The following is a 72,089-nucleotide window of genomic DNA, read 5'->3' as shown; positions in this document are numbered from 1 at the left end:
TCTACCTCTTGAAAGTTTTACCACCTCCCAATCACACCATCAAATTACTAATCCATTGAGCACTGCTGATCAAACAACCTCTCGATGTTTGGTTCCACTATCTGGGGACCAAGTAGTCAACAGATGAGCCTTTGGGGGATACTTCACATTCAAACAATACTACCCTCTTTTGAATGTTCAGAATTTGCATCATCTTGGAATCAACACCCTCATGCATCATTCCTCCAAGTCACTGAGTTGCTTTACACAAACAATAAAACAATGATGTCACACAGAATTCTTTGAATATGAGACCAGGAGAGTCCATATTTCTTCTGTGTTTTCTTAAAATGTACATTACAAGGGAAATGTAAAACACTTTACAAGGGTTTAAAAACTGGAGATAGAACCAAATGAGGGGTATACTCTGATTGCAGAACTCTAATGTCTGAGACAGAAGAACCAAGAGTTTGAGGCCAGGGTCTCTCTGTTTCTGTCTTTGTCTCTGTCTCTCATCTCTGTCTCTGTTTCTGTGTCTTTGCTTCTCTCTCTCTCTCTCTCTCTCTCTCTCTTGCTTTATAAAAACAAAACAGAAAAACAGGTTGACAACTATGCCCTTGAGAATGTAAAACTTCAAGGAATTCATTGTGATTAAACACAAACACCCAATAAAACTGGGCAAAGGCCCTACCAAAAATATAGATGATAATATAGATGAAAACCCCAATGCTACTGTTCTGTAAACTGTAGGCTACTGAGTTATCTGCCACCCTCACCACCATTACATAGGTTATTGTTGCTACAGTTGGTATCAGGACCCCCAAAACCCATGATATCACATAGGCGACAATGGGACCACACACCTGTTGTCAAGACGACAGCTACTATATTCCCAGAATCCATTTGGCTCACCTCCCACCTTTACCTGTGGCTATGTCACCATCCGTTTATAAGAGGAAGTTCCCTCTGATCTCTCTCTCTCTCTTCCCCCCTTCTCTTTCTACCACCACCTTGCCCTTTTCTCTCTCAATAAACCTTACATGGAACTGTTTGGCCTGTTGTGGTCTTTCTTGGAGTCTCTCGACAATCACAACAACTACTGTTGGTTGCACTCTAGAATTAGACAGTAAGTGCCTGTTACTAAAACTGACCTGGAAGTTTCCTTCCAGAGGGCAACCATAGATAATGATAAAAGACCCTGATACAAACTGCTAGGGAATAATTGTCACCAAAAGTCCAGGTTGGTTATGGACCTTGGGTGTTTTGGAATCAATAGCCCAGGCAAGAAATCACCTTCTGAACATTTGTGATTGTGCCCATGGATTAATGTAACTTTCAGCCTTGGTCATAAATGAAAATCTTTTTTTTTCTTTTTCAGTGAGCAGTAGTTATTGCAAAAACTCATACTTCGTCAACTTGCTGAGAATAAATGGCTTTTACAGCTGCATCATTTTCCAGTGCTCTAGGATATAAAACACACACCACCACCACCACCACCACCACCACCACCACCATCAAAGGTTCAGAAAACACCATAGAAGAAAGGACAAAATGAATGTCAAACACAGGGGAAGTGGTGGCTGTATGGGATAGTAATTTTTTTCTGAGCATAACATGCCCATTAGCAATTACAAAGTAGAATGGGCTGCACTGTAATGGCATTGACCATCATGATGCTTTGATGGTCACAGCCATGAAAACAGAATGAGCAAAATGATAGAGTAACTTATGTCTAAGCCAGTGGTTATGGAGCTGTTATCATTTCCCTATGGAAGTAGAGGGTCACTAGAACTTCACCTGAGATACCATCCAATCTACTGTCTTTTGCTATCTAACATATAGGTGAGGCTGAACACCAATGATGCAGCTTCTGTGAGGTCATTACTCATACCGAGGTGGGGAATCTTTTGGGTGATGGTTTAGAGTCGTCCACGCTCCTGTAAGTACTCCTCATTCATGCCCTTTCACATAAGCTCCAAAATTAATTGGTTCACACAGGTAGATAAGGGAGGAATAGCTTTCTCTGGTCTACTGTGGTTCTTCTTAGAGTGAATACACAGTTCTTCATGCTTTGCAGAAGAAGCCAGATAAGAAGTTCCTTCTCAATGTGTCACGTTACAGAGTTGTTATGTGTAGGTTATAAAATGTTCCCAACAGGTTTCTGTACTGGAAAACTTGGCTCCCAGGTTTGTAATACAGTTTGGGGAAACTGCATAAATGCTGGAGTATGGTCTTAGCTTAGGGAAGGAGTCCGTGGTGGTAGGTTTTTCAAGGTTATAGCAAGTCTACTTCTGGACTCAACTCTCTGTGCTTCCTACTGTGCCATAATGAATGAGTTCAACCACACCACCATGAATTCTGCCATACTTCTGTCACCATTTTTATCCTTTCAAACAATGACCCAAAATAGCCTTTCACGTCTGGCCCTAGGCCCCATACACATTTGGAGCAGATGTGCAGCTTTATATTAATGTGGGTTCCCTAACAATTGGAGCAGAGGCTGTCAGTGACTGTGTTGCTTGCCACTGGATCCACTTCTCCTAGCTGGACTGAATGGTCAGGTCACACTAAATTTTATGTCAGTGATGAAGTAGAAAGATCTAAAAATCACAGAGTCTTCAAAATCATTTCTTTCTTTTTTTTAAGATTTATTTATTTATGTAAGTACACTTCAGACACTCCAGAAGAGGGCATCAGATCTCATTATAGATGGTTTCGAGCCACCATACGGTTGCTGGGATTTGAACTTAGGACCTTTGGAAGAGCAATCAGTGCTCTTAACTGCTGAGCCATCACTCCAGCCCCTCAAAGTCACTTCTTTACTGAAAGGTTTCTTCCTGTCCATAACAATCTAAGTGCCATGACTTGGACACATACACAGAAAAACTGATGGTTTTACACAGATGTTTTAAATAATATCTTTATTATTTGAAAATTACATACACATATACACACACACTCAATGTATCTTGATAGTATCTATCCCTATTCCTATCTAACTCTCCATAAGAAACCCCCATCACACCTCCCAACTTTGTCTTTTTATTTTTAACATACTGAGTCCAATTAGTGCAACCTATATGCAAAGCTGGTGTGGAGTCATCTTCTGGGACACAGGTGACCTACAAATGACCATACCCAGGTAGAAAAGTGATTGTTTCCCCTGAGAAACATCAACTGCCAATAGCTCCTCAGTTAGGTGTGGGGTCTAAGTAGCTCATTACCTGTCCACGCAGGAAGAGTAACCACAGCTGCTGCACAACAACCATTCCACAGAAGATGGCATTCCACAGCCCTCGTCTTTCAGGTTTTACATTCTTTCTGTCCGCTCGTCTGTAATGTTCTCTGGGCCTTTGGTAGAGAGAGGTGCAAGTCAAATTCAGGGGCATTAATTAGCACATGAGAGCTCTGCTCACATCTCTAATTCTGTTTCACTAGAGATTAAGTTCCTCGAGGAAGAACCAGATAAAACACTCAGACTAATGACACAAGATTACATGAAGGCCGCAGGTCAGAATATGAATTCTAGAATCTATTTCCACAAAGCCATATTCCAAACAGTTTAATTTACATACACAGGAACGCAAATACAATGTCAATACACTTACAGATTTAGAAAGTAACTATTTCATTGCCATTACTATAGAGAATCTACTGTGTGCATTTTGCATACAATTCTAGAGTTCAACTTCAACTTCACAAATCTTTTTACAGTTATGAGACTGCCTATTTGTGAACTTCCCATCAGTTATAAATACCAATTATTATTGCTCATAATCTCCTGAACATCATCAGTCTGGCTTAACACATGTGTCATCAGAATAATTCTACAAGTCTGAGTTGAACAGAATCAAATATATCAAAGTCAATTTAATATTAAACATTGAACATCTCATGGAGTTTGTCCAATATACTACATTAGATAAAAAGCAACTATTCTTAAGGGGTTCTTTTGCAAGATTATTATTTTTACGCTATCGATTATGTGTATATTCGTGTGTCTATACATGGATATGTGCACATGAATGCAGGTGCCTGTACAGTCAAGAAGGAAGGGCATCATATCCACTGAAGTTATAGGCTATGGCGAGATTTGGGTTGTGAGAACAGCAAGCACTGTTAGCTACTGACATCTTTTCAGATAAGTGCATCTTATTATATATGGATAACTCACATATAGGCCCAGATATAATATTCTGGACCTTGTCATGCTTTAGAGATGCAAAGTGACAATCTCTTGTGGCTGGAAGAATACTGGCTTCCCTTGAGTTGTTCTTGGGGATAGGAGAATCTCAGAGGCCTCATTTCAAGAAGTTTGACTCGATTTAGAAGGCTGAGACCTTACTTCCAAAAAGAAAAAAATGTCTGGGGCCAGCTGCGCCCTGGACCTCCATGGTCCTGCCACCTCTCCACCCACCTTCGTCAGACCCACTTTTCCAGATCCACATAGGTTAGGTTCTCTTTCTGAACCTATTTCCCCTGTAGGCTGAGTCCTCTGGAGCAGGCCCAGATGCCCTGATCAACCTGCCATCTCGCAGACTTTTGCTGTCTGGCCACCTCTCTACCTGCCTTTCCCCTCCCCCAACCCCTTCCTACAGTGTCCTCAGCAGCACAGCCAACTTCTGGGAGACTTGCATTGCCCCCTGAGTACCATTGTTCAGCCCAAGGATACTCCTTAGAGGCCTGAATACAATTATCAAGGTAAAGTCCCCTCCCAATACCAACTACAGCAGGAACATCCAGAGACAAGGAGCTAGCTAAAGGCCTTTGAAAGAACATAATCAGCAAAAGCTAGGGCAATATGATACTTTCAGACCACAGGTATCCTACTACAGAAAGCCCTAAATATTCTAACACAACTGAAGCAAAAGGAAATGACTTTAAATCCAATCTTACAAAGATGATGGAGGGCTTTAAAGAGGAAATTAATAAATCCCTTAAGGAAACTGTTTTAGTTTGGGTTTTATTGCTGTAAAGAGACACTATAACCACGTCAACTCTTATAAAGGGCAATATTTAATTGGGGCTGACTTACAGGTTCAGAGGTTCAGTCCATTATTATCAAGGTGATAGCATAGCAGCATTCAGGCAGGCACGGTGCAGGAGGAGCTGAAAGTTCTACATCTTGATCTGAAGGCTGCCAAAAGAAGACACTCTCATGGTCAGCTAGGAGGAGGGTCTCAAAGCCCAACCCCAAAATGGCACACTTCCTCTAAGAAGGCCACCCCCTCCTAATAGTGTCACTCTCTGGATCAAGCATATTCAAACCACCACAGAAATACAGGAAAACTTCCTTCTGATCCACACCTACACCTGCAGTTGCTGATAGGCACACTACTCCCAACCCACAACACTGCCTACCTCACAGTACACCTGCTCAAAGTTGGGACACACAGCTCCACCTGCCTCCCAGGAAGCCTGCTCCAACCTAGAACACCCAAACCAACTACAGGAAAAGTAGACTATGGTGCCACCAGACAGAAGATCTGGTGAGGTTGAGTGAGTCCAGAAACTTGAAATAGGCAGGAGTTGAGCTGTTCCCTCCCCTTTCTGTAGCCACTCTGAAAGACTTAATCACAACACCCCACTGAGGACAATGGCAGTGAACCACATAGCAAAAACACCTGGAGTTCTTTATGCTAATGAGGTATCTAGATAGGCCTCAAGCATTCAGCCAGTGAGCTTCCCTTCCTGGCCATTCCATCTCACAAAAGATATGTAATCCCTGGTTCACCCTGAAAAAGATGTATGCATTCACATCCACCGTCAAATAAAGCAATATGAACAAGCAAGGATTGTCTCTTCATTAAGGGCCACCAAGGGAAAGGTTTCATTTTAAAGAGTGGCTTCCAAATCATCCATGGAAGGCTTTCTCCTCCAGCCCCTCCACACTTTTGGGGCACACATGGAATTAAACTAGGTTCCTTCCCCCACCCTGGGCTCTGCATGGATACCCTGAGGGGAAGCAAGACAATGGACCCCTGCTCCTGACTCAGCAGTAAGCCAGTGGCATCTAGGTACATAGAAGACCAGGAACCATCTAATGAAGACAATAGAGGTCTTTAAAGAGGATATAAATAATTTCCTTAAAGAAATACAGGAAAACACAATCAAACAAGTAGAAACCCTTAAAGAGGAAACAAATAAATCCTTTAAAGAAATACATGAAAACACAGTCAAAGGAAATGAATAAGATGTTCCAAGACCTTAAAATGTAAATAGAAGCAATAAAAAAAAACATAAATGGAGGCAGCCCTGGAGATGAAAAACCTACGAAAGAAAATAGGAACTACAGACACAAACATCACACAAAGCCAAAAATCAGGCAGAACTCAGGGAGTATTACAGAAGAATGAGGAATAGAAATGAGCACGTCTGAGGGTCAAGGACACCACAAGAAGACCCACAGAGTCAACTCACCCTGGATTATGGTGGCTCACAGAGCCTGGGCCACAAACCAGGGAGCACGCAGGGGCTGGATCTAAATCACCTACACATTTGTAGAACAAACACTTTATATAGGCCCCCAAGCAATCGAGTGGGTGCTGTCTCCATCTCTGTTCCCTGACATTGAATTCCCTTTCCCTGTACTAGGACAGGCTGTCTGGGCCTCAGTGTGAGAAGATGTGCCTAGACCTGCTGGGACTAGATACCCCAGGGAAGTGTGGTGAAGTGGAAATTTCTGGATATGTTAGGTAATACAGACTCACATGGTGTTTTGCTAAAGCAAAACCCACGGGAGGCCACGTGATGTTTGCAGATAGTATACAGAGGACTTAATGTCTCAATGGTCAGTGAAGGGGCCCTTGCACAGCTAGCTTTGTAACTCTTTGTTGGTCTAGAGTCTTTGTCTTTGCTGACCTTTGCTTCATTGAAAGAGGCAAGGCACAGAACTCCTCCTGGTCCATCCCATTGGTCCCGATCGATCGCGCCACTGACTCATGCAGATTCAGCGGAGGCCTGGTTGTTTCTGCTGGAGCATGCCTACTGGTGTGAGGTTGATATCCAGACACTACTGAGCTGGATGGCTGATATCCTGACAGAGATTGGAATTGCCTCAAAAAACTACTTCTACACAGGTCCACATCCCCTCATCCTCTTTACCATCTTTTCGCCCTTACCTTTAGATGGTGGGCTAAGATCAAAGCCCCTATTGTAAGTAGGCTTTAAATAATCTAAGCCTATAGCGTGATACTCAAGAGGAGCTCCCCTTGTCTGAGGAGAAGGAGAGGAGGCAATTGGGGGAGGGATTTATAAGGGTGGAACTAGAGCCATGCACGACTGTAATCCCAGCACTCTGGGAGGCAGAGGCAGGCAGATTTCTGAGATTTGAGGCCTGCCTGGTCTACAGAGTGAGTTCCAGGACAGCCAGGGCTACACAGAGAAACCCTGTCTCGAAAAAAACCCAAAAAAACCCAAAAAAACAAAACAAAACAAAACAAAAAAAAAAGGCGGAACTGAAAAGAAAAGGAAGGAGGGGACTGTAATTGGGACATAATGTGAATTTTAAAAAAAGAAAATGTGCTAAGGTTAATCAATTTACATGTGGATACATTTGTATTGTTCCTTAGTTTTGTCACTGAAAGATATTTGACATGATGGTTTCTTTTATTAATGAAAATTATCTTTGACTTTTGAGATTTTAGAAAGCCTCTTCTCTCTCTCTCTCTCTCTCTCTCTCTCTCTCTCTCTCTGCCCTCATGTTTTTTCTAAAATGCAGACTCATAAAATTTATAATGAATCTCTCAATATTTTAGAAAAATCACTAGACCTTAGTTACAGCTATAGTATGCAACATGGAGACTCGTGGAGGATGTTTCTCATTCAAGCTACTACACCATGAAAGCAAGCCTAGAACCATGAATTCCAGGACCTACATATGGGTGAAAGGAGAGAATTAAATCCATAAAGCTGTCCCCTGAGTTTACAAGTACTCTGTGCTCTCTCTCTCTCTCTCTCTCTCTCTCTCTCTCTACACACACACACACACACACACACACACACACAGTATGGACAGTAGAATATAAAATAAAATCGTTTAAAAATGTTTAACACATCTGAGATTTCATCTAGACAGTTTAGAATCTTAAAGGAATTGAAAGGATGGAAAATAGTCTTATAATTAATTATTTTAGTATCATTGAGATGATATTTTTAAACATATGTATAAAATTCCACAGTTCCTCAAACACTTTTTACCCTGGGGTTATTAGCAAACAGATGCTACTAAATGCAGGTTGTAATATCAGTGTTTAAATTAAGAAAATGGAGGATAATCCAAATGTGTGGATCCCCACATCTATATGCCAACACTCATGAGGCTCAGTCAGGAGCACCTTGTGTTCAAGCAGAGCATGGAATACACAGCAAAAGAGAAAATCGTAACAAAACACGTTAATACAAACAGAATAGAGAAACAAAATATATGAAAACAAAGGAGAAGAAGGTAAACCGGGAAAAAAGAAATCTGTGCGATATTCGATAGAAAAAAGTTGGAAAGCAACATAAACCAATAAATGAACATAGGAGCAGCAAATAATCTAATCTCAATATAAAGCACCATCTGTTTGTTTTAATTAGATATTTGCTTTATTTACACTTCAAATAGGATCTCCTTTCCTCATTAAACCCCAAAGGCCCTATCCCACCCCCCTCCCCCTGCTTACAACACCACACCCCCACTTTCCTCACCTGGCATTCCCCTACACTGGGGCATCGAGGCTTCATAGGCTCCTCTCCTCTCACTGATGTCTGAAATGGCCATCCTCTGCTGCATATGTAGCTGGAACCATGGGTCCCTCCATGTGTACTCGTTGGTTTGTGGTTAAGTCCCTGGGAGCTCTGGGGGTACTGGTTGGTACATATTCTTGTTCCTCCTGTGGGGCTATAAAATTCTTCAGCTCCTTGGGTCCTTTATATAGCTACCCCACTGGGGACCCTATGCTCAATCCATTGGTTGGCTGTGAGCCATGGGTATTTGGATCCATCTTCAAAGAAGGATCAAATTATCCACACTTTGGTCTTCCTTCTTCTTGAGCTTCATGTAGTCTGTGAGTTATATCTTGGGTATTCTGAGCTTTGGGGCTAATAATCCACTTATCAGCAAGTGAATACCATGTGTGTTCTTTTGTGATTGGTTACCTCACTCAGGATGATATTTTCTAACTCCATCCATTTGCCTAAGAACTTCATGAATTCATTGTTTTTAATAGCTGAGAAGTACTCCATTGTGTAAATGTACAACATTTTTTATATCTATTCCTCTATTGAGGGATATCTGGGTTCTTTCCAGCTTGTGGCTATTGTAAATAAGGATGCTATGAGCATAGTGGAATATGTGTCCTTATTACATGTTGGAGCATCTTCTGGGTATATGCATTCCAAATTGGGAAACTGGGAATACAGCATTGACAGACTGTGCCAATCAAAGCCAAACCTAGAAGAACAGTCATGAAATCCTATGTCTGTGCCAGCACCTTGGGCTATTGGTGACATCATCTGAGATTCGTTAGCCTTGGGTAAACCCACTCCTCTATTTCTATTGCTGGTTCTACTTCCTAACTCATCAGCAGACTAGCTATGGTCCTGACATCTCCTAGAGTCTCTGCTGCCACACAGGGCTCACATTCACAGCTTCCCAGCAACAATAAGGAGGAATTCCTTTCGGGGAATCTGTATGTGCTATTCATTGCTTTCCTTGAAGGGAGTCCAGCTGGGATAGACATCTCCTGGCCTTAGTGAGCTTGGAACAAAGCCTCCATGACTAAGGACTTGCATTTCCATACAAGCAAAACCAGCACCATATGAAAGATTATGTCATATTCTGTTGCTTAGCTTAACACATAGACTGGCCGCCTTCTAGCAGAACTATAATAGCCTGGGTGTCTTGGTGATTGAACCAGAAAAAAAAGCTTCCCTGGGCAATTATTTTGACCTTCAGACTTCAGACTCTTTTCACATAACTTCATATATTTACAAGTTGGGGTCTTCAGTGGGTGGGTTATAGCCTCAATATCCTTCCTATTGTCCAGTGCAAATTTCATGGTTTATTCTTAATTATGCTAACCTTTTAAATAATTACAGTGTTTTCCACTATGGTGCATTCCTCTTCTGCAACATTAACCTGCTACATGGTTTCCTCAACAAATTGTACATTTTTCATCTCTGTGTGTCTCTGTCTTTGTGTGTCTCTGTCTCTCTGTCTCTCTCTGTCTCTCTCTCTCTCTCTCTCTCTCTCTCTCTCTCTCTCTCTCTCTCTCTCTCCCCCCATCTCTGTCCCCCTCTCTGCAAGCCCAGATAAGAGTGGTCAGCAATGACCTCTCACAAATTCTTTGGACATGGGCAGAACTGCAGTCTAATTCCTCATAGAGAACTCATTCCTTTCTGAAATTTAATGGGCAGAGTCTTTATTTTATGGATTTCTATGGGCATTCTGAGTTTCCATACTCTGACAAGATGTCCAGCTAAGCTCTGTTTATACCACTGCTGGGCTTCTCTGGCTCACGGTCGTACTCTCCTGCACAGGGTGATTTCGTTCATGTCTTTGCAAGGAACTGCACTGCAAGACTTTCCCTCATTGTTTGCATCTATAAGGTTTCTCTCCACTGTGAATCTTTTCGTGGTACCAAAGTGAACTGTGATAAGTGAAAGCCTTACCACACTGCTTGCAGACATATGGTTTCTCTCCACTGTGAGCCCTCTCATGGTCCCGAAGGGAACTGTGGAGAGTAAAGGCTTTACCACATTGACTACAAACAAAGGTTTTAACTGTACTATGTGTTTGTGCATGTCTCTAAACCTGATTCCTAGAAGGAAAGGCTTTCCCACACTACCTACATACATAGGTTTCTCTCAACTGTGAATCCTTGCATGACATTGAAGGGAACTGAAAAACATAAACTCTTTCCCACACGGCTTACATACATAAGGTTTCTCTCCACTGTGAGTTCTTTTATGGCATTGAAGGGAACCGTAAAAATCAAATACTTTTCCACATTGCTTTCATATGCAGCGTTTCTCTCCACTGTGACTCTTCTCATGGTACTGTTTTTAGAGAAAGCTTTCCCACATTGGTTACATCCATAAGACTTTATCCAGAGTGAGTTTGTTCATGCCTTTGAACCTCACTCAAGCATGAAAAGTTTCCCACAATGCTTACATCCACAGGATTTCTCCCCACTATGATTTGGCTCATGCCTTTGTAAGGATCTATACAACGTGAAGGCTTTCCCACACTGTTTACACCAATAGGGTTTCTCTCCAGTGTGGGTTCTTTCATGATGATAAAGAGAATTCTGTGTTCTGAAGGCTTTACCACACAGCTTACATACATAGGGTTTCTCTCTACTGAGTCTCTCCCTGCGATGGATCCTTTCATGATACCGAAGAACACTGTGAACATAAAAGGCTTTACCGCATTGCTTACACTCCTAGGGTTTCTGTCCACTGTGAATTCGTTCATGTCTTTGCAAATATCTGCAATGTTCCTGAATTTTTTGTACACATCCAGTTTCTCTGAAGCAGGAGTTCTTTCATGGATCTGGAAGGAATTATCACTAAAAGCTCTTGCACACTGCTTACTTTCATAACGTTTCTCTTCAGTTTGGCTTTTCATATGCCTCAGTCACAGCTCAAGTTGTTTCTACAGTCCTTCCATTCATAGAGTAGCTTTGCACATGACTGGTATTCATATGGTTGGTGTCCATTTGAGCCCTGATGGGCACATGTAAGGATGAATGACCACCGAGGACATTTCTACACACATCCCTTTCACAGGGCTTGAATTCCTGAGGATTATCCTTATACATAATAGGATCGAGAATCCAGCTGAATTTTTTTACACATTGACTATCTTCTTTGTGTTCACAAAGACTCTTTCCCATTTGACTTCTGAAGAAAAAAAGTTTTATTATTATTTTCCAATAGAATAATAATTTTAGACATGAATATATGAACATTCTACAGTATGGATTCAGATACTTATTATCAATGGTGATAGTTCTTGAGCGTTTTTCTTTTTCCTTTTCTTTTGATTTTTTTAAGGTGCATAGGTCTTTTGAGACATCTGTGCCCCAGTGGTAAGACAAGCCTATCCTTTTCCGTTTGGGAGGTAAAGGCAGAAGGATCAGGAAGCTAAGGCCAAGGTCAGGTTCATAGCCAGTTTGAGGCAACCTTAGGCAACACAAAAACCTATCATCAAAAGGACAATAAAAGAGATGGCTGGATAGCTCAGCATTTGAGAGCACATACTGCTCTTCCCTGGGACCTGAATTCAGTTCCTAGTGTTCCGTGTCGGGCTGCACACAGCCACCTTAGCTCCAGGCCCAAGGAAACAAAAGAAAACCCTTTGGGGCTGAGGACTCATCTCAGTGAAGCACTTGTGTCATGTGCAGAGCTATGGGTTCAATCCTCAATACAAACAGAAAATAACGATAAGGGAAATGTCGTATATGAACCCCAGGATACCCCACGTTGCCCCGTCTTTCCATATGCATGTGTTCGGGTGGACCTCTGCTAGACTATTATGATGACTTCCTTTTCCAAAATTCTTTCTCCCTTAAGTTTTATTTTATCAGGTTACTTTATCACAGCAACAGAAAAGGAAACTGGGATAGTCTCCGAGAGTGCATTGAAAATCCTAACTCATGGTGTCTTTTGCTAGCATCACTTGTGAACAAAATGACGCGTCTGCTGAACGCCAACTGATAATCGGATACTAACTAGGTGCATTACGACTTTTTCATTAATTGATTTATTTACCTTACATCCCGATCACAGCTTCCTCTCCCTCTTCTCCTCCCAGTCTCTCCCTCTCAAGTCCCTTTCTTCCATCCCCCTTTCCCTTCTCCTCAGATACATCGCCCATGGATATCAAATCTCCTCAGGGAAGGGGAGGCCTCCCTTGGATATCAACCTGCTTTGTCATATCAAGTAGCTGTATAACTAGCCGCATCTTCTCTTAGTGGGGCTAGAGAAGACAGCCCAGTCAGGGGAAAGAGATTCAAAGGCAGACAACAGAGTCAGAGAGAGCCCTGTTCCAGTAGTTAAGGGGCCCACATGAAGACCAACTGGCACATCACAATTTAATTCTTACTCTACCTAGTGTTAGCCAAATCTTAAAGGATTCAGTGCTCAGTACCAACACATGCCTCCACCACAGATGCCAAGCTAAAGCATCATTTATTTTTCCAGACATTATAGACAGGTGGCAGTGAACTACCTCACTAACATGAATTCAGATACTGTAGGAAAAGAGCCTATGATAAACATAAGCTACAAAAATTCTAAGAGTTTTAATTCCTCTGTGGTAGAATCGAAGGTAAAGGCAAATAACTTTGAATTTCTGTTATACACTTCATAAACTACCCACCTTTATAACTGTTACCTGCAATAGGTACTCAAAGGGGTCTCCCAGACTGTTCTTCATAGACTTTATAATGGTGGAGAGTTACATTTATTTAAATGTTTATTTGTACAGAGGGTGAGCATGTAGCACCAAGCACATAAGGAGTCAAAGTACAACTTAGAGTTGGCTCTTGCCTTGCACCATGTGGGTACCCAAGGGTTGGCAGCAGGTGCTCACATCAGTAGCCATTTTATTTTATTTCATTTTTAAAGATGTAGCCTCAACGACCTCAGACTTACTAGGTCGTTCTTGGACTTCTGCTCCTCCTACCTTCTGCCTCCAGATGACAGCACCACACCCAGTCTACTGATCTTCTAACCCGGGGCTTTGTTGTGCTACTGCCTACTGAGCTATACCCTCACATTCTCCCTCACGGGATCTCAATTCCCTACATTTTATTTTAGCCATCTGCCACACTTTATGACAATAAACATTTAGAGATGCTGAATTTTATGTAAGTCTTAAAATTCTAAACTCTTACCCACCCAATCTATTCTATTCCCAAGAAACAGCCTAGTGCAATGAATACCCTGCCTTTTGAGATTATGTCTCTGTTTCAACCTAAGGCCAGGCTGCACACACACATATTTTCTAGATTACCAGTCTTTGCCTAAAAATATGAATAGTTTAACTGATTAGTAGCAAATAACATGTTTTTGAGGGAGTCAGGAGCGAGACAGGTAAACAAACCGGCCTGGGACTTACTGTCTACTCCAGAATTACTTTGTGACAATGCTCCTGCCTCAGACTACAAGCATCTTCTAACACATCAGGCTTGGGAAACTTGTTAAGAAGACTATCCTGAAGTTTCTATGCTTCTAAGACTGTGATTTTAATCCATCCTCTGCTGTGTGAAGTAGCACACAGCTCCTTCCTTTTTGAAAGCCTGAGAACAGGCTGAACTCAAGGGATAACACTCTAGAGTCTAATTTTTGCTTCCCTCCCCTTTTTTTTTGATCTTTCCTAAAAAGTAAAGACTTCAACTGCTTAACCCTTGATATGCCATGGCTAAAGACCTTGAGGACTACTATTTCAATATGTTCAGACAAAGTCGGGCTCTACCTTAGTCAGCATTTCTTTTTCTTTGTTTTTTTTTAAGATGTATTTATTATATGTGAGTACACTGTAGCTGTCTTCAGACACACCAGAAGAGAGCATCAGATCCCATTACAGATGGTTGTGAGCCACCATGTGGTTGCTGGGATTTGAACTCAGGACCTTCAGAAGAGCAGTTGGTGCTCTTAACCACTGAGCCATCTCTCCAGCCCCCAGAATTTCGTTTTAAAAGAGCATTGTGTAGGGGCTAGAGAGAGAATTCCAGTGATTAATAACACTGTCTGCTCTCCCACAGGACCTGAGTTCAGTTTTCAGCACCTTCATTCTTATGTGCGCGCGCGCGTGTGCGTGTGTGTGCACACACACACACACACACACACACACACACGTACTCATGAATAAAAATAAATCTTTTAATGAAAATATAGACAAAGAAGAAGAGAGAAAGACAATGTGTAGATACAGGTCTTGGAATAACAACCACAAACTCAGAAAAGTAAACACTTATCTCATTCAGTTCCAACCATATGCAAGTGTATATCCTAGTTTTCCAGTGTCTCATTACCAAGGGGCCCACTTCCTGTAAGAAAGCATAGACCTCTCCAGCATGGGGCTCCCAGAAAGAGACAAAGGTCTTCCATGGCGTCCTTTGCTGACTCAACACTTCTCTTCACTTGAAGACACTGGACATAAATTTCTGATCCCCAGTGAGGATCAGTCAGTTCCCTTTTGTTTATTCATCTATTGAATGGGTTGGGAATGTAGGTTGTGGGGGCGGGCACATATGTCAGAGGACTTTTGGAGGGAAGTCAATTCTCTCTTACTGCATGGATTCCTGGGATTGAATTTGTAAGTCATCAAGCTTGTCAGTAGGCACCTTAACCCACTTACCATCTCACTGCCCCCACGAACACTCATCTATCTATCTATCTATCTATCTATCTATCTATCTATCTGTCTGTCTGTCTGTCTGTCTGTTTGTCTGTCTGTCTGTCTATTTGTCAGTCTTTCTGTCTGTCTGTGTGTGAGTGAGAGAGAGGGGCAGGGAGAGAGAGAGAGAGAGAGAGAGTCAAAGGATGGCTATAGAGGTTCACCTTTCACCAAGGTATCTGTTTTCACCGTTGCACGCCAGGTGAGCTAGCTCAGCGGCTTCAAGGTGTTCCGTCTTCACCCTCCATCTTATCACAGGCACACTGGAATTGGGTGCACCCCACCACCCTTGGCTTTTACACAAGTTCAGGGAATTCAAACTTAGATCTTTACACTTATAATGGCAAGTGCTTTACCCACAGAGCCGTCTCTTCAGCCCTGGGCAATTACATTAGGAAGAGAAAATATCTAGTGTTTAAAGATTTCAGTAAAACTGAATCTCAGAGGCAGTGTTTATAAATATGGGAGGAAGAAAATGGTGAGACAAAACAGAGACTATTGCTTAACAAGTAAAGCAGGCAGGCCTGGTGGCGAACTCTTCTAATACAGCACTCAGGAGGACTGCCACAGAATCATGGCAAGTTGATCCGGAAATCAAATTACACAGGAAAACCCTCTCAAATATACAAAAGCAACGCACAAGTACCTATCCCTCCAAAGAATAAGGATGTCAGTGACTTATTAATTACATTTTAATGACTAATTAATGACATTTTAATGACTTCTCGTGGTGCAGTATACTCGTAATACTAGCACTCTGGAAGCAAAGGCAGAGGATTACAAGTTCAAAGTCATCCTGAGGCAGGCAAGCCTAGAATATAGTTTAGCAGCCTGGGATTCACTTGACTAATAATAATAATGAAGATCATTACCTGTACAGACTCTATATATCTCATTAGATGTACCGACAACCTGTTAGCCTAGGGCCCCTATCTACAGTGAGATATATAGATTCCTACTTTAAACAATGGAAACAAGTTATTCTCTTCAGCCATCCTCAATGGCCATTTCTGTTCAAACACATCCTGGGATACATTCAAGAGCTGTGAGTCCAGTCTGGCCTAGACTGATATTGGGTGCATGTGCAATAAGACAAACTGTGTCTTCTGAGTGAACTTGTGAGAGAATCCCTTACTTCCCATCTCCCATCTATGCATAGCTGAGTGTGCATATGTTTAAAATAAGATGCATCGTGCAAAGAGACATTCACAACAGGTAAAGGCCCATCTTAGCCTGTCAAACAAAACAGAGTACTATCCTCACTACACCCATTAGCAACCAAAATCCTTCTCTTGAACCATATGAAAGGAAGTCCAAGCAATAATCTAATCAGGACCTTTAAGTGCCTTTTCATTCAAGTGGCCTGCTGTCCCTCTACAATGAAATGGAATGATTCTATGGTCTTACTTGGAAGAAAGTTACTTCACTACTTTTGCACTCTGTGTCAGCCTTTATTGCAAAGCTTTGAGCAAAAGGCCAACAATCTATACCCTAACAACAGAAGATAAGCTTGGTCTACATAGTGAATTCCAGGTTACCCATGACTATCCAGAGAAACCTTGTCTTAATGAATTAACATATTAATTAAGGGTTTAAAAGATATCTATAGAACATTTCATCCTAAATCAAAAGAATATACCTTCTTCTCAGCACCTCCTGGTACCTTCTCCAAAATTGATCATATAATTGGTCTAAAAACAGACCTCAACAGGTACAAGATTGAAATAATCCCATGCATTCTAACAGATCACCACAGACTAAAGCTGGTCTTCAATAGCAACAAAAACAAAAGAAAGCCCATATACACATGGAAGCTGAACAGCACCCTATTCAATGATATCTTGGACAAGGAAGAAATAAAGAAATTAAGACTTTTCAGAATTTAGTGAAAAATGAAGGTACAACATACCAAAACTTTCGAGACACAATAAAGGCAGTGGTAGAGAGGAAAACTCATAGCTCTGAGTGCCTCCAAAAAGAAACTGGAGAGAGCATACACTAGCAGCTTAACAGCACACCTGAAAGTTCTAGAACAAAAACAAGCAAATGTGCCCAAGAGGATTAGACAGCAGGAAATAATCAAACTCAGGGCTGAAATCAACCAAGTAGAAACTAAAAGAACCATACAAAGAATCTAACAAACCAGGAGCTGGTTCTTTGAGAAAATCAACAAGATAGATAAACCCTTAGCCATACTAACCAGAGGGCACAGTGACAGTATCCAAATTAACAAAACCAGAAATGAAAAGGGAAATATAACAACAGAAACTGAGAAAATTTTAAAAAGACAATCAGATACTACTACAAAAGCCTATATTCAACAAAACTGGAAAATCTGGATGAAATGGACAATTTTCTAGACAGATCCCAGGTACCAAAGTTAAATCAGGATCAGATAAACCATCTAAACAATCACATACCCCTAAAAAAATAGAAGCAGTCATTAAAAGTCTCCCAATCAAAAAAAGGCCAAGACCAGATGGGTTTAGTACAGAATTCTATCAGACCTTCAAAGAAGACCTAATACCAGTACTCTTCAAACTATTCCAAAAATAGAAACAGAAAGAACACTGACCAATTCATTCTATGAAGCCACAGTTACACAGCATATTCTTCCTTGGAGATGGAATGGTTTCTGTCTAGTCAGGGTGTTGTCACAATTTCCTTTCATAGAGGACTTCATAAGAGTTTTTTTCTACTTCTATTATGTTTAATATTCCAAATCACTTTTAAAAACTGGTTGAGTGCTTATTACTTTTAGCTTCAGAAGATATCATGTATATTTAAGAGGAATTTAACTATTAGAAATTATTTTTGATAACCTAAAAAAAAAAAAAGACATTTGGCCAGGCAGTGGTGGTGCATGCCTTTAATCCCAGCACTTGGGAGGCAGAGGCAGGTGGATTTCTGAGTTCGAGGCCAGCTTAGCCTACAGAGTGAGTTCCAGGATAGCCAGGGCTACACCGAGAAACCCCATATCAAAAAAAAAAAAGATATTTGCATTATTTCCAGTTTCTGGCTATTATAAATAAAGCTGTTATGAGCATACCTGAGCAAGTAAAAAGCAAATGTTTATTAGCCTATGGGAAATGATAGCTACAGAAAGGAATGTGAATTAAATGCTCTTTTTGTACAAATGGCTGATAATGGTGTCTTTTGGGGGGGGGCGGGATTTGATTTTTTTTCGAGACAGGGTTTCTCTGTATAGCCCTGGCTGTCCTGGAACTCACTCTGTAGACCAGGCTGGCTTCGAACTCAGAAATCTGCCTGCCTCTGCCTCCCAAGTGCTGGGATTACAGGCGTGCACCAGAACCGCCCGGCTTGATAATGGTGTCTTAAACAGGAAGACTGTTTGGGCATGTAAAAAGTTATCTGAAAAACTGAGGATTTGCAGGTCCTTTGCTGTGGTCTGAATATATCTAGCCCCTTGTGAAAATAAACTGGAAACGTAGAACCTTTAAGAGTTGGGACCTGAGCAGGGAGGATGGCTCCGTGGGAATGAACCACCTACCGTCAACCTGAGGATGTCGGTTCAGTCTCTATGATCCACGAGGGAGAAGGAAAGAACCAACTCCTCCAAGCTGCCCTCCAACCTCCAGACGCGTCATAGAGTGCACTTGCCTACACACACATAGGCAGACTCAATGAGTAAATAACGTAAGAGTGATTTTTATTCCAAAGGCGGGGCCAGGTGATAACTACAAGAGGGTTTCAACTCGACCTTCCCTAATACACTGCTAGATTCCTGTCATGTCCGCGTCACCTATAATGGGTCTACCACAAGAACAAATGCAAGTAAGCATCTCCTGAACTGCACACATTCTTCTAAATGAGCGCTCGGAGTTATTAAATGAGCGCACGGAGTTATTAAATGAGCGCACGGAGTTATTAAATGAGCGCTCGGAGTGACAGGGGTTCTGACGTTTCATACCCACTGTGCTTTGGCTGGCTCTCCTTGTCACTTTCCTCTCCTGCACCATCGTAACTGGTCGCCCCTTTCACTTTCACGTCTCCCGTACTCTACAGCCCGTTTTGCTTGCCTTCCCCTCTAAACCTGCCACGGTCTGGTTTCTAGCTCTATGACCTGTAATCCATGCTGACTCCAACGCACAAATTTACAAAAACCTCAAGTTTGAATCTGCAGCTAGAGTCTGGGAGGCCTCGACATAATAACTTCCAGGCCCATCCATTTGTCCTGCAAATTTTCATTTTTCTTTATGGTGGATTTAAAAACTACATTGTACGATGGAATGTATGCCTCATTTTTTTAACCCATTTAATCTGTGGATGCGCTGCCTCCATTTCTTTGCTACTGTGGAATAAAAGCACCGATAAACAGAGATGTCAGCAAGACGACCATAAAAAGATGTCTTCCCTCATCTTGGTCCACAGTCTTCAATACAGGACGAAACAGACTAATGCAGCTATGGAAACCCAGGTGGAGATCCCAAAGCTGTGGACAAGAGTCGCTGCTGTACGTGTACAACAACTTCAGCATAATCCCATCTGCTCTGGGCAGAACGCAGAGTGCAGGCAGGGGCTTGACTCAGTGGAACCAAGACATCAAGAGATAGACAGGACAAGGACCAGTGGTGAGCTCATCCCCGCCCCCGGGGACAGCACTGAGGACTCCACACCCGCCTGGGCGCAAAGGTCGTTAGTGACTTGACCACACTCCATCCTTCCAGCCTCCGGGACTCGACCCAACACCTACCATTTCCGACTTCCGAGTTATCCTCAGAGTATCAGTGACCGAAACAAGTCACAGGGAGGTAGAGGTTTTGTACCTTGGAGTCTGAGCTGTGTACACTGGGTCTGGATAATGGAGATGTAAAGAAAAAGAGGGGGTTGCCTATCTCGTTTTAAGGAGGGGCTCTCCTCCTGCTGCAGATCCAGGATTGGATGATTTGCCAGGCCTTAGCGCTTCTGATTCATTAATGATTCAAGGTTCCGTTAATGATTCCCTCTGAACCCTGAAAGACCACAGAAAGGATCCTTTAAACTAGATGGAGTCCCCGCACAAATAACAGATCTGAGCATCAGAACCTTGTTAAGCTGTTCGCGCATTTTCAACTGGTGCAGAACTATCTCGGACTGAGAATTAATAGAATTTAAGCAGAACTGGCCCCTGGCTCTCCAGAGAGGACTCAGATTTCCCTATCTTTACTGGCCTTCCCGCCTCTTTCCACTGCAAACAGGTCAGAAGTCTGCTCAGGGAATTCCTTACTCTATGACTCCTTAAGACATTATCTGATGTTGTAACTTTATTTGGATTAAAATATTTTCTTCTAGAGCAAGGATCATGAGACTCAGGAAGTAAAGGTAACATAAATGACACAAGGCGTCTGAGGGTGGGAATGTTCAGGTGTCTGCAGGAGCCAGAAGAAGGTGTCAGATCTAGAGCTATAGTTACAAAAAGCTATGAGCCATCCAGCAGGGGTGCTGGAAAGGAAACTCAGGTCCTCAGCAAGAGTACATACAGTGCACTGTTAACTGCTGAGACCGCTCTCCATATCCTAGTCAAAATTCCTAAACAAAAGAAGCTCTGTAGCCATACATAGTGGCTCACACCTAAAATCCCAGCAGTTAGAGGCAACAGAATCAGGAACTCAAGACCCAGCCTCAGTTACACAGAGTTCAAAGCTTGCCTAGGCTAAACAAGAATGTGCTGCATCACTGTCATGGAGTCAGTGATGTTGCCCACCAACCCTGAACCAAGAACCTTGATCTTGGAGTTTCTAGTTCTTAGAACTTTAACAAAAGCAAGTAATCTGCTTTATAAACTAGCCAGCCTTCATTATAGAAACAAAAAAAAAATGCAGAGCAGCAGATAGACAACTCTGAGTATACGAGGGGCAAGGAGTTGTTGGAGGATAGGGGGGATATTTTTGATTGACAAGCCAAGGAACTGGAAACCGTTAACTGGCCGGGACATATACGGCAATCAGTGAGTATGGTGCTTCCTGATCTAACAACTTCCTCGCTACTGTGAGGAAACCACAACAAAAGTCATAACTGTACACCAGAACACCAGGCAGAAGAGCTTAAAAGTTCACAAGAAGACATTCTATTATGAGTGACATACAAACAGAAGCCCAAGTGGTCAAAACACAGTGAAAGAAATGAAGGATGGTGACCAGCGCCTTGGGGGGACTGTGAAAGGCTCCAGGGGAAAGGACTGGGGGCCATTTTCCTCAAGTGTGGTTTTTGTTCCCTGGATTGTTCTTGGGTGTGACTCTGTGCCTCCCGCGACAGACATTTACATTCAGTTTATAAGACATACTCGTTCCTGCTGGGCGACAGGACACAGCTATCAAACCCAGTCTGATAAAGGATATGCTCAGTGCTGCTGGCCTCAGTGGCCCTTTGCCTCTCTGTTCTTTCCTGGATATAATCTATAGTATGTGTCAGGCTACTGTGTTAGAGTTGGTCTGTCCTGAGAAAGTTCTGGAAAAGGCCGCTCTGCTGATATTTAGTATGTGCTTACTGATGTTTATTTACTTGTTTTTCTGATCGTGTTTTTCTGATCATGTTTTTCTGAACTCGAGCAACCTTCTTTGGATCATTGCTTTCTTTGTCACATTCCTGAATAAAAGTGCACTGAAACTGAAATAGTCATCTACAGTGTCAGGCTGTAGTTTGCCCGATTCTTTCAGGTCCTTAGATCCCAGGTCCAGTAGACAAGATTTGTACAGGTCAGCTGAAAAGTCAGAAAAATTAATAAGCATTATGCCACAAATGAAAGGAATAGTACTTTTCCATTAGAAACAAAGACAGAACGTATAAAACACATAAGTGATATCCAGAACCTGACCCTAAGGCCAGTAGCAAAATCTCAACACACAACGAAGTTTTGATTTGAATCAAAAAATAGTTTTGAAAATACACATTGAATTAACTGCATGTTTTAATCACACTGCATGCACCCATGAATCTAACTCCCTTAAGTGAAATTAAAACCGGCTGTGATGGCACAGCCCTGCAATGCCAGCAGGCAGAGATGGCATTTCAGACAGGCAGACATTCCCTGGGGATATGCAACACACATGCCTACGCACCCCACATAGGGACCCCCAAAGTATGGATGCCACTGAAGTCCAACCTGCAGGCCTCTCAGCTGCCCAAAATCTGCAGATTTTCCCAGAGTGTATAGAATACACTGGAGCATCTTAGACTATGTAACCACAGAGCCATCTCACCAGACTCTTGAGAGAAATCTGTTATGATGCTGATGCTGGACTGGAATTTCCTGGTTCTGCTGATCTGTCTTTGCCTCCTGAGTTTCTGGGACTGCAGACAAACAACGTTATGCCTAGCTAGTACCCAACTTTAATAGGAATACTTTAGGGTAAAATTGTTCTCACTCCTTTTTGTTGGTTGGTTGGTTGGTTGTTTTTGAACCAGGGTCTTGGCAGCTCAGACTAGACTCAAACTGAGGAGGAACTTGAAGTCCTGATTCTCTGCCTCCCCTTCTGGGGGCTGGAATTACGGGCATGTGCCAACATACCCTGCCATTTTGCTTTGTCTTCTTCAATAGAGTTTTGCTATGAAGATGAAGCTGGTATCTTGTGCTTACTTTGTGGTCCAGGTAACATCAAACTTACCACCTCCTACCTCTTGTTGTGTAGCAGTTTCCTCCTAGATTGAAACGTCCCATCCTGTGGGGAAGCGCCTTGAGCCCAAAGCAGTTCAAAGAGCTTCAGGGAGCCCACGAAACTGTTGGGATTCACCAGGTCCCTGCTTCCCAAGAGTAAGCAATAAGGCTTTAGAGAATCGCCTTCAGACCAGCCGAAATGAAGACTGTAAGACCAGACCAGGCAGCCACCGGGAAGGAACCGAAATGGGTGGGGCTGCCTGGAAGAGATTTAGACCAACAGAGTCATGTGGAAGGCATGACTATTCTCCAACCTGGTGAGCTGACCACAGACTGCACCGTGTGCCCAGGTTCCCAGTTTTTGTGAGTTTTCACCTGTGCTCTGGTGGCCTGTGGTTATGCAGCTGTCTTTGAATCACATCTGCTCTGATCTTATAAGACACACACCAACTGAGATGCAGGTGGCAGGCAATCTGACACTAGAACAGCAACCACAGGTTACTGAACATAGGCCACCTTCTCATTTTTGCCTTGGTTGGACACCTTGCACAGACTTTGTGCTCTGATTGGCTAGAAATCTTGGATCCATGCTCTCCAAATGAGAGGACACCTGAGCTGGGAGAGAACTGTGGGAACCTTCATAGTTGTCCCTTCTGTCAGGATGACCCATATTCATACTGTCTGGTGCTAGTGCCTCTGCCTCAGCTCAACTCCTGATCCCAATGGGACAGAGATCTGATGAGCAATTTAGGACTTCTGCACAGTGACAGCAAAAAGAAGCTATTGTGATTGTTTTAGAAGGTTTCTACTGAGCCTCCTGAAAGCCCAGTTCTCTTGAAACGGAGCCTTGATAGCCTGGGACCAAAATAGCAGCTAGCTGGCTAAACTTGGAAGAAGAAAGGAGGAGGAGGAGGAAGAGGAGGAGGGAGGAGGGAGGGAAGGAGGGGAAGAGGAGGAGAAGGAAGGAGGAGGAAGAGGAGAAGGAGAAGAAGAGAGGAGGGGGAAGAGGAGGAGGAGAGGAGGAGGAGAAGAGGAAGAAGAGGAGGAGAAGGAGAAGAAGGAGGAGGAGAAGGAGGAGGAGGAGGAGGAGAAGGAGGAGGAGGAGGAGGAGAAGGAGGAGAAGGAGGAGGGAGGCAGAAAGGAAGGAAGACTTTTATAGGGTTTTGGGAGCAAGTTCGGTGAGTTTGGCAGGAAAGTATGGAAGGGTAGGAAACATCATTTGTCCATGAAACTTGAGCCAAGAGCAGTAATAGCGATTTCTAAGTCTCTGAGCTCAAGGTCAAGCCAGGGGCAGGATGGTTTTCTTTGGAGCTATGTCTTGGGCTTGGAGTCAAGGGTCAGGGTGTTCTTTCCCTGGCCCCTTTACTCTACAGTGGTGGCTGTGGGACGGGAAAATGCGGTCTCACATAGCCCAAGATGGGCTCTTATTATATATGTTCAGCGTCTGATCCTCCTGCATTCACCCTCCAAGTGCTCGAACAATTGTGCATTGCAATGCCCAAGCAGCAAAAATGTGCTCCTTGGTTCCACTGTTACTGATGGTGTCTGTGCTCGGCTAATCAGGTCCTTGGCATCTTTCTCAAAGAATTTAAGAAGGGCTAAAGCTTGAGCCTCGGGGGACGGCTCAAGGGTTAAGAGGGCTTACTGCTCCTTCTTGAGAACCGACTTCGATTCCCAGCACCCAAGTCTGGGCTGACAAACTGCCTGTTCACTCCAACTCCAGAGGATCCGTCAGCTTCTGCAGAGGCATCTACACGCAAATGACATATAGTCACCAGATAACATGAAAAGTGTATAATAAAAGAAGGCCTAGGGCTGTGAGCCCCAGACGACACAGAAGCCGAAAATGAAATAGCTTTAGCGATGGCAGAGAAGCAGCAAACTCTAACCTCCTGCTGTTACTCCTCCTGGTTTTTGGTCCAGCACCCATTACTAGAATCCAGTCAAGCTCCGCGCTTTAGCTCCGTAGTGACCTAGTCCAGCAGACAGGTGGCGCTCGAGGGCGCGGAGGCAGCACGCGGTTCCAAGCGCACTGCGGCGGTTGGATTCGAGGATTCGAGTTCTAAACCGAGAGAGAGACAAGGGCTTCTGGGAGCTGTGGACCGTGGGCAGTGTGCATGACCTGGTTAGTGTGCGGTTGCAACTGTCCTACACCCTGGGCCTCGGCTTTGAAAGCTTGAGACTCGCTCCTCCAGGAGAGGAGGGAGGAAGTAGCTACAGCAGCCCAAGCCTGACAGGGAATGGTGTAGGGCCATAGCCAGTGAGATTTGGGTGGGTCCGTTATGAGGAGCTTCTGTTGACTACTGTGAGGTCATTTCGCACAGCACCCTGTGGTGATTGTGGCATAACATTAAACTGGGTTTGAATTTGAAAGACTGGTAAGGAACCACAAAGACCTTTTTTTTTTCCAGTTGCCAAGTGGGATACCACCTATCTACACTGTGAAAGGACGGACCGTCTAGTACTGCAGCTATTTAAGGATACTTTTCGTCTCTAGTGAAGATGTAGATGAAAGTTAAGTTTCCGGGTAGACATAGATTTCCACACTGGTAAGTCTTATTAGAAAATTTAGAACGTGAAATGGCTCAACGGATTTCAAGTTAAAACAGTAATGATCAAGTCGAGCTGTTGAGAACCACCGGCTTTTGAACCAGATCATCTGAAATGAACTAAAATTAACACTCAAAAGTTCTTTAGAAATGCGGGTTTAGGCTACCCCCCCCACTCACCCAAAATAATTACATCATAGTCATTGGAAATTAGGAAGAAACTAATCTCAGTTTCAGATAAATCTGTACTTTGGATAGTTACTAAATAACTTGTTTTATCTATCAGAAGCAGGAACTACTCTTTATTGAGAAGAACCCAAGAAAATCTGCCCCAATACATATATTTCTCTGTTACCAGGTAAGACTGGAGACTTCACTGGAGTCATGGCGTTTACCAATTACAGCACTCTCAACCGGGCTCAACTAACCTTTGACTACCTTCACACGAATTCAACTACCCATGAATTTCTGTTTGGCGCTCTTGCTGAACTGGTTGATAATGCGAGAGATGCTGATGCAACCCGGATAGATATTTATACTGAAAGGCGAGAGGACCTTCAAGGAGGATTCATGCTTTGCTTTCTGGATAACGGAGCAGGAATGGATCCAAACGATGCCATCAGTGTGATCCAATTTGGGAAATCAGCCAAGCGATCACCAGAGTCCACCCAGATCGGGCGGTATGGGAACGGGCTAAAATCGGGCTCAATGCGTATCGGGAAGGATTTTATCCTCTTCACTAAGAAAGAACACACCATGAGCTGCCTCTTCATGTCTCGAACCTTTCATGAGGAAGAAGGCATTGACGAAGTGATAGTCCCTTTGCCTACTTGGAATACGCAGACTCGAGAGCCTATCACAGACAACATGGAGAAGTTTGCCATCGAGACAGAACTCATCTACAAGTATTCGCCCTTCCACACTGAGGAAGAAGTGATGACCCAGTTCATGAAGATTTCTGGGGCGAGTGGAACCCTGGTGATCATTTTCAATCTCAAACTCACAGAAAATGGAGAGCCCGAACTAGACATAACCTCAAATCCAAAAGATATCCGGGTGGCAGAGATCTCCCAAGAAGGCGTGAAGCCAGAGCGCCACTCTTTCTGTGCCTACGCTGCTGTGCTGTATATTGACCCTCGGATGAGGATTTTTATTCAGGGGCACAAGGTGCAGACCAAAAAGCTCTCCTGCTGCCTGTATAAGCCCAGGAAGTACACGTTCACGTCAAGCCGTTTCAAGACCAGAGCAGAACAAGAGGTGAAGAAAGCCGACCAGGTCGTGCGGCTCGCTGAAGAGAAGGCCCGGGAAGCAGAGAGCAAAGCCCGTACGCTGGAAATACACATAGGCGGAGACATCACACGGGACTCCAGGGTGATGCTGCGTCAGGTCCGGAACACAGCCATCACCCTCCGAAGAGAAGCCGACGTCAAGAAAAGGATCAGAGACGCCAAGCAGCAAGCGCTCAAAGAACCTAAGGAGTTGAATTTTGTTTTCGGGGTCAACATTGAGCGCCGTGACCGTGACGGCATGTTCATCTACAACTGCAGCCGCCTGATCAAGATGTATGAGAAAGTGGGCCCGCAGCTGGAAAAGGGCATGGCCTGTGCTGGGGTTGTCGGCGTCATTGATGTGCCCTACTTGGTCCTGGAACCTACACACAACAAGCAAGACTTTGCTGATGCCAAGGAGTACCGCCACCTTCTGCGGGCCATGGGAGATCACCTGGCACAGTACTGGAAGGACATCGCCATCGCCCAGCAGGGAATCGTTAAGTTCTGGGATGAGTTTGGCTACCTTTCCGCTAACTGGGACAGACCCCCATCTGATGAGCTGCATTTCAAACGCAAGAGGGCCATGCAAGTCCCAACCACCATACAGTGTGGTTTGTGTCTAAAGTGGAGAACCCTCCCGTTCCAGTTAAGTGCTGTAGAAGAAGGCTACCCAGACAACTGGGTTTGCTCCATGAACCCCGACCCCGAACAGGCCCAGTGTGAGGCTTTTGAACTGAAGCAGAAGATTCCTCTGGGGATATTAAAAAAGGCCCCAAAGACACAAGAAGAACGGCAGAAACAACTGACGGAGAAGATCCGCCTGCAGCAGAGGAAGCTTAAGACCCTTAAGACAATCAAACCCATCCGTTCCCAAAGTGATCTACAAAAGTTACCCTTGGAAGTGACTGCCAGACCTTTCTCCAAATATCCTACTCACCGATCTCAGGCTCCTCAGCCTTCTTTCCGTGCAGTGAAAAAGAATGCCCGAAGAAGACCCCAGTGCACGCACGCTCCTAGGCCGCTCAGACAGCTCCAAAGGTCTTCTATCATCTGCACCAACCCAAAGTCTCCTGTTCTGGCAGACCAAACAGAGGCCATGCTGCTCCAGCCACCTGAGACACCCCAAAAGCCAGTGAGCCCCCTGGTCAAAACTATTCCCCAACCCACTCCTCTGGTACAATCCCTGTCACCAGCAGTAGTCCCCAACTCCAACAACCTTTGGAAGGTTGTAACCCCTAATGCCATGAACACTGCAGTGGTCGAGATGCCAGATCCACCTGTTAAGCCCTCACTGGTTAAGTGTGCTCGTAAGCGGAGTCTTCGGGTCTCTGATGAAGTAGACAGGAAGAAGAGGACCTGTAAACGGGGCAGGTTTGCTGTGAAGAAGGAAAAGCTTCTAGCAAATGAGCTCTCAGACAGCGCTGAGGAAGAGAATCCAGCTGACCTCAAGACGGCTCAGAAAGATAAAGGGCTGTATGTGGAGGTGCGCGTGAAGGGAGAGTGCTACAAGGGCCACGTCACAGCCGTGGAGGTGGGTAACAATGTGGTGTGGTGGAAGGTCAAGTTTGAGGATGTGCCCAAGGATAGCACACCGAGAGACTGCTGGGTGGAAAAGGGCAGTGAAAATGTATGGCTGATGAAGCCATCTCCAGAGTACCAGATTACTGACGAACAGCAAGAGGATATAAAGGTGGGGGAGGACACTGTGGTCCAGCAGGCTTTGGCACTGCAGGGGGCCTCCACCTCTCAATGCTTCTGCACTGAACCGGACACTACAGCCCCAATGGCCAACCACAAGACCATCGACCTCCTAGTCCAAATCCTGTGGAACTGCCTACGTTATTTCATGCCCCTGAGTTTCCCCATATCCAAGAAGGAGCTAGGTGCTATGAATTCAGAAGAATTACTGTCTCTCCCCCTGAAAGAGTGCTTCAGGCAATATGAAATCGGACTCCAGAATCTCTGCCATTCCTACCAAAGCTGTGCTGACTTGCAAGCCAAGGCCTCTGAGGAAAGCCTACGCATCTCCCAGAAAAAACTCCAGGAAACAGAGGAGAAACTCCAGAAGCTGAGGACCAACATCCGGGCGCTCCTGCAAAAGGCTCAGGAGGACATCAACATCAACGCCGACGATGAGCTGGATGCCTACATTGAAACTCTCGTCAGCAGCGATGACTGAGAGACATCGAGGCAGATCAGCACCGCTCCTCGACACTTCTGCAGTGTCTGTGGAGGGTTATGCATTTTGGGAGGGAAAGAGACTCTTGATTCTTTGAATCTTCCTCCCTGAATTTATAAATATTTTAAAAGATTTATTTTGCTTTTCATTTGTGTATATGTGCACATCTACCTTTAAAGCACTGACCTCACAGGCCAAAAAACTAAAGTTATGAGAGATTCTGAGCTGCCTGGTGTGGGTGCGGGAAACCGCACTCGGGTCCTCTGTGTTAGCAATAACCACTCCTTTTTTTTAAGATTTATTAATGAATTTATTTTATTTATTTGAGTACACAGTTGCTGTCTTCAGTCACACCGGAAGAGGACTTCAGATCTCATTACAGATGGTTGTGAGCCACCATGTGGTTTCTGGGAATTGAACCCAGGACCTCCTGAAGAGCAGTCAGTGCTCTTAACCTCTGAGCCATCTCTCCAGCCCCAACAATAATCACTCTTACCTACTGAACCATTTCTCCTGCCCCTAGATATTGGCTGTTTCGTTTTGTTGTTTAAAGAGACCGTACTTCTCTTAAGTGACCTAAGCAAATGCCAAAAAAAAAAAATCTTTGTGCTTTTTTGGTTGTGAAATCTGAACCATTCAGCTCACAAAGGGAAACAGCCATTCTTAAGTTTGAAAGACTCTAGGGCGAGCGTGGTCTTTCTCCTAGCGGGTCAACAGTGGGACATTTGACATATGGAGATGGTAAAAGGGCTCAGACGTGGTGGTGGGAGGGGCGGGAATCTAAGGGGGTTGAAGCAGGCAGAAAGACTCTTCCGGATGTCCTGCTCTTCAGTCAGGAGTATGAAGGTCTACAGGCTGCCCAGGCAGCTACCAGGGTCCAGACAGCTTGGTGTACTTGCCATTCAAATAGCTCATGCATCACTCACAAGGAGTGATTTCCTGAGACAACTACAGACTCTGGGTTCAGAAGAAGACACTCTGACTATCTACAACACAGGGGGGGGGGGGCGGGGGGCAGGGGGGCGGGGCAAGAATTTCTCTGAAAGGTTCAAATGGCCGCCTCAGTGAGGCTCCTCCCCCTGAAAGCCATTGCTGCTGCCTTTCTATATCTTTCTCAGTTAGGCCACACTGGGCTCTAACACACCCCTGCTCTGGAGCAGTGGGAAGGACAGCTGGGGAAGCACCTCAGCCCTCTGCTCCCTGCCTAGGCACAACTGCAGACAACTAACTCATCAGGGTCCAAACAAAGGCAAAAGCTCCTGAGTTTTGCCTAATGGTTCCAACCCCTCATCTTGTCTCATTCAAAGCTACTAAAGACGGGAGTGCAACTTGAAAATGGGGATGTAGCGATGTAGGGACCCTGACCCTAGAAGCCACAAGTGTCTTCCTACTCATGCACACATGGCTTAAAAACGTCTGGTGAGTTCTAGGCTTCTGTGTGTGGTGGGTATGGAAGAGAAGGAGGGAGACTACACTCGGGGGCTTTGCTTTTTGAGGAGAATACATTCAGAAGTAGTCTTTTCTCAAACGCTCTCCAAAAGAAGGGTTTCTCTGAGTTGAAGGACATGTTCTGCTCCCCAAACCCAGCCCTTTGTTGATCCCACCTAGGCAGAGTGTGGTGGACTGTTTTTTTCCCTGAGACATACTACATTTTAAAGGATTTTTACGTGAATGTGTTCTCTCCCACCCTCGTGTGTGTGTGTGTGTGTGTGTGTGTGTGTGTGTCTGCAAATGCATGCATGTGCGTGCGTCACCTAAAGAGACATCCACCCACAAAGCTCTCAACCCAAAATTAATCCTGTCTACAAGAAATTCTAGCACAGAGAACGGAGCAAAGACTGAGGGGATGAATGGCCAAGCAATAACCAGCCCAACCTGAGACCCGTGACACGGGCAGGCAGCAATGCCCGACACTATTAACGACAGTTTGTTATGCTTGCAGACAAGAGCAACTCGTCCTCTGAGAGGCTTCACACAACAGCTCGCTCGGACAGATACAGATACCCACAGCCAAACAGTGAAGAGAGCTTGGGGACTCTTATGGAAGAATAGGAGGAAGAATTGTGGACCGAAGGGGTTATGAACTCCACAGGAAGACCAACAGCATCAACTAACTGACTTGGACCCTTGGGGTTCTCCAAGTCTGAACCACAAACCAAAGAATGTGTGTGGGCTGAGCCTGGGCCAACCCCACCCCCAGCACGTTATGGAGCAGAGGTGCAGCTTGGTCTTCGTGAGCATTCTTCAACAACCGGATTAGGGGCTGTCCCTGAGTCTGCTGCCTGCCTGTGGGTCCTGTTCCCCTAACCGGGCTGCCTTTTCTGGCCTCAGTGGGAGGAGAAGCACCTAGCCTTGCAGAGAAGATAGGGGGTAACACTTACCCGCTCAGAGGAGAAGGAGAAAGGGAATGGGGGGAGAATTGTGGGAGGGGTGACGTGGAGGAGGCCAGTCAGCCAGATGTAAAGTGAATAAGTGAAAGAAAACAAACAAAAATGACAAAACAAAAACAAATGCAGTCCCCTCAGGGTGGGTGTCATGCACCATAGGTTCCTTTCCAGTGTACATCTGCTCTTCACTGACAGTTTTTTCCATGTGCTTCTTCTGGAGTCTTGGTGATGATTTCCGGACCTTGCTTTCTACTTTATTCTCCTGCTGCAGTTTGCTGTTCAAATAAAATGCTGATGAGGGGAGGGCCCGATCTTGCCTGAAAGCTAAGAGTGCAAAGCGACTGTTAAAAAGCACTTGCTGGAGGGCCGGAGAAATGACTCAGCCTTCATGAGCACTGGCTGCTTCCAGGGGACTCCGGTTGGATTCCCAGCACCTACGCACCTACAGATCCTCAAAACTGGAACTCCTGTTCCAACAGCCTCACACAGACACACAGGCAGGCAAAACTCCAGGGCTGCTGTGGCAGAGGAGGTTCGGTTCCCAGCACCACTCGGTGACTCACAATGTGAATCATCATTATGTGAAATAGTCTCTTTTTCTGCTGCATAAATAATGTGCTTCATTTTCAAATCCTGTTTATTATGTGTACCTCAAAATAATAGATTTTTATGTTTTTAAATTTTATGTTTTTAAAATGTTTTGCCTGCATGTATGTCTATGTGCCATATGTATGCTGTGATCTTGGAGGTCAGAAGAGGTCAGGGGATCCCCTGGAACTAGAGTTATGGATGCTTGTGAGCTGCTATGTAGGTTCAAGGAACTAAACCCAGGTCCTCTGGAAGAGCAGCATGTACTCTTACCTCAGAGTCATCGCTCCAATCCCACGAGTTTCTTCAGACAAGAGTCTCACGTCTCATAAGCTGTTTTTAATAGGTAGCTAGGAATGAATGTGAACTTCTGATCTTTTTGTTTCCATTTCCAGAGCGCTAGGATTGTAAATGTGCACCACCAGACAGGTTTCACGGACTGCTGGGGATCTAGCCCAACATACTGGGCACATTAGATAGACGCTCCACCTTGTGAACGAGGTGTACATAGCTAGGCTGCGTGCTCATGCTAATCCACTGTTTCTCGAGACAGGGTTTCTCTGTGTATTCCTGGCTGTCCTCAAACTCACTCTGTAGACCAGGCTGGCCTCGAACTCAGAAATCCACCTGCCTCTGCCTCCCAGAGTGCTGGGATTACAGGCATGCTCCACCACTGCCTGGCCACTTATACTATTATTATAGAATATTATATACTATTATTATAGAATATTATATACTATTATGTAATATTATCTCTTCTTTCTCGCTGTGAGAGTACTGGCTTGCATATGCATATACAAACAGGAAGTTGTGCACATACACATTATGAAGTCCTTTCATAAACATACTTAAAAGTTGACTATTTCCGTCAAAGTAATCCTCTGCCGTAGTGCCTCTGAGGTGACAAACACTAGCTGCAGCTCTTCAGAACTCCTCTTGCTTAAGACACGCTCTAACTGGCAGCTATGTGGCTGATGGTGAACTGATCCTGTACATGCATACTACAGTCTATGTACACCCCCAAAAACAAACAAACAAACAAACAAACAAACAAACTGTGATTTCTAATTTTAACTTTAAAAGTATGATGATCACCTGTTTGGTGCCTGAGAGGAGCTCGTCTTTCCCCATCTCCGCTGTCAGACGTCATGTGCGACTGGCCAATGATGTGCAGCCTGTTAATGATGTCAAAAGACAGAAAAAGTAAAAATGATGTTCTAGCAAATACTTCAGTGAAAAGCCCAGGGAGGAGAGGAGGGCTAGAATTCTTTCCAAAGGGCTTAATTAGTTTAATTAATTAGGGTCATTTGTTAGGCTTCATATGTGAGGGGTTGGCAATCAGGCACCTCCACGGCCAGCCCAAGGGGACCTGGTGACAATGGGGTCCTCAAGCAGCTCACTGTCAGCCTGGACAAGCAGGACAAGTCATCACTAGCTATCCAAAGGTGGCGCATTCCTATTGTTGCCGTCCTCCTGCGCATGCGCCACCACCCCAATAAAAAGCCTCGCTTTCTCTCGGTTTTCCCCTCCCCCTCCTCCACGCAGACGCAGCCTCTGTGCCGCGTTATCCTTCCCTCCTAATACACTTCCCATGTGTCCTGTTGCTCCGTGTAATTTTGTCGTATTTCTCTGCTTAGCTCCATCTTGAGAAACAGGTTAAAACTTGGGAACTTGCGGTTTTGTTTCCTTAAAGTGTAATTCCTGTTTCCTCGTGAACATTTCCTGAGTAATTTGGTTCTGGCATTTAGAGTTGATGGAGTAAGAATATAAATTCTACACAAGAGGAAAGTCCCTGCTAGTCCAGCTTAGACAGAAGCCACGTAGATAGTTTCCCCCTGGAAAAGAGTCTAGGAATTCGGTAATTTCTGCGGCGAATAAAATGTTGAAGTAATGGAGAGGAAGGGACAGGAGGGCATAGTGAACTTCAGAGTTAATTTTTTATTCCATTTTAACAATTAAGTATTTTTTTTTGGTAGGCGTATTTGTGAAAACACACAGGCCGTGGAGCACCTGTGGATTGGAAAACACCTTGCAAGAGTCAGTTGGTCAGGCCTCAGGGAAGTCACTCTTGCTCACCGAGCCATCTCTAGCTCACAGTCCCTTCTCTGGAACTCCCGATGCCATTTTTTGTTTGTTTTGTTCGTTTTGTTTTGTTTTGTTTCTATCGTCTCCACAAAACACTGTGTGTGTGAAACACGGTGTGAATGAAATCCCCCTGGAGAAGCTGCACCTTTGCCGGGCGGTGGTGGCGCACGCCTGTAATCCCAGCACTTGGGAGGCAGAGACAGGCAGATTTCTGAGTTCGAGGCCAGCCTGGTCTACGGAGTGACCAGGACAGCCAGGGCTACACAGAGAAACCCTGTCTCGAAAAAAGCACATCCAAAAAACCAAAAAAAAAAAAAAAAAAAAAAAAAAAAAGAGGGAGGAAGAAGAAGAAGGCTTCTATTCTATTCTTTTCCCACCTGTGTCTGATTTGCTTTGTCACTATCATGTGAAACTTTAAAAAAAAATGCATGTGACCTCAGACAACAGCTTCCGCTCATGAAAACTCCTGTGGCGAGCATCCGAGGCGCCCAACAGAGGCTTCTTCTGAAGGGCGCTCTAAGAGGGTTAAGCAGGGCAAACTTGGCACCTACAAGTTCTGCCCTTTCCCTTCTCTCTCACTTGCTAACCCACCACATTACCTTCCTAAAGCGAGCCCTGAAGACCCAGTTCCTTATTTGGCCGCTTCCTCCTCCTGAGACCACACACCAAAATCCACCAATCAAATTGTATTATTTGGCTAACATATCCCATCAGGATTTACCAACAAACCCTAACACAGATGTTTCTGGAATTTCCAACCCTAATAAGCCCACATGAAAACACATGATCCAGTTGTTACAGTTATAAACTATGTGCCTAGATTGGGCAGACCTAACACTATACTAACTTATCACACACCCCACCCCCACAACAGTAAAAATCCCACACTAGGAACTCTAAATAAATAAATCAAAATAAACAAAAAACAAAACACAAAACAAAACAAAAACTGCCACTATCAACAAAAACCAGCTGGCTCAAACCCTAGACAGAAGTTTGTATTTGTTTTGAGGAATCCCACAGTACCTCAGCCCTTATTCCTCCTGTCTTGCCTCCGTTCTACAATCTCTTTGATTTCCTGCTTGGTCTCCTGGGGAACGAGGCTCTTTTCATTTTTCTCCTCTCCCAGGCTCTCCTTCAAGATACAGCATGGACCTGGAGTAGATAGAAAAATTCTCATTTATGTTCTTGGTCCTCAAACTTCCGTTGCCAGTGGCAGAAAAAACAAGCAACTCTGTCTCCAGGTCTCCCAGGATTTCTTCACCTTCGCTCTGTTGCCAAACAGGCTGGGCTCAAGCTGAGAGGAAAGAAAAGGGAAACAAAATATCCAGAGTCTAGCGAGCAGCGGAGCCAGTTAGAAGTGGGTGTCCATCCAGACTTCTCTCTGCCACCAACTGCGAGTGCCAAGGTTCATTACCCATGAAAGGGGGCATTGGCATTGCCTTGAACCACATGTGCCATCCTGCCGCTGGGCACTTAGGTCCAAGGTCGCGGCTCCAGACTGCTACTTTTCGCATGAGAAGCCTCACAAGCTGCAGAACTTTTTAAAACAGCTGCGTCGTGTAACTTGATTTCTACTGGGCTTGTGTGGCTAACCGACTTGCATAGGAGGAGTGTGCTTTGTCTATTCCCTGCTCTGGTTGCCTGGGGCCTGTGACACACTACCAGAGACATAGTTCATCCTAGTTCTTCCTGATGCTCACAGGCTTGTGAGATACTTCCTGGTCCTTCCGTGTTCTTTCATAGATCCAGCTCTATCAGCCCCAGACCCGCAAAACAAACCTGGATGGAAAGAAATCCTTTTTCCCTATGCCCTTTCAGCAGAAAAGAAGGTGAAGGAAGAGAAGGAGGAAGAAAAGAGGAGGAGGAGAATTGTTCAGAGAATGTGATGGCTCCATTTCATCCCCAGTATTAGCATAAAAACAGAATGCTATCTCGGGCCTGTAATCCTGTAGTCCCAGAATTTAGGAAGGGGACATTGGACCTGGAATAAACTATGAAAGAATGCTGCTTCTTAGTTGCCTTCTTCCTATCAGCTAGATGCCGTCTGTAAGCAAGGGCCGACCACACAGGGATGGTGCTTTGCACAAGGCTGGACGGCCACAATCAATTAGCAATCAAGAAAATGCTTCGCAGACAAGTGTATAGGCCAATCCCATAAGGCAATTCCTCAGCTGAGGTTCACTGTCAAACTAACAATCGAGGGCAGCCACCACAATATTGAAAGACGGAGCGTTTTCTCATTAACAGCAGGCGAGCTCTCGGAATCAAATCTTCAGCCTGCACTAGGGACTGATCGTCTCTGAGCTAGATTTCAGCTGCTTGTCCTTATTCTGTTTGTTGAGGCATGGTTTCGCTCCACAGCTTTGGCTAGTCTAGTACTCACTGTTGTTAGAAATAACTTAAGGTTCTGAAACAAGGAGAGCTCCACTCCAATCGAAGTGCCCAGAAAAAGACAGAGTTCACTCTTGATCAAAGAGTGCATTCGAAAGAGCAACCGCAGCACAGGGTTTTGTTTATTTTATTTTATTTTATTTTATTTTATTTTATTTTATTTTATTTTATTTTATTTTATTTTATTTTATTTGGGTCTTATTCTAGCTCAGGTGATGACTGTGCCTTTTCCTCATTCGTTGGGGTTAGACCTCACAATCTTAATTCATTTGGCTGGAACCCACAGCCAATTGGTAGCTAGGAGGAGGAGGAAGGGGGAGGAAGAGGAACAGAGATTTTTGCTTCAGAAAAGGGGCACTGCTCCGGCAGCCAGATTCCTCTAACACAGCAGGGGCCTTTTGTGTAAAGGACATTTTTACTTGGTAGAGGGTTAAAACATTTGCATAAGTCTTAAAAAAAACGAGGAAGGTAAAAAAGATTTGAGTTCCTTGTCCTAAATACAAGGCACTCCTGCTCAGTTTTGCTTTATGTATGCAATAGAAAAGGCTCATGCTCAGTTTTTATTTAGCCGTGTACCCCAGTCAGGACTTTAACTTCTGACCCTGCTTACTGAGGTTACACCTTATGGTTATTCCTACTTACTGTGACGCTTGGGGACAAGCCCACAGCTTTATTCATGACAAACCAGCACTCTTATCAAGTGTTAAAAATCACAGCTTTCATCTTAAGCTATCTTAAGGGGTAGTTCCTTCTGGAGTCACTTTTTGCGTGACCATGGCCCAGGAAAAACAGATTTAGGATACCCTAGTCCGTGTCTCAACCTGGAAGCAGTTTCACAAATTTCTCTAGTTTTACCAGGCAAAAAAGAACATAAGTCAACGTAGTTTAAAATGCAGTGGATACAGCGAGATAACGCTTTTTTCCTACAGGCTCAAGACACCATCTGAGCTTTGGGGTGGGTGGAAGCTGAGGGCCTGTGAATAGATTCTCAAAGGTCCCGCCCTTCCCCCCAGGGCAGTTAACAGCTGCTAGGGAGTGGGACCCGTCGGGTCAGGGTTCTCTCCAAAACAATTAACAGTTAACGGTTGTAGGCAGAGGTGCTTTTGCTTTGGTTCTTCCTTCAGTGATGTGGAGGCCCATAAAGTTCCCGTGTTTCCGTGAGTCACTGTTTCACCAAGTTAGACTTGAGTGAGCTAAGTTCTTTGGACTGTCGTTGGTTCCGTGTCGAGGATGAAAAAAAAACTTTAACTCCGGAAAGAGTTGACGCAATAGCGCCACATTCAAGACAGGTAGGGCATCCATCCTCCTGTCTTTTGGATCTTGGAAATCAGGGTCGGAATTTCAGGAGAGTCAGGATTTCGTGGGAAGACAGAGAAGACATCCCCCTTCGCCTGGGAAATATTCTAGCTCCCAGCCAGTTCCGCGCCGCTTTTGCTGAGAGGGCTCCTGTGTGCTTCCGTCCGTCCGTAGTGGAGACTTGTAGGCTCTGGCAGCCAGTAGGGTGGATCGGGAGACCCTGACCCCCAGAAATGTTGAGTGCGGAGAATCCAGTCTCAAGCCTGTAGTTCTTGGTGTGCCCGGTTCCATTCTCTTCTTGGAGCCGACTTAATTGCCCTGAATTTTCTAATTCTTTGCAGCGGGGTCTCAAATCCGCAGAGACTGGGAATGCTTGGGCGGTTCAAGTGCAAGGGGACAGGCGTGGTCCTCTATGAAGTGTTACTGAGTTTTTGATATCAGAGTTAATATCCCCGCTCGCTCCTGGAATTCAGGTTCTTGGGTCTCCAAACAGCACTGGCAGCAGAGGCAAGTAGTTTTCTTAGGAGATGCACTTTCAATGGAGAAAGGGCAGCTTAACTGGTTTGCATATCTGCATAATGAGGGCTTTTCTGAGCACCCTCTTGTAAGGTGTACTTCTTCTTCGCACCACTTTATTGGTCGCATGTCCACCTAGGGGTGTGTCTTTGAGTATTATACACCGCAGGTTACTTTGCAGCCTGCCTTTGCTTGCAAAAGTGACAACGACGACTTGTAGGCGTTTTTAAATTACTATTATCATTACTTTTAATTTAGCGTGTGCAAGTTTGTTGTCTGAAGACAACTTTCAAGAATTAGTGCTGTCTTTCCACAAAGTGGGACTCGGGCACTGAAGTCAGGTTGTCTGGCTTGGCAGTAACTCCTTTACCAATGAGGCATCATATGTACAGGTCTTTTCTGAGTGTCGAACTAATCCTACTTACAATTTCAAGCTTCTCACATCTCTTAGCATCCTAATTCTCCATCGAAGGAACGTCTTACTATTAAAATGACTAGCGAGTAGGTTTTAGCCAGTCTTGCCCGGTGGTGGTGAATGGTCTTTCTTTTCGGTGTCTTTTAGTTTTCACATATTAAATTTGCCATCGTTGCCAGGCACTTTGGCTTTGTCCCCGTGCTGTCTGCCTCAGTATGACTGACTGTTGTCTGCCTCAGTATGACTGACTGTTGTCTGCCTCAGTATGACTGACTGTTGCTGTAGTTTCAGAAACAAAATGCTTTCTCAGTGAGATGTAGAGGGCTTAGTGAAACCCCACCAACTAAGAACGGGGGTCTCATCACAGTCCTGCGTGCAGATGCCAACTAAGAGGATGTGTGTGGGAACGGAGAGACGGTTCTTCTGTGTAAGGCCTGATGACCTGAGTATTCAACCCTTGGGACCCGCGGCAGAAGGAGAGGACTACTGTCCAGTTGTCCTCTGAGTTTTGCGGATGCACTATGGCATCCAGGTGCCTACATGTGTATGTGCGCTTGTAACTAAGAAAAGATTCAATGGGGCCTTGTACCTTAGAAATGGGAGAACATCTTAGTGGGTGGGAAGGGTGCTCTTGTGCAACTTAGGAAGCTTCTGGATTTGCAACAATCAGGTGTCATACAGTACCAACTCTAGATAACTTCACATGGGGAATGAAGACTGTAGAGAGCAAATATAAAATCTATCCATCCTTATACTCTCAAGAGTGAGAATATATATACTCTCTCTCTATATGTGTGTGTGTTATATGCAAGTGTGTGTGTGTGTGTGTGTGTGTGTGTGTGTGCTCGCCAAGCTATGTGAGCATAGGTCACAGGACAAGTTGGGATACTCTGTACTTTCCTATCACGTGGCTCCTGGAGATCAAACAAAAAATTAGGCGATGTTACCCTCTGAGCCATCTCTCCAGGCCGCCCGTGTACTCTTTAAATGGGTGTTTACATTGGGGAATACATTGTAGGACTTAGTTCTGAATTATTTACTTATCTTAAATTTTTATGTGTAGGGTGTATTGCCTGCATGTTTGTCTGTGCACCGTGCTTATACGCCTCGTGCCTGAGGTGGTCAGAAAAGGGAACTGGATATCCTAGCGCTGGAGTCATTCATGCTTGTGAGTTACTGAGTGCGAGCTATAATCTAACCCAGGTCCTCCGGGAGAGCAGCCAGTGCTCATAGCCATTGAGCCGCGTCTATAGCCCAGCGTATGGGGACTTCTTACCCTTGTACTCTGCTCATATGTGAAGTTGAGTGGGGGAGGGGGTATTGCCTTGAGCCTGGGTCACACGTGAACACCAGGCCGGCCACTGCTGGGTAGGAAGGGGAAGAGGAGGATTAGGAGTTAAAGGCCAGCCCTAGCTACATAGAGAATTTAAAGCTATTCTATGCTGCATGAAACCCTTATGAATATATGTGTATGTATGTATATACATATGTATATATGCATATACATATATTTCACAAAACTAGTAAATATATTCACAAAAACCCGTCTTTCTTCTTTTGTTGGAAAAAATATATTTTAATACTGATCCTGATTATGGGATCTACTCCTCCCAGTTCTTCCCCACCTTCGCTCCCATCTATATCCACCTTTGTTCTGTCCTTAGAAAACAATCAGGCATCTAAGGGATACTGATAAGTGTAATAAGACAAAACAAAAACAAAACATCAGACTAGGACAAAACAAACAAAGGAAAAGGAGGCAAGAAAAGGCACAAGAAACAAACATAGGTACAGAGTCGCACATAGTCATACCTCAGGAATCCCATCAGAACACAACACTAGAAGCTGTAATGTATACACAAAGGACCTGAAAGTTAAAAGATATATTTTTAAAAAGAAGAGAAAAGAAAAAAGAGCCTCGGGAATCTGGGCATCCGCTCCCCGCAGCACAGCCAGGCGCCACCCCTACCCCCCAACCCCCACCCCCACCCTCACCCTCACCTCCGGACTGGCCCGCTCGGTGCTCCAGGAGCCCAGAGCCCTCGGCGGTGGCGGAGGCGGGGGCGGAGCCGGGCAGGAGATGGCACCCTCGGGCCGGGTGGAGTGAGGCAGCAGCGGTGCTGGCGGCTGCCCCACGGGATCCCAGTGATGTTCATCGGCTTGCTGCTGGGCTTGTCCTACTAAGTCGACGGTATCCAACCGAGCACAACGCCCATGAGAACCATTGGTGAACACGTTGTGTACGCCTCATACCTTAACTACTTTTTACAGTGTTTGCCTGGTCAGACTGGAAAACCATCTTTACATTACCTAGGAATCCTTCCAAAGAATCCCATCTCGCTTACGCAGAGAAAGAACTGCTGGGGAGCCAAGAGGAGAAGGCGAAGGTGAGCAGCCAAAGACCTTCCCATCTAAGCCAGGACCGTGCCCGGCACAATCTGATATTATGACAGAAGCTAAATGAATAAAACCAGACCCCTGCCATCACTGCTCTATTACAGATGTATTTTGAAGATGGATCATCATTGCCCATGGGTGAACAATTGTGTTAGATTTGCAGATTATAAAAGTTTCCTCCCTTTCCTGACTTACTCTCGGTTGTATTGCCTTTTGATTGTTGCTAGAGATTTACAGTATTTTATCAGAGTTTGGACGAATTGTCTGCCACAGACTCAAGCCAAGTTCCATGTTATGCTTGCATTCTCTGCTGCTGCTGCGTTCTCTGTCAGCTTCTCCTCTCTCGTTGGTTATCGTTGTTGGCAGCTCAGCAAAAACAATCGATGGAAGAGGCATTCGGAAACCCAGGATCTAGACATGGAGCAGAAAAGAACGGACTCGCTTGGGTTTCACAAGGTTTGGTGATGAAAAGGACCAGCTGCTGCCGATATTGTCAAGTCCAAGTGGTGACTGTTCCTTTCCTGCTTGGCTCGTTAACCAGGACCCTGGACAACAGCCATCCTGCTGGACTGTTCAACAGGTACAAATCCCAAACGCCAGCAGCTCTTCCACAAAGCCACGGAGAGACTTCCAGAGCCTCCTCCTTCTGGATTCTCAGACCTGGAGAGATAGCGGCTCAAACCCTGGCAAAGACAAAGCCAGTGTGAGCAACCCTGCATTAACTGTGGAGAATGAGACTTTACAATTTAAAAAAAAAAAAAAACATTTTTGTAAAGTACCAGTACTGTGAATGGAAAACCAACGGAAACAAGCTTCCTTTTATAAGCTACCACTGGCCAATTGTCCATATATCCCTTGGGCCAAATATACAAATTTTTCCTTCAGTCATGGGGATCAACCCTAGCAGTATGAAGAATTTTGAGTAATCACCAAACTGATGCTTAAAGCAGAACACAGTTTAGTCTAGTATATAAACAGCTATAATTAATATAAATTACTACTAACCTTTAAAAGTTATTAAAAGGAAACTATTTTCTGCCAAAAATTGAAAATAAGTTTATGGGCCAGTTTTCATCCAGATATTTGGGTTGTACAATTTATCACATAATTCCATTAATCATTTGATATTCTGTTTCACAAAATTCAGGTTAAACTTAAGATTTAAGAAATTTTGACTCAGATTATCATGCTAAGCTGTATTCAGGAGCAGGTGAGACATCACCCTTTCATTTCTTCCTCTGACAGGAAGCTCGCTTCAGGTAAGAGAACTGCACTGTGCATTCCTTACCAAGGCCACACAACCTGCAGCTGAAGGTCGTGTGGGGAAGGCTGTCAGTCTAGAATTTATCTCCTTTTGGAAAACTGGAGTATTATGCAGCAGAGGATAGCCTTGTTGGGCATCAGTGGAAGGATAGGCCCTTGATCCTGTGAAGGCTCAGTGCCCCAGTGTAGGGAAATGCGAGGGTGGGGAGGCGGGAGTTGGGAGGGTATGTGGGGGAGAACTGTCATAGAAGCAGGGGGAGAGGAGATGGGACAGGGGATTCCAGGGAAGGGAGAGGAAACTGGGAAAGGGGATAACATTTGAAATGTAAAGAAAATATCCAACAAAAAAAGAAAAGGAAAAAATTTATTTTCACACCTTCTAATTTGAAATCAAAGAGGATTTATGCTGATTATTATAAAGAAGATTGCCTGGTGACACTCTTTTGTTCGTTTGGATGTTATCAAATCTGTTTTTTAAACTACTTCCTCTATTTTGTGGTGAAATTACCGAGTTTCCAAGCATTTCTGATGGATTTTTCCTCTGCATACATCCTCATTACTGTGTCCTTTCATCAAAACTCTAGTTGCCCGTCATATTTAGTTTTTTTCTTAAATGCCTATCAAGATTAAATTATACAAATCATTTTAAAATTATATACTTTTGGAAGTTTAGCTTGCCAGGAACTAAACAATATGCTGTTTGGAAATGCAGTTTAAGGTAAACTATGATTTACATTTGCTAATGCCGAAGCGTTCGGCCTCAGTACTCAGAGGCGCTTGGTCCTTGTGTGCATTGTTCACAGAGGAAAATGTCTCGTTTGAAAAACATCTGGGAAGTAAGTTTTATAAATCAACCATTCAAGTGGTAAGCTCTGTGGCTCCTTTGGTACTACTAACTTTGAAAATTTCAAGTACATTATCTTTTTAAAAAGACAGCTAAATAGTTGAGGTAAGTCTATTACTACACACTGAAAGACTGGGTGAGAATAGGATGAGAGAGCCTTCAATTCCTCATCCTTGCTAAAGCATGCGAGAACTTTCTATTGAGAGTGTTTAGGGAGAAGTGACATCAGCACAGCCGACTGTGTGATCCACGCAGGGGCAGTCCTGTGGGTGAGGGTGGCGGTTGCTCTCACCTGTCACGAGCTCCAGCGTTGGATCTGATGATCTCCTCCAAAGACTCAGAGGATGAGGCGTGCTTTGTCTTCCAGTCCAAGCATGCTTTGGTCATTTGTCATTACCTGAAGTGACAGAATTGAGGCCACAGCTCCTGCTAGAAGTCTGCTTTTGGAAGCAGCATGTGGTGTATTTGCAGATCTATGCAGTAGATTTTTCTGATGGCGCAGTGCTCCCTCATCTGTTCTCCAGTACAGAGCCCATTAGGCATGGCCTTTTATCAAACTGGCAGCTGTGGAGACGGGGGGGGGGGGGGGGGGGGGGTAAGGGGGGTGGGTGTTACATGTTACCCTCTAGAACACTGCTATTTCTGCTCTCCTTGGCTGCTATGTACTTATTTTAAATACTTAAGTTCATATACCTTAGAGTCAAATTGGAAAAAAGAATTTTTTCAGTATTATTGTTTAATCTTTCTTTTACAGTCCACTAGTTATCCCCCTCCTGGGACTGTTTGTCATCCATTGCTCCTACACACACACACACACACACACACACACGTTGGGGTGACCTTTACATTCCGTTATAGTGTATCTCTGTATTTTCAATTGTTAATTCTGTACTGGCAAAGAGCTAAGTTCTGCAGGATTGGGGGCAGATGACTAATTGTGGCAGGATTTTGGTATTGTTATTTTTATGGTCCATCACTGGGTTTTCTATATTGTAAATGTTTCTCCTTCCTCACCTGCCTAAAGGAAATCTAAGAGATGTATCAGGTGTTGTCTCACTGCTGATTGGTTGTAATGAAGAGCTGTGAGAAATGGCTGGGACAGGAAGTACCAGGGCAGAACTTCCAGGCAGAAGGAGTGATGCAAGGGACGAAAGCCTACATGGAAAATTCGGAAGGGACACAGAAAGGACCCAGGCACAGAGCAGAGCAGAGAAAGGCATAGAACTAATCAGACGATGGATCATAGGCTAGAATAGTTGGGTTAAGTTTAAATGGTAGCTGTGAGACTGCCCCAGGAAAAGGCCCAAGCTTTAAACTATATTAGAGGTCTCTGTGTCTTATTTATACCTGGGGAAGGGGGTGTCCATGAAAAGTTCCACAACACACACACACACACACAGGGGCACATGAACAAACAACCAGGGGAAGCTTGGCAGTGGTGGCGCACGCCTTTAATCCCAGCACTTGGGAAGCAGAGGCAGGTGGATCTCTGAGTTTGAGACCAGCCTGGTCTACAGAGTGAGTTCTTGGTTTCAGACTGCAGGACAAGGTGCATATTTTACATACCACTGCAGACCTGACCTCCAGATTTTCTTTTCATCCCTCAGTCCCTACCTGGCATACCTGCCCCCAACCCTGAACTGTCCAACCCAGAAGCTGGGTTGCCCTTCCCCCAGAGACTCTTCCCTACATAATCCAAACATTTTTTCCTCCCAGTTCTCTCCCTCTCTCCGCCCTTTGCCCTTTCCCTTTCTTTCTCCCCTTTCTCTCTCATCTTGTCTCTCTTCACATTCTCTTTCTTTTTCTTCCCCCTCTCTCTTCCCATGGTGACCTCCCTGGCCTCAGTCCTCAGAGAGCAGTTTTCCAATAAACCTGCATTTAATATGATCTAATATGGCTCATTTCTCAGGCAGAAAAATAACTTACAAGTTCCAGGACAGTCACAGCTACACAGAGAGACCCCATCTCAAAAAATGGAAGGAAAAAAGAAACACACACACACACACACACACACACACAGGGTGGCCACCACCACACATTCATACACCTGAACAGAGTGGTACACTGACATTTCACATGGACCTTCAACACTGACTGTATCAGTAGCTGCATAATCAGCAGCTGCATCTGATGAACAGAAGGCACCTTAATCAGACGCATGTCCAGAGGGGAGACGACTTTCTAATTTGTTTCCTTTTGGGTTGGAGGTGTCCATCCCCTCTTAAGCATTAGGCAGCATATGACCGAAGGGAATCGTGGAACCCTAGAACATCTCAAGTTGCGCACTTCCTAGAAGTCTCCTGACCACCACAGTTTTCCCTACCCCAAGGGGCTTTGAGAGTGCCCAGTCTGGTATCTGGGATCTTGGTGGGATCTCCAGAATGCTGTAGGGTATTCACCAGAAAAGACTGCTTAGACATGGGTTTAAGATTAGAAAGTCTTTATAAGCCAACCAGCGAATACACTAGATGTTTGAGATCTCACTGTAGCCCCGAGCCTTTCTCAGGGTGAACTTTTAAACAAAAAGCCATGTTCTGGGCTGTCATTCTTCAGTTAACAAGAACAGTTAGACAGAAGCAGAAGCCAAAAAGCAAGGTTAGTACTGTTGTGCTTTAAGTGTGGCTTGTGTCCAGACAGACCACACCAGGCCAATACAGTTCCACGTGGGGTTTATTGTGCAGCAAGGGGGTAAAGGTGATGACAAAGACAGGGGGAAAGAGAGAGGTCAGAGTGGTCTGCCTTTTATTGAGATTGTGATGTAGCCACTCACAGGCAAAGGTGGGAGGTGAGCCAAGTGGATTCTGGGAATGCATGGAGGTTGCCATGGCAGCAGATGTGTGGGTCCCTGTCCCCTATGTGCGATGTCACTGGGTTCAGACCCGATCTGCCCCTCTGGCTCCTGATACCAACATACTTCCCTTTTTCTTATCATAAAGAGAAGGAAAAAGGGGAGGGGGAAGCCGATTGTAAAAAGGGAATGGGGGTGTTGTGTCTCTTAAACTACTTCCTGCTGTCTAGGGGCATTGCCAATTTCGGAATGTAGTTGACTTTCACCATTGGGGTCAGGGCAGCTGACGAAAGGTGAGGTGAGGTTACTTGGCAGGATCACCGGAGAGGCTGTAAGTGGCAATTGTGAGTTAGTTCCAGGGGGTACGCATAGCCAGAAATCTTTAAAGCAACCAGGTCTGGTGGCATTAAGGAGTTGGTACACCGAGGTCAAGATCTGAAGCAAAAGCGTAAATAACAAGTTAGTGCCATTTATGAGGGGTGCTGTCAAAGAGGTTAAGGACCTCGGAGAAGTGTTCAATTACTTCCTCTACTTTTCTGATATCTAGAGGTTGGGGAATTGAGATGTATTTTCTCTGGATATGGATAGTACCTACAGGGGACCAGGCTGATTTTTACAGTAGAGCTTACCAACGACTCCTGTCTCTCACCTGAGATCCCATGGGCCTTGTATGTAGAAAAAGAGTGTCTTGTGGTGTTGATAGAAGAAATGATTGGTCTGTGATCCTAGCATATGTATCTGACAAGACCAATATGGGCAGCCCCCATATTTGTCTAGCCATTTTCTACAATAATCTTTTGTCTAGTCAAAGAGAAAGCAAGTAAAGAGATCATAATATTTAGATGGGATAACAGATGACAGCAATTGGATTGGTTCCTGGCATCCGGCTATGGAGCAGTTTTCTGAACCTCAAATCTCCAGATGGAAGATTTCCTGGATGGAACCGAACAGCCAGCAGGGGAGGATGAGAAGCCCATGTTTAATCCAGTGAGGTGGAGCTAGGCTGCCGGAGTGGAGACTCATTTTCTGGGACTAGGGAGAAGATGGGTGGTCTCGACATCTTCTGGAGCTAACAGAGTACAGTCCTATTAGGGTCAATGTGAATGAAGAAGAGTCCTTTTTAAGTGGAGGGATGAAAGGTTTGAGGTGAGACAAGTGGACCCAATGAGAGAGTCTCTCAAGTTTAGCAGCTGCAGGAGTCATGAGAATTACCTTAAGAGGGCCGATGGTCTGGAGGGGATAGAAGGACTTGGTCTCCTTGTTGATAAGCAGTGGGCAAGAGGCAGTGTGTAGCCATGGTAGATGGTGGTCAGCAAAGCTCCACAGGAGAGAACAGAGGTGGCAAAGTAGTGCGGTGAGTAGGTGGTCTGGGAGGGGAGAGCATTTAGGTGGAAGACCAGGAGTTAGGACCAGACGCCCTTACATGAGTCCAAAGGGTGAGATGAGGAGAGGTCGCTTGGGGAGAGCCGGAGCCTGAAAAGACTCAGAGGTAAGACTTCTACCCAATCAAGGTGAAGTTTCTGTGACAGCTTAACAAGAGTAGTTTTTTTTTTTTTTTTTAATATTACACACTTTTATTTCTTCTATTTTGTAGGCAAGGAAACTGAGTTTGAAAATGTTAAATTACTTACATCAGTTTACACAGGAAGCAGATTGGGATATCAGATTCAGGCAGTCACAACTCATTTCACTCATTTTGGAATTGTATTGCAAATGAAATCATTATTCCAGTCAAGTAAACTATGGCCACAAAGATGCTGAGTAAAACAGGAACAGCTGGTTAACTCTTCAGCCTTCTGACTCACCAGCAAGGTGCCTCCTGCATTGTCTAGCTCACACGTCTATCGGTTAAAGGAGAACATGTTTTAGAACAAAATTTAAACTGAAAAGTCAGATACCTTTCATAGAACAAGAGAACCTAGAAAGGAACTTAAAGTTATAAAAATAGTCACTACTTAAAATTTTAAAAATATTTTTTTTACATTTTTTTATTTGATATAATTTATTTACATTTCAAATGATTTCCCCTTTTCTAGCCCCCCCACTCCCCGAAAGTCCCGTATGCCCCCTTCTCTTCCCCTGTCCTCCCACCCACCCCTTCCCACTTCCCCGTTCTGGTTTTGCCGAATACTGCTTCACTGAGTCTTTCTAGAACCAGGGGCCACTCCTCCTTTCTTCTTGTACCTCATTTGATGTGTGGATTATGTTTTGGGTATTCCAGTTTTCTAGGTTAATAACCACTTATTAGTGAGTGCATACCATGAGTCACCTTTTGAGTCTGGGTTACCTCACTTAGTATGATATTCTCTAGCTCCATCCATTTGCCTAAGAATTTCATGAATTCATTGTTTCTAATGGCTGAATAGTACTCCATTGTGTAGATATACCACATTTTTTGCATCCACTCTTCTGTTGAGGGATACCTGGGTTCTTTCCAGCATCTGGCAATTATAAATAGGGCTGCTATGAACATAGTAGAACATGTATCCTTATTACATGGTGGGGAGTCTTCTGGGTATATGCCCAGGAGTGGTATAGCAGGATCTTCTGGAAGTGAGGTGCCCAGTTTTCGGAGGAACCGCCAGACTGCTTTCCAGAGTGGGTGTACCAATTTGCAACCCCACCAGCAGTGGAGGAGTGTTCCTCTTTCTCCACACCCTCTCCAACACCTGCTGTCTCCTGAATTTTTAATCTTAGCCATTCTGACTGGTATAAGATGAAATCTTAGGGTTGTTTTGATTTGCATTTCCCTAATGACTAATGAAGTTGAGCATTTTTTAAGATGCTTCTCCGCCATCCGAAGTTCTTCAGGTGAGAATTCTTTGTTTAACTCTGTACCCCATTTTTAATAGGGTTGTTTGGTTTTCTGGAGTCTAACTTCTTGAGTTCTTTATATATATTGGATATTAGCCCTCTATCTGATGTAGGATTGGTGAAGATCTTTTCCCAATTTGTTGGTTGCCGATTTGTCCTCTTGATGGTGTCCTTTGCCTTACAGAAACTTTGTAATTTTATGAGGTCCCATTTGTCAATTCTTGTTGCTCTTAGAGCATACGCTATTGGTGTTCTGTTCAGAAACTTTCTCCCTATACCGATGTCCTCAAGGGTCTTCCCAGTTTCTTTTCTATTAGCTTCAGAGTGTCTGGCTTTATGTGGAGGTCCTTGATCCATTTGGATTTGAGCTTAGTACAAGGAGACAAGGATGGATCAATTCGCATTCTTCTGCATGCTGACCTCCAGTTGAACCAGCACCATTTGTTGAAAAGGCTATCTTTTTTCCATTGGATGTTTTCAGCCTCTTTGTCGAGGATCAAGTGGCCATAGGTGTGTGGGTTCATTTCTGGATACAAGAGTAGTTTTTAAAGAGTGGTTGGTTCTTTCTACCTTACCTGAAGATTGAGGATGGTACAGAATGTGAAAATGCCAGGGGATGTCTAGGGCCTTAGATAGAATTTTGAGAAAATTAGGAAGTCAATTCAGAACCATTGTCTGACTGGAGGGAGGCTGGGACACCAAACCAGTTGATGATCTCTCAGAGGAGGAGATCAGAGACTGTATGAGCCCTTTTGTTAGTTGTGGAAAATGCATCCACCCACCCCAAGAAGGAGTCCAGCAAGACCAGGAGGTACTTGACATGTTTGACAGTGGGCATGTGGGGTAAAGTCAAGTTGGCAGTCAGTTCCTGGAAGGGAACCTGTGGCCTGATGGGTAGGACAAGGGTGCTACAATACCTTGAGTTTGAATCTGACATCTGACAGATTTTGCAAAAAGCAGTGATAATTTTTAAGACACTTAAGTCCTCAGCAGTAGGCTGTAGGTTGTTCTTGACAAAGAAGACAACACTCGGCTGGTAGGATGAGTTGGTAAAGATAGGACAGAGTTTGATGAGTGTCGGGGTGAAGGTGGGGACTTGGGTTGCAGTGTAAGGATGTCCTAGGGAGGGTGAGATGAATCTAGGCCTCTAAGGGCCGCAGCTCTAGCTGCCTCATTGGCTCAGTTGTTTCCCTTGAAGACAATAGAGTCATCTGTCTGGTGGGATCTGCAGTGGACAATCCCAATAGCTGTGGGGAGATGGGAGGCCTTTAGCAAGGCTAAAATGTGGTTTGCATTAGTTACTGATCCTTTTTTGTGGTAAGTAACCCATGCTCCTTCCAGATAGTGGCGTGGGACAGAAGGATATGGAAAGCATATTTGGAATCTGTGTAGATGTTGAGGGATCATCCCTGTGCCAGTTGAAAGGCACGGGTAAAGGCTATTAGCTCAACCTGTTTATTAATGGTGTGAGCAGGAAGGGCCTGTGCCTCCACCACCTCGGTGTCTGACACTATGGCATAGCCAGATTTTCTGGCCCCTTCATATAGAAACAAGCTTACATCCGTATACCAGGTAGAAATAGCTTGAAACAATGTGTCTCCTGTATGTGTGAAGGATGAGGCAATAGTTCCTCTAAAGTTTCAGTACAGGAGTGAGATAGGAAGTGGTTAGTATTAGGTTGAGAAAGAATATTGGGAATATTAAGAGGCGGGCATGATTAGAAGGTGAGTGTGGAGTCTTCTATTAGTGTTACCTGAAGAGAAAGAACCCTGGAGGAAGTAGAGTCTGTAAGCCTTTCTGAGTTAGGAGCTGTGACAGGTTATGAGAAGAGAAGACAGTTAGTTATAGGCAACCCCAAGGTTAGTCTTTTTTTTTTTTAATTCTTGAATAAGGAGTTCAGCGGCTGCTAAGGTACAAGTACAAGGTGCCCATCCCTGGATGGTTAGATCTAGTTCTTTTTTGACAAGTATGCTACAGGTACAAAAAAGGGTCCCAGGTGGTGACTTAAGACACCAAGGGCCATCCCTCCTTTTCAGTTACATAGATGGAAAAAGTAAGGTCAGGGAGATGTAAGGCTGGGGCCTTAAGGAGAGCCTGCTGAAGCCTCTGAAAGGGCTTGGCAACAGGTTGAAGAAGAGGGTGGGGCCTAACACTGCTTCATATAAGGGTCAATAAAGGAGGGAAAAGGAAGGAACCCAGGAATGTAAAAAACTAGCTATTTCTAGGAATGATAAAATCTCTTCCTTTGAGGAAGGAACCAGCAGCACGCAGGGCATTTTACCCTTGCCAGGTCTGCCACAGGGAAGAATCCATCTCCTGATACTTCCTGGAGAACCAGTCGTGTGCAGGGCATTTGAGAAAAATGAGAATCCCAGGAATACAGATACATAGCCTTGCAGGACAGAGAAGTCACAGTCAGATAGCAAGACCAGCTAACACTAGAGATAACTAGATGGCCTAAGGCAAATTCAAGTTCATTACCAACAGAAACTAAGGCAGCATGGCACCATCAGAACCCAGTTCTCCTACAACAGCAAATCCTGGATACCCTATCACATCAGAAAATCAAGAGCTGGATTTAAAATCACATCTCATGATGCTGCCAGAGGACTTCAAGAAGGACATAAATAACTCCCTTAAAGAAATACAGGCCTTAAAGATGAAACACAAAAATCCATTAAAGAAACATAGGAGAACATGGGTCAACAGGGAGAAGCCCTTAAAGAAGAAACACAAAAGTTTCTTAAAGAATTTCAGGGAAAGAAATGAGCAAAACTATCCAGGATCTAAAAATGGAAGTAGAAACAATAAAGAAATAGCAAAGTGAGACATTTCTGGAGATAGAAAACCTTGGAAAGAATTCATGAGTCATAGATGCAAACATCAACAACAGAATACAAGAGATAGAAAAAGAATCTCAGATGCTGAAGATTCCATAGAAAACATTGACTCAACAGTCAAAGAAAATGCAAAATGCAAAAAGCTTGTAACCCAAAACACCCAGGAAATCCAGGACACAATGAGAAGACCAAACCAAAGGATTATAGGCATAGAAGAGAGTGAGAATTTACATCTTAAATGGCCAGTAAATATTTTCAACAAAATTATAGAAGAAAACTTCCCTAACCTAAAGAAAGAGATGCCCATGAACATACAAGAAGCCTGCAGAACTCCAAACAGACTGGACTAAAGCAGAAAGTCCTCCCATCACATAATAATCAAAACATCAAATGTACTAAACAAGAAAAGAATATTAAAAGCAGTAAGGGGGAAAGGTCAAGTAACATATAAAGGCAGACCTATCAGAATTACACCAGACTTCTCACCATAAACTATGAAAGATAGAAGATCCTCGGCCGATGTTATACAGACCCTAAGAGAACATAAATGCCAGCCCAGACTACTATACCCAGCAAAACTCTCAATTACCATACATGGAGAAAACAAGAAATTCCATGACAAAAGCAAATTTACACAATATCTTTCCACAAATCCAGCTCTACAAAGAATAATAGGTGGAAAATACCAACACAAGGTGGGAAAACACACCCTAAAAAAGGCAATAAAGTAATCGTCGTTCAACAAACCCAAAAGAAAATAGCAACACAAACAGAATTTCACATTTAACAAAGAAGATAACATTAAGCAACAATCACTTTTCCTTACTATCTCATAACATCAATGGTCTCAATTCCCCAATAAAAAGACATAGACTAACAGACTGGATACGTAAACAGGACCCAACATTTTGCTGCATACAAGAAACCCACCTCAGTGACAAAGGCAGTCACTACTTCAGAGTCAAAAGTTGGAAAACAATTTTCCAAGCAAATGGTCCCAAGAAACAGGCTGGAGTGGCCATTCTTATATCAGATAAAAATTGACTTTCAACAAAAAGTTGTCAAAAAAATAAGGAGAGACACTTCATACTGGTCAAAGGAAAAGTCTACCAAGATGAACTCTCAATTCTGAACATCTATGCTCCGAAAGCAAGGGCACCCATAGTCATAAAAGAAACTTTAATAACGCTCAAAGCACACATTGCACCATACACAATAATAGTGGGAGACTTCAGCACCCCACTCTCAACAATGGACAAATGGGAACAAAAACTAAACAGAGACACAATGAAACTAACAGAAGTTATGACCAAATGGATCTAACAGATATTTATAGAACATTCCATCCTAAAGCAAAAGAATATACCTTCCCCTCAGCACCTCATGGAACCTTCTCCAAAATTAACCATATAATTGGTCACAAAACAGGTCTCAACAGATACAGAAATATTGAAATTATTCCATGAACCTTATCAGATCACCACAGCCTAAGGCTGGTCTGAAGTTCAAACAAAAACAATGGAAAACATACATACGTGTGGACATTGAACAATACTCTTCTCAATGATAGCTTTGTCAAGGAAGAAATAAATTAAAGACTTTTTATAATTAATGAAAATGAAGACACGTCATACCAAAACTTATGAGACACAATGAAAGCAGTGCTAAGAGAAAAACTGATAGCTCTAATTGCCTCCAAAAAGAAAATGGAGAGAGCTTACACTAGCAACTTGACAGTGCACCTGAAAGCTCTAGAAAAAAAAGAAACAAATACACCCAAGAGGAGTAGATAGCAAGAAATAAACTCAGGGCCAAAATCAACCAAATGGAAACAAAAACAAATATACAAAGAGTCAACAAAACCAGGAGCTGGTTCTTTGAGAAAATCAACAAGATAGATAAACCCTTAGCCAGACTAACCAGAGGGCACAGAGGCACTACCCAAATTAATAAAATCAGAAATGAAAAGGGAGACATAACAACAGAAGCTGCAGAAATTTAAAAAAAGCATCAGATCCTACTACAAGAGCTTATACACAACAAAATTTGAAAATCTGGATGAAATAGACGACTTTCTAGATACATACCAGGTGCTAATGTTAAAACAGGATCAGATAAATCATCTAAATAGTCCCATAAGTCCTGAAGAAATAGAAGCAGTTGTTAATAGTCTCCCATCAAAAAAATAATAAAAATAAAAATAAAAATAAAAAAAAGCCCAGGACCAGATGAATTTAGTGGGGAATTCTATCAGATCTTCAAAGAAGAGCTAATAACAATACTCTTCAAATTATTCCACGAAATAGAAACTCAAGGAACAGTACCCAACTCATTCTATGAACAACAATAATGCTTATACTTAAAATAAACAAAGACCAAACAAGAAAAAAGAACTTCAGACCAATTTCCCTTATGAACATTGATGCAAAAATAGTCAACAAAATTCTGGCCAACCTAATCCAACAATGCATCAAAAAGATAATTCACCACAATCAAGTAGGCTTCATCCCAGGGATGCAGGCATGGTTCAATATATGGAAATCCATCAATGTAATCTACTACATAAACAAGCTCAAGGGACAAAAACCCACATGGTCATTTCATTAGATGCTGAAAGGCTTTTGACAAAATCCAGTATCCCTTTATAATAAAAGTCTTGGAGAGATCAGGAGTCCAAGGCCCATACCTATACAATGAAAGCAATATACTACAAACTGCGAGCCAATATCAAACTAAATGGAGAGAAGAAACTTGAAGCATTCCCACTAAAATCAGGGAACAAAAAAGGCTGCCCACTCTCTTCCCTATCTATTCAATATAGTACTTGAAGTCCTAGCCAGAGCAATCAAACAACAAAAAGAGGTCAAAGGAATTGGAAAGGAAGAAGTCAAAATATCACTATTTGCAGATGATGTGATCACATACTTAAGCAACCCCAAAACTTCCACCAAAGAACTACTAAAGCTGATAAACAACTTCAGCAAAGTGGCCAGATACAAAATTAGCTCAAACAAATCAGTAGCCTTCTTATACTCAAAGGATAAACAAGCTGAGAAAGAAATTAGGGAAATGACACCCTTCACAATAGTCACAAATAATATTACATAACTTGGTGTGACTCTAACCAAGCAAGTGAAAGATCTGTATGACAAGAACTTCAAGCTTCTGAAGAAAGAAATCAAAGATCTCAGAAGATGGAAAGATCTCCCATACTCATGGATTGGCAAGATTAATATGGTAAAAATGGCCATTTTGTCTAAAGCAATCTACAGATTCAATGCAATCCCCATCAAAATTCCAAATCAATTATTCACAGATCTAGAAAGAGCAATCCTCAAATTCATCTGGAATAACAAAAAAACCCAGGATAGCAAAAACTCTTCTCCACAACAAAAGATCTGGGGGAATCACAATCCCTGACTTCAAGCTCTACTACAGAGCAATAATGATAAAAAACAAACAAACAAACAAACAAAACCTGTTTGGTATTGGTACAGAGACAAGCCGGAAGATCAGTGGAATAGAATTGAAGACCCAGAAAAGAACCCCACACACCTATGGTCACTTGATATTTGACAAAGGAGCTAAGAATATCCAATGGAAAAAACACAGCACTTTTAACAAATGGTGCTGGATCAACTGGAGGTCAGCATGCAGAAAAATGCAAATCAGCCCATTCTTATCTCCTTGTACAAAGCTCAAGTCCAAGTGGATCAAGGACCTACACATAAAACCAGACACACTGAAGTTTATAGTGTAGAAAGTGGGGAAGAACCTTGAACATGTGGGCACAGGGGAAATTTTCCTGAATAGAACACCAATGGCTTATGCTCTAACAACAAGAATAGACAAATGGGACCTCATAAAACTGCAAAACTTCTGTAAGGCGAAGGACACGGTCAATAGGACAAACCGGCAACCAACAAATTGGAAAAATATCTTTACCAATCCTACATCCAATAGAGGGCTAATATCCAGTGTATACAAAGAAGTCAAGGCATTAGACTCCAGAGAGTCAAATAACCCTATTAAAAAATGAGATACAAAGCAAAACAAGGAATTCTCAACTGAGGAAACTCAAATGACTATGAAGCACCTAAAGAAATGTTCAGCATCCTTAGTTATCAGGGAAATGCAAATCAAAACAAACACTGAGTTTCTACCCCACATAGGTCAGAATGGCTAAGATGAAAAACTCAGGGGACAGCAGATGCTGGAGTGGATGAAAAGAAAGAGGAACAATTCTCCATTGTTGGTGGGCTTGCAAGCTGGCACAGCCACTCTGGAAATCAGTTTGGTGGTTCCTCAGAAAATTAGAACTTGTACTACCTAAGGACCCAGCTATACCACCCCTGGGCATATACCCAGAAGATGCTCCAACATGTAACAAGGACTCATGCTCCACTATGTTCATAGCAGCCTTATTTATAATAGTCAGAAGCTGGAAAGAACCCAGATGTCCTGCAACAGAGAAATGGATACAGAAATTGTGGTATATACACAATGGAGTACTATTCAGCTATTAAAAACAATAAATTCATGAAATTCTTAGGCAAATGAATGGAACTAGAAAGTGTCATCCTGAGTGAGGTACCCCAATCACAAAAGAACACACATGGTATGCACTCACTGATAAGTGGACGTTAGCCCAAAAGCTCAAAATAAACATGTTACAATTGACAGACTGACTACAGGAAGCTCAAGAAGGAGGAAGACTGAAGTGGGGTGCTTTGGTTCCTCTGAGAACGGGAACAAAATATTCACAGGAGCAATAATGGAGACAAAGTGTGGAACAGAGACTGAAGGAAAGGCCACCCAGAGACCTGGGGATTCATCCTATAAACAGTCACCAAACCCTGACACTATTATGGACGACAAGAAGTGCATACCGAAAGGAGCATGCCGTGGTTTCCTCCAGAGGGGCCCTGCTGGAGCCTTACAGATACAGAGGCAGACGCTAGCAGACAATTACTGGACCAGGCGTGGGGTCCAGTGGAGGAGTTGGAGGGAGGACGGGAGGAGCTGAAGAGGAAGAACAATGATGTCAGCCACCCAGATGCCCCAGGACTCCCAGGGACTGAACCATCAACCAAGGGGCACACATGGTTCCAGCTAAAAGTGTGGCAGAGGAATGTCTTGTGGGCATCAGTGGGAGGAGAGGTCGTTGGTCCTGTGAAAGCTCAATAGATGCCCCAACAAAGGGGTATCGAGGTGGGGGAGGTGGGAATGGGTCAGGTGGAGGGGCATATACTTGGAGGCAGGAAGTGGGAGGAGGGGTTGGGGATTTTCCAGGAGGGGGGAAACCAGGAAAGGTTTTAGCATTTGAAGTGTAAATGAAGATTATCAATTTAAAAAGAAGAAGAAGTAGAAGGTGAGACCTTGTAGCCTCGACTAGAAAGGAAATTTAGAAGAGCAGTGGTGTCAGCTTGGCTAATCTCTAGAGAGGTGCTGCAGAGAAGGATGTCGTCTATGTAAAGCACAATCTTAGATTTAGGGAGAGACAGAGACAGCAAGTCAAAAGCCAGGGCCCAGGCAAATAGGTGTGGGCTGTCCTGGAATCCCTGAGGTAGGACAGTCCAGGTAAGCTGGGTAGAGAAGTGGATCTGTCCAGGTAAAGACAAATATGTTCTGTGACTGGACGTCGAGAGGAATAGAGAAAAATGCATCCTTGAGGTCTAGGACTGAGAAATGGGACATCCCCTAGGGGATAATGGAGAGAAGTGGATGAGCGTTAGCCACAACAGGATGCAGGGGACACGGCAGAATTAATGCACCTGAGGTCTTGAACCAGGCGATAGGTACCATCAGGTTTCCTGACTGCTAGAAAAAGGGTGTTTAAGGGGGAAGAGGTGGGGTGAAGGAGTTTTTTCCATAAGAGGTCAGAAATGACAGGCTTAAGTCTCCTGAGGCTGAGCTAGAGAGAGAGAAGGTATTGAGCTTGTGTGATGTACCTGGTGGAGTTCAGTAACTGGATGCCAACAGGAGAATGATGCTCAGCAACAGAGGGACTCTGAACATCACAAACTCAGGGGTCCACCTGAGAAGCTGGTAAAGGAAACGACATGTTAGTGTTAGAAGAAGCCAGTGTTAGACTGGCTAGAAGGAGGAATAGCAGAACTGCTGGCGAGCTTGGGTTTAGGCGAACAGAGGAAGCAAAGGAAATAGAGGCTCCCAGCTTAGCTAGAAGATCCCTTCCCAATAAGGGGACAGGGCATGCCAGCATTACCATAAGGAATGGGTAAGAGGTACACCCCTAAAAATGCAACTAAGTGGTGGGGTCTGGTGAGGAAAGTACGGTTGTCCTACCCTGATGATAGGAGAATGCGAGGGGTAAGGGGGTCCCCAAAACTTCATCAGGACCAAGTACGTGGCCCCAGTGTCCAAGAGGAAGGAGATGAGCTGCCCACATACCAAGATGGCTACTCAGGACTCCCTGCTAGTGATGGGCGTGGTCAGGTGGAGGGAGTTCAGACCTCGTCAGTTGTCCATCCAAGCCTAGGAGGTCAGCTGGAGGGTTACCTAGGAGTTACGTCCCCCTGTCCTGTGTGACTCAAGGGCAATCGAGAGCCCAGTGTCCCTCCTCATGGCACCTAGGATATGGCCCCCTTGGCTTGTCGGGATAGGGCAAGCCCTGGCCCAATGACCTTGTTGACCACATCTATAGCAGGGGCTTGGTGGTCTCTGAGCCTTAGAGACTAGGAGTCCAGGGCAGTAGCTGGGGCTGGTCGGACAGCCTTGGCCAGCACGTGGTATTTTTGTTTGCCAGCTTTCTCATTTCTCTCATATTACACCTTGAAGGCCAGAGTCAGGACTTCCGCCTATGGAGTTGGGACGCCTTCTCTACCTGCCTAAGTTTAGCTTTTATGTAGGGATAGCTCTGGGAAAAAGGTCATCGGAAGATGCATACCTTCTGGGTTTTCAGGGTCCTGATTAGCGTATTGCAGTAAAGCCTTTGTGGGGCGTTCTAAAAATTGAAATGGGTTTTCCTGTTTGTCCTGGACAACCTCTTGGAGTTTTTCAAAATTTACTGGTTTTAAGGCTGACTTACAGAAACCAGTCAGGAGGCAGGTTATGAATCTATCTCTGGCTAAAATACCACCTGTGGAATTATAATTCCATCGAAGATCCTGGTCAGGCACTGCCTCAGATCCGATTGGATATGTTTTTTATCTGTTTGATGAATTTTGTCTGCATGCATTCTTGCCTGTTCCCAAACTCACCAGCATTCATCAGGAAGTAAATTTTTAGTAAGGATCATATCATATGTACATTGTGGAAAGTCAAGCTATAAGATTGAATAATGTACCGTCTCGCCAGCAAAAACGACGCGGCACACTCAGGATCCTTCTGCAGAAAGCTTTAATGCATCTTGAGAGGGAGAGCATAAGCTTACAGAGCGGAGACTCCAACAGTCTGAAAACCCATCCCTTATATAGGCTGGTAGACCCGCCTAGGACGTGGCACTTCCTAACTGGTTGCAGCTCACCGGCCCATATTACGCCACGAGGTAGGCAGAGACGGAAGGATGGAAAATCACTTCAGGCACGCACACTGATTTGTTCGCCGCTCAGCACAAGCCGGATGCGAGCGCCATCTTGTAATGGAGTTTACAGGAGCAGCGGGCGGCTCCTCACAATATGCACATTGTAGAAAGTCAAGCTATAAGATTGAATAATGTACTGGAACCCTTTAATAAAGGTGGAGGAGTCAGAGATACAGGGACCCAGTCTGTTTTCTATTTGAGAAAGTTCACTCAGCGAGAACGTGTCAGAGAACGTGTGCTCTGACAAGGCCTTCCATCCCAGCAACTTCTCATAGAGGAAGGGCCGGTGCTGGGTCAGGTGTCCCTAGGAGGGAAGGACTTGCCGGTTTGTCTGTGGCCTTAGAGCGCATGCTAGGAGGGGTGAGGGTTGGTGCCAATGCAGGGCTATGGGAGGGGGAGGGGAGGTGTTGGGAGAGACTGAGCTAGTAGGTTCTGGGGTATCCTGATGAGAAAGAAACGGAGGTGGCAGTTTGGGTTTTCAGAGGCATGAAAATAGGTTTGTGGTGGAAGGGAGGCAATTGGTTAGCTGGATCGAGGGTTGTGGCATCGTCTGGTTTCATGGCTAAGATAAGTTGGGTTGGGGAACAAGCGGAGCCCGTGGAGGGACTGGAGCGAAGGAAGACAGAGGAATGCTTGGGCATAGGGCGCCTCTCTCCATTTACCAGACCGCTGGCAGTGTGGATGGCGTTTCCTTAAAATAATTGGATCTAGTGGTCCATTAAGTGGCCGTTTGGAGTCACTGTCTAATAGGTACTGAATCCAGATCTTACTGCACCGGTGAACTAGTTTTGATGCCCACAGGTCAGATGTTACCTTCAGAGATTTGAGATTTTACAAGAGACATCCCAGTGGGGTGCCGGGGGATACATTCAAAGACAATTTAGCACCCACTGGGTGATAGGGATGTTACTAAACTATTCATACCTGTGTCCCGAGAAGAGTCCAGTAACAGGTTACACGTGTACAGCCAGGCTAGATGTCAGGTCATCACGTGAACATCCAGGAGCTATGGCGGCAGAGTCCAGGCTCATCGGAAAGCGGTTCAACCTAGATCTAGGAATTTCTAAATGGCTGCAAGAGCCCAAGGGGTTATAAACCACTTTCAAGGAAGGAAGTCACCGAAGAGTGACTTATCTCGTATGTGAGCTAGGAGGCTGGTCATAAGGACCGTGCCAGGGTTTTTGTGATCTGGTAGCAGGAAACGTGGAACTATATGGTTGGTGTGGGCCTGTCCGACTGCATAACCCGCATGGCAGAGGAGAGTTCTCTGAGTCTCACAGTGGCAGGTGGTGGTGGTCTGCCGCAGCGGTGGAAACCCACACCGTGCGGTGGTGGCAGCGGGTGGCAGCAGATGCAGTCCACATGGTTCAGCAGTGGCTGTGGCTGTGGTTGTGGCAGCAGTCCGCATGACACAGTTACAGTTGACTCTGCAGCACTCCTGGGTAGCAATTCCCGGGTTCTCATCACCAATGTTGTGTTTGAATTGCAGCCGGGTTCTCATCACCAATGTTGTGTTTGAATTGCAGCATGTGTCCGGACAGACCACACCAGGCCAATACAGTTCCACGTGGGGTGTATTGTGCAGCAAGGGGGTAAAGGTGGTGACAAAAACAGGGGGAAAGAGAGAAGTCAGAGGTGCCTGCCTTTTATTTGGATTGTGATGTGTAGCTGCTTGCAGGTAAAGGTGGGAGGTAAGCCAAGTGGATTCTGGGAATGAATGGGGGTTGCCATGGCAACAGATGTGTGGGTCCCTGTCCCCTATGTGTGATGCCACTGGGTTTGGAGCCATCTGCTGCTCTGGTTCCTGATACCAACAAGTAAGTGCATTTCAAGACTTTCCCCTAACTGTGGACTTTGATGGATTAGGCTTTTTAGTTTTGACAGATGGTGCTGTCTACAAGCTGAGTTTTACTGCCTGAATGTTTCTTCCACCACAGAGTCAGTTGTGCGAAGGTCTCAGGATTTACTTAGGTCTGAGAACCTTTTACAAAACCATTGTGGGCCAACCACCATGGTTGATGGCAACTGAGCTCTGGTTCTCTGCAAGAGCAGTAAGGGCTCTTAACTGCTGAGCCATCTCTCCTGCCCCTTTCTATTTATTCTTTGATACTTCATACAACATATTTTGCATGTAATCACCCCACTTCCCTGCTCCAGTTTCTCCTGTACATTCCCTCTCACCCACCCAATGGCCATGTTCTTTTCTTTTTCTAAGTTGAATTCATTGAATTCATTGAATTCATTGAATTCAAGTGTGGTGATGCACGCCTTTAACCCCAGCTTTCAGAAAGCAGAAGTCGAAAGATCTGAGAGTTCACAGCCTACCTGACTTAAGTAGTGAGTTCTAGACCAGCTAGGGCTCCCATGTGAGACTTTCTCAAAAGCAAAGCTGTCACAAGGGAGATTGCACAGTAAGCATAAGAAAAGTTACATTCTGTAATGCTGAGGGCCATCACACAGTGTTCAGATTCTAAGTTCCCAACTGCAGGGCTAAGCCAATTCCCCATGGCTGCTCACCTGTGGGACACGTCTCAGCTGAAAGCCAGGTCCAGTTTCTAACAGATACCTCTGATTTGAGGGTCAAGATCCTCTTCAGCTGCAGGGCAGATCAAGGTGGCATCTCCTCAGATGTGCAGAGCAGAGTATCTCTTGGTCTCTACTTCTATAATGTCCAATGGGCATCACTGGGTTCTTACACTGTGTCTGATTATCTTGAGTGAGTAATGTCACTGGTTATCAGATGCAATCTTGGGTGTTATGTGGATCATGACTAAGCTATTTTTACATGCCTAAAAGACATTTGTCTATTCTCATTACGAAGCCAAACTAAACTGAAACACTGAGGTCAATTAGTGCTGTTCAGAAGGGCATGGGTGTGGGGCCATTCACTGGAGAGGGCACGGCCAACCTACCACGGGCTACAGCCTTGAAAAGTAACTGATTCACCTTTTTGTACTAGCGCCCCATTTATAATAAATCCTAGAGGCAGATCCTCATTTGCCCCTCCCCATACATGTTGGAAGGTCAACTGGCTTGATCTTGTACAGGTAACCACAGTTGCTGAGAGTTCATGGGTGCAGTGGTCAGGTCATATCTAGGAAATAATGTTTGTCCCAGTTATTAGCATTCTAATAGATCCCAGACAATACTCCTTTATCAGAACTATAACAGAGATAGATTTCCTCCCATTCTGTATGCTGCCTCTTTGAATTGCTGACTGTTTACTTTGCTGTGCAGACAGTTTTTAATTTCATGAATTCCCTTTTGCCAAATTTGGGCATTATCTCCCATACTATTGAAATCCTATTTAGAAAAACCTTGGTTGAGTTAGAAATGGCTCAGTGGTTAAGTACATGTACTGTTCTAACAGAGAACCCATTCCCAGTGTCCACACCAGAGGGCTCACAGCTATCTGTAACTCACTGCTGTCCTTTCCCGGCACAGGTGCACTTGCCCACTGTGGTGATTTGAATAGGTATGGTCCCCATAGATTCATGTGTTTGAATGCTTGGCTATAGCGACTGGCACTATTACGAGGTTTGGCCTTATTGGAAGAGGTATGGCCTTGTTAGAGGAAGTGTGTCACTGTGGAAGTGAGGCTTTGAAGTCTTAAATGTTCAAGCTACACCCAGTGTGAGACATTCCAGTCTCCTCCTGACTGCCTTTAGATCAAGATGTAGAACTCTCCCTTCCGACTCCAGCACCACGTCTACCTGGATGCTGCCTTACTTCCTGACATGATGATAATGGACTGACCCTCTGAAACTGCAAGCCAGCACCAATGTAATGTTGTTCTTTATAAGAGTTTCCATGGTCATAGTGTCTCTTCTTTACAGCAATAAAACCCTAACAAGAAACCCACAAACACACATAAACACACAAATTAGAATAATAAAAATAAATCTTAAAAAAAGAAAAAGTGCTTGGTTGGACCTACATCTTGAAGGTCTTTGCCCTCCTTTTGCTATTACAGTCCTAATATTAAGGTTTCTGATCCATTTTGAGTTAATTCTTATGCATATTGAGAGATGTAACTTATTTTTTACATGTAGCTATTCGATTATCTCGACACTGTTGTTTTAAAAGGATGTTTTTCAATATATGTTTCTGTGATTAAGAGTACTTACTGCTTTTCAGAAGACCTGAGTGTGCCTTCCAGGAGCCACACTGGATGGCTAAACCTGCCCATATGCAACTCCAGCTCCGGGCTCCGAGGCCTTCTCCTGGGCTCCCTGAGCACCTATACTCAAGTTCACATGTACATATACATATCTATATATAAAAATAAAATCAATCTTAAGCGAAGCCCAATGAGCCTTTTACATGGGCACTGGGATATAAACATCAGCCATTACGATTGTGGAACAAGCATTTGTAACCAGTAAGTCATTTCAGCATTGCTTCTTGAGAAGCTGTGAATGTGAATAGCAAAAAAGAGGACATAAAAAAACAGGATTGTGTGAATTTGTTTCTCTCTCTCCCTCTCCGTCTCCCCTCCCCCTCTCTGCTAGAGATCGAACCCCATTTGCACTTACTAAGCAAGCTCTCCAGCCCTTTATCAACTGCTAATGAAGTAAGTATAGTTCTGTAGCGTGATTCTCACACTTCCTCCTGGGAACACACGTGAGATATTTTAGGAGTCAATAGTATTTAGTGATGTGCCCTGAAAGAGGGGGCTGTGCTGGATCCTCCCCCAGAGAAATTCTACAGAGAAGTGATTCACGAAACCTTCAGAAACTTGGCTTTTATAGGTGAGAGTGAGTTACCTAGTACCTTATGTAGTTAATAGTTTGGAAAGGTTCTCTGTACATCAGTGACAGCCAGTGATTTGAAATATGGAAAAAATAACATTTTAGTGAATATTTCAGGAATGATCACTTTATGTTATGAATGCAGAGAAAATGCATGGGTTTTCTGGAATATAATAATTTATGACTTCTGAATCTTCACTTTAGGAAAAATTCTGGAAGACCTGAACATTGAAAATGAATACAAAATTTCCTGTAGAAATCTAAGGTAACTTGCATTTAAAAGAGAAAGCAGAGTTATCCAATAAATCTAGTATGACAAGAAACTTGAAAAATAAGCAAGAGATAGTAATAAGTCCATGTTTAAAATAGATTTGATCTTTAAAAAAAATCCTTCAGACAACATTCACAATAGCATTTGTCAAGACAAAAATCTCAAATCCAAGTGGTTCTATACTGGAATATCTGGAATACCAACTGGTTGCCACAGTATGACACTTTCTGATGATTCAATGGCTACAGACATTATTCCAAGCATGAAACTGACAGTATTAAATGATATTTAGGCTTAGGGTCTAAGAGAAAGTAAATTCCATGTTTGCCCTGAGATCCTTTTTTAAACCACTATGGACAGACAAATATTTAAAATATCAAATACTTTTTGTCCTAACAATCTTCCATAAGAAATATTAAATATGCCAGGTGTGGTGGTACACGCTTCCAATCCCAGCACTTGGGAGGCAGAGATAGGGAGATCCCTGAGTTCAAGTCCAGCCTGGTCTATGGAGTAAGTTCTGGGACAGCCAGGACTACCCAGCGAAACCCTGTCTTGAAAAATCAAAAGAGAAAAGGAAGAAAAAAGAGAAAAAAGATACTAAATGTAATAAAATGTTATAGGCATTGTTTGTAAAATAAATTTCTTATAAACACTATCGAGGTACTGTATAGCAGTATTACTGTTTTGACAATAGTTATCTTTAAACCACCAGAAGTGTATTCAGTCATTTTCATAAAATCTTAGAGAATAAAAGTAAAATTTCTCACTGTAAAAATCTCTAAGAAACAAAGCCTTAGAAAAACATTTTGTTTTTTCCAGAAGTCAAATGATATATGAACTGTGTTAACATAAAGAATACAATCAATGTGATGAGAAGGTCATGCTACTACAGATTATACTGTCAGCAAGGAAACCTTTCTGGAAGTAAAATCACATGAAAGTTATATGTATGAGGAAGTCCTTACTGATTATTCTTCAAAAAATGTGCCCTTCAGATATCACCTTCTATACAGTACATGTAAGTGCCAGGAATATAGATAAAGGTCACATGACCTTTGTAGTAATCACAAGAATACATAGCAAAGAGAGCATGTCTGTGATAACACTGTAGCCATTAAAATGAAATTTATAATTTTACAAAAACACAGAAGAAAAACACTGACTACAGCAGTGTGCAGAGCTGTTCAGTTAGCAGACATAGACTGTCCTGACTGAACTCTCAACAGTCTGAAACATGAGCATTTTAACAAGTACTACTGAAGTTCTTAGAAATATCTTATGCAGTATAATCTCCTATAAATAATATGATGAGTTTGGTGCAAGGTAATTTGAGTAGGATAAAACAGAAAACACACAAATGAAATTTATAAATGTTATATACATCATGAAGCATGTTATTGCTCAAGTTAGATCCCTGGACTATAGACTCCTTGCAACCTCTCCTCAGGGCTCCCTCCTCCACCTCCTGTCTCTTTTTCCCCTTCTTAGAATTGGAAGTCTCACCTTATTCTCTCCAAAGCCCTGAATTGGCTTTTTGGCTTTTATTGCTAAGGCAGAGAATGAATGAACGGCAATGTTCATACAAGCTTGAGACAGGAGCTTCTAAGGATAAACATAACAAAGCCATGTCTAGATTGAAACAAAATATTAATGGGAGAAATCAGCTTTTTGGTAACATAAGGATAGGGCATCTCCAGGATGACACAGAGACCTTGGATAAGGGAGGCACCCAAGAATCGATGGAGTTGACCTTAGCTGTGACTCACAACATTGGGGATATGGAACCTGAAAGGCCACCTCTTATAGCCAGGCAGGAACCTCAATAGAGCAAAAGAGGCACCAACGCATCTACAAAACTTTTAACCCGAAATCTGAATATAGGCACAGGGAATGGAGCAGAGACTGGGGGAATGGCCAAGCAATAACCAGCCCAACTCGAGACTCATCCCATGGGCAAGCACCAATCCATGGCACCATTAGTGATACTTTGTTATGTCTGCAGACAGGAACAAGTTGTCTTTTGAGAGGCTCCACCCAACATCTCACTCAGGCAAATACAGATACCCACAGCCAAACAGTGGATGGAGCTTAAGGACCCTTATGGAAGAACAGGAGGAAGGATTTCAGCCTCTAAGGGATAGGACCACCACAGGAAGAACAATAGAGTCAACTAACCTGGACTCTTGGGGCTCTCAGAGTTTGAACCATCAACCAAGGAATATACACAGGCTGGACCTAGGCCTCCCCACACATAATGTAATAGATGTGCAGCTGGTCTTCGTGTGGTTCCCAAACACCTGGAACGGGCTATCCCAAAAGCTGTTGCCTGTATGTGGGATATAATCCTCTAGCTGGGATGCCGTGTCTGGCCTCAATGGGAGAGGAAGTGCCAAGCCTTGCAGAGACTTGAAATGCCAGGGTTGGGAGATACCCAGGGGTGGGAGGGGGGAGTGGGGGAGGTGAGGGAACCCCATGCACTCAGAGGAAAGGGGGATGGGGATAGCGGAAGGATTGTTGGAGGGGGTGACCAGAAGGGGGCAGTGAGCAGGATGTAAAGTGAGTAAGTAAAAAAATAAAATACAAAAAGGATAACCTTTACACAGTGCATAAAAACATTACACCTACAGTCAGTTACATGGTATCCAGCAGCAGCCCAGACCACAGACACCCACACAGATACCAGGTGCAGCAGTGTCACAGACTCAGATATGGCCCTTGGTGGCAGCCCACGGGTCAGGACCTCCTCCTGCCTGCCTGTTCCTTACTGTTGTGTCTCCAGTTACATCTTTCTTCACATTGTATGAGCCTCTAGGCTTCACTCTCTTCTGCATCTCCACTGGGTGCTCCGCCCTTCCCATCTTTCCATCCCACTGTACTCATCCACTGTAGTGGCACCCATGGCGGGTGTCTTTCTTCCACTCCAGGCAGGTGTCTTTCTGGAGGCTGGTATGATTGGGGTAGGCACTTGGGTACTTTCTTGGTTTTTTTAATTTTTAAAGATGTATTTGTTTGTGTGTATTTGTATGTATATGTGCACGTGATACCCAAGGAGCCAGGAGAAGGCACCAGATCCCTTCCCAGAGTGGTTGTGAGTTGCCCAATGTGGGTGCTGGGAATCTATCTCTGCTCTTCTGTATAAGACCAACTAGTGCTCTTAAATGGCTGAGCCATTTCTCCCGTTCCCTTTTGTGTTTTAAAGTTTTATATCTCTTGGTTTTTCATTTCATTTATATTTCCTACAAACACACACACACAGACACACACACACACACACACACACACACACGGATAACTGGTTTAAGTATGATTCAGATGACTCAGAGTGAAAGACTGGTAGAGATGTTATTGAACATTACAGGCTAGTTCATATGGAGCATGATGAAGCCGCAGTACCTGGAGAAGTAGGCATTAGCTGTTGAGGAATGTAAGCATCACCAGAATCCATAGCAATCCCGAGTAACAGAAGCTGTGGTGTATGGTAAAAGGAAACAGAACTGCCGCCGTCCATCCCTTGAGGCAGCTGAACAATTTATTCTCCTGCTGTCTGCTTTCTGGGTGGCATCTCTCATGAGGTGAAGCATTTTGAAGTGCTTAGGCTGTGGGAGCACCTGCATCTTTCTGGTGTTATTCCACAGCTCAGTGAACTCATTCACATCTTTTTGCTTTACGACGTGCCAGGTTTCCTAGCACAGAAGGTGCAGTTACAGCAATAGTCATTAGAAAACCCTAAGAGGACGGTGGAGATGGGGGGAGGAATGTGTAAGGAGTCACTGGGAAGATGGGGGTCTGCAATCAGGATGTAATATGAATAAATTAATGGTAAAAAAGAAAACCCGAAACCTGAAGAAATTATAATACAAGCATGGAATGTTGGTGATGGTTGCTTTCACGGGACTGGTGGCATATTCATTTACTCCCAGCAAAGGATTCAGAGGCAGATACAGGCAGGTGTTTGTGAGTTGGAGCCCAGCGTGGTCTGCATAATGAGTTCCAGGCCAGGTAGAGCTACACAGTGAGACCCTATCTCAAAAACAAACAAATGAATAAATATTAATAAATGCTTAAGGATGACCATGATATGCGTATTTGATAAGTAGTTAGACACTGACCACAAGTGATAGTATTTTGGTTTCTTCCTAGGCTTCTATCCTAAGAATTTACCTAAACATACTGCCCTCATATGGTGTAGAACCAAGAGAGGCCACAGTGTTGTTACAGACCCATACTGTCACTCACTGTTACTAAGTCTCCATACCTTACATGAAGACTTTCTGTTCTTTAAGCCTAATATAAGGAGCTACGTTGTCATAACTTTTATTAAGTTTTCATATCTGTCTTAGTCAGGGTTTCTATTCCTGCACAAACATCATGACCAAGAAGCAAGTTGGGGAGGAAAGGGTTTATTGAGCTTACACTTCCACATTGCTGTTCATCACTAAAGGAAGTCAGGACTGGAACTCAAGCAGGTGAGGAAGCAGGAGCTGATGCAGAGGCCATGGAGGGATGTTTCTTACTGGCTTGCTTCCTCTGGCTTGCTCAGCCTGCTCTGTTATAGAACCCAAGAATACCAGCCCAGGGATGGCACCACCCACAAGGGGCCCTCCCCCCTTGATCGCTAATTGAGAAAATGTCCCACAGCTGAATCACATGGAGGCACTTCCCCAAATGAAACTCCTTTCTCTGTGATAACTCCAACCTGTGTCAAGTTGACACACAAAACCAGCCAGTACAATATCCTACAAGAATGTTTCTTTTCTAGGCCTCTGGCAATCCATGCTTTTCAACCTGAGGAATTTGTAACCCTATGATGTAAACCCACCCTTTTGCCTTACTCTCAACTCCCGGACCTGTGAATAATGACTGCCCTTTGACTTATGAACATGTGTCTTGCCAGACACCCTGGTGACTCCCCTTCCACACGGTGTAGACTTCCATTATTTTTATTGCCTCCTTCCTAAAACTCCAACTGTCCTGGCAGCGGTTTGGCATGACATTTACTTACCTCACAGGCAGCCTGGAGCCCTGAGTCCTGCGGTCTTCTGTCCGGGTACTAACAGCCAATTATCTTAACAGCTCTATTCTATCAACCCTCACCGTTCCCCATAAAAGGAACCCCAAACCAGTGAGAAGCTGCTCTCCGAAATCCCAGCTTTGGGAGAGGCAGCCAGCTGATTAGTTCTAAATTCGGCTTGCTTTAACCGGACAGTCATAGAATTTTTTTCCAGGTCTAACAATAGACTTAAAAATTGTTATAGTAAGAAGTAAGTGAATACTTTATTTAGGAGTATTTTAACAGAAAGAAGGATGATCAGTGATTCACAACAGTCTTTAGAGTTTTTTTCTTTTAATTGGTTGGGAAACAAAATCACTGATTGGAAAATGCTACCAAGGGGCTGGAGACATGGCTCACTGCTTATAAGTGCTTTTTTTTAATTGTTATTTTTAATTTTTGTAGTTTCCTTTCTGTTGCAAAAAACTACAGACCAAAACCAACAACAAAAACTTGGAAGTAGAAAAGACTTAGGATATTTTACTACTGACACAGAAACCAATACACCACTGTGGCTGAAGACCCAGCACTCACATCAGGTGACTCACAACCGCCGTGGTGATCAGGGGCTCCAACCGTCTTCTGATCTCTGCTGCCACATACTTATGTAGTACATACAAACTCATGTGGGTAACAGGCACATACACATAAACAAAGAAAAATAAGAAAATGCTATTGACTTTCAAAGGGTGGTCCTAAACTGGATATCAACATGCAGTGTAATTGTGGGTGACTCTGACGCAGAGCACACAGGGCACATCTCATCTCAGTGAGCATAAACCTGCCACCACATCATACACCAGCATGAAACATTCAGTTAATTAAGCTATTCAATGTGTTACTATCAAACAGGCGGTTTTGTCCAGCAGGTGTCAGTGGAAATGAACTTGTCGCAGGCAGGAAGACAGTTTCACAGCATGCTGTCACCAAGCAAAAGTGGGATTCATGGCTTTGATAAAAAAAAAAAAAAAAAAGGAATTTCAAGCTGAGCCAATGTAGATTTGGAGATTAAAACAGAAAAGTGCTCAAGGGAAGAAAATAATCTTTAAAGGTTGCTTAAACCCCCTTCATCGCTTTCCCCCAATAAACAAACCCTTTTTAGAGACACTTTTTAGAGAGTATAGCCCATGACAAAAGTTAAAAGTTAAAGAATTTTTGATAAACAAAGGTGTAGTGAGGCAGATTTCTGTGGGTAGTTGTACAGATTTAGGAATGTGAAGCAAGACTATACGTCATCTTAGTCTTAAACAAGAAAATGTGTTCTCATCTTCTTCCTTCGTTGTTTGTTCTTCCATTTATGACACTGGGTTTCACTGTGCAGATGAGGCTGGTCTTGAACTCCTAGAGAACCTCCTGGGGTTAAAGGTGTGCATCACCATGGCAGGCTTTTTAATTTGGGTTTTGCCAATAGTATCTCAAGTTTTCTGCTTTTATGCAAAGAGAATCAGAGGTTGTATTAGAGGGCGGTGTTTTGTTTTCCATAATTTTGTCTTTCTGGCGTGCTTCAATTAGGCATTTTCAAATTTAGCCTCAACTTAGCTTTGAAGTTCTGTAATTTTCAATTTCAATTTATGGACTCATTTCATTGTAAGTTCATAAAAGCAAATATTACCAAATTTGAAGAACATTTGTATTTACTGGAGGACTGTTCAGTATATCATAGGAAATACTTGAGTATCTAAGTTGTAAAAGCTAAAATTAGTCCAGATGACTGGAATTAGCTATACACTCATAGAAACAGCATATTCTATGATGAGAAATGTTAATGCACCTGCAAAAATATATAATTCTGGTCTGGGGCAATAATCGGTGTAGATAAAGGACTTACCCAGTGAGTTCAGACTCCTCCAGAACCTAAGTAAAACCCAGCCGCAGCTATCGCACACCTGTAATCCCATATTTCTATGACAGGAGAGGAGATGGAAGCAGAATTCCCAGAAGTTCACAGGCAGCTATCAGATGCACAGAAACAAGAGCGACCCTGGCTCAGCTGGATGGAAGGTGATGCCTGACCCCCCAAAGCTGTCTTCTGACTGGCACATATGTTCTGCAGCACATACATGTTTACACACATAGACTTTTAAAAAGTAGATAGTTCTAAATTAGTAGTATGGATCGAGACCAAATAACAAAACAAAACAAAACATCAAGCAAACCCCTAAACATTCTGTATATGTCTTTGAAATTTGTAAAATTGAATAAATTTTGCAAAAGCTGAAAAAGAGCAAAACTTCTCTTTCAATTAATTAGATCATATTAGGGTTTTCCAGAATCAAACCAAGAAAAGCCAACAACGGTTGGCTGTACCAGAGAAGCACAGATTTTTAGAGTAGCTGCCCACTCTAAAAGGCTGAATGCCTCCAAGGGCCCAATCTGAGGCCAAAATACTGGACGCTCCTGGAGAGTCACTAGAGCTAAGTCCACGTTAAGAGGAAAAAGACCACAGAGATCATAGTAGGAGCAGTACATGCACTCGGACCGAAAGGAAGGCAGGTGCATGCCGGCCGCTGTTTCCTGAGACTTCATCCAGGATGCTGTCGTGAGCTGCTGCCCACAGTGAATATGAGTTTTCCCCTCTAAGTGACTGTCCTACATATCACTCCTGTGGAAAATTCCCTAATAGACAGGTGCATTTCACCAGTCAAGTGAATCTGTTATACACAATTTCTAAATAAAGACAATAACAAAGTTATTTCACTTAACATGATTTTCATGTTCAAATGAAAACACATTGTTTCCTCAGAATAAATGTCAAAGTCCCTTGAAAAAAGCTTATTCACTTATTGTACCATAATTAAATATGACAATACGTAGCAATACCCAGTATTATTAGATCAATAAATATATTACATGGTAAAGGAAGAGATGAAAGAAAACATTA

The 72,089-nt window shown here is 43.8% G+C and overlaps 1 protein-coding gene and 1 pseudogene across 1 annotated transcript; both read left to right on the top strand.

Moving 5' to 3' along the window:
* The first annotated feature begins 25,897 nt into the window (after positions 1-25,897).
* On the top strand, positions 25,898-28,963 carry LOC127670393 (ATPase MORC2B). The gene has a single exon (XM_052164744.1). It carries the CDS (start codon positions 25,898-25,900, stop codon positions 28,961-28,963), a length of 3,066 nt encoding a protein of 1,021 aa, XP_052020704.1.
* A 4,123-nt stretch (positions 28,964-33,086) lies between these two features.
* Positions 33,087-41,831, top strand: LOC127670563 (palmitoyltransferase ZDHHC2-like; annotated as a pseudogene).
* Positions 41,832-72,089: the final 30,258 nt, after the last annotated feature.

Source organism: Apodemus sylvaticus, chromosome 20 (assembly GCF_947179515.1).
Source record: "Apodemus sylvaticus chromosome 20, mApoSyl1.1, whole genome shotgun sequence".
Lineage (NCBI taxonomy): Eukaryota > Metazoa > Chordata > Mammalia > Rodentia > Muridae > Apodemus > Apodemus sylvaticus.
This window is presented reverse-complemented; position numbering and strand designations above follow the sequence as displayed.

Bases quoted from the DNA above. Each gene is read 5' to 3' on its own strand.
- LOC127670393 (XM_052164744.1), top strand. From the start codon at position 25,898: ATGGCGTTTACCAATTACAGCACTCTCAACCGGGCTCAACTAACCTTT.